Source organism: Ranitomeya imitator, chromosome 5 (genome assembly GCF_032444005.1).
Source record: "Ranitomeya imitator isolate aRanImi1 chromosome 5, aRanImi1.pri, whole genome shotgun sequence".
NCBI classification, from domain to species: domain Eukaryota; kingdom Metazoa; phylum Chordata; class Amphibia; order Anura; family Dendrobatidae; genus Ranitomeya; species Ranitomeya imitator.
This window is the reverse complement of record NC_091286.1, coordinates 680,413,451-680,471,018: the sequence shown is the minus strand read 5'-3', so window position 1 is coordinate 680,471,018 and position 57,568 is coordinate 680,413,451. Positions and strand designations below refer to the sequence as shown.

General features: G+C 44.3%; 1 protein-coding gene across 3 annotated transcripts; it reads right to left on the bottom strand.

The window, feature by feature from the left end:
* Positions 1-3,971: 3,971 nt before the first annotated feature.
* EFHC1 (EF-hand domain containing 1) lies at positions 3,972-55,987 on the bottom strand. 3 transcript variants are annotated; one of them, XM_069728358.1, is made up of 10 exons: positions 55,873-55,987; positions 13,542-13,763; positions 13,193-13,480; positions 12,925-13,074; positions 11,693-11,885; positions 11,318-11,538; positions 11,099-11,239; positions 10,805-11,018; positions 10,505-10,646; positions 3,972-4,149 (listed from the first exon to the last, which is right to left on the bottom strand). In XM_069728358.1, the coding sequence occupies exons 1-10, from the start codon at positions 55,966-55,968 to the stop codon at positions 4,089-4,091; spliced, it is 1,728 nt and encodes a 575-aa protein (XP_069584459.1). In that variant the 5' UTR covers positions 55,969-55,987; the 3' UTR covers positions 3,972-4,088. The 3 variants fall into 3 exon arrangements, with proteins under 3 accessions (XP_069584459.1, XP_069584461.1, XP_069584460.1); XM_069728360.1 differs by having other exon boundaries at positions 55,631-55,948; XM_069728359.1 differs by lacking the exon at positions 55,873-55,987 and adding an exon at positions 40,753-40,885.
* Positions 55,988-57,568: the final 1,581 nt, after the last annotated feature.

Genomic DNA, 57,568 nt, shown 5'->3' with positions numbered 1-57,568 from the left:
ATTGTGTCCCGCCAGGATGTTGGGTCTTGCCTTGTCCATGATTTTTGGCTCTTCCTATCCATGGGTTAAGGATTGTCAATCGGTGAAATATTTTTGTCCTTTTTTTGAAATTTTGGGATTTTTTTTTTTTTTTTTTTTTTTTTACACCCAGGAGATCAAAAACTTTCAGAGAATATTCTCCTGCATAAAACAAGTTGGAATTTAAAAAGTGGCCTAAAGATCCAAGTCAAGTCACTCCTCAACCTTCTGTGGGACGTTTTCTTCCGGGAACTGGAGACTTGAAAGTACCTCATCGCATATTCATGAATTTGGTCAACTTAATTTTTTTGCAACCGGATATAACTTTCAACATGGTAAACCTCATCAACCTTATGTGCTGAAGATCACAAAGCCTTTGGTGCGCGAGCCTTCGATCTTTTGATCTTTATTTGTGAACAAGAAACACACTCAATAGCTCATCCAGTGAAAAATTGTGGAATGAAATCCAATTTGCATCGTCTAATGTTGGATTTATCGTGCTAATTAGTCCCTTTTTGATATGGATAATAATTGCGCCAAACCATAAAGGAAACTTTTTTTATTTTTGACATTTTCTTAATTGCCGCACAAGAAGGGGTTTGGATCTTGTGATTGGGCAGAAATGTGTGCTCTTTACTGCCGCTAGTGGTCGTAAGTTTTAATTGCAGTATATTTTGTTCATATGACGCTCTTAGGACTTCATCCTTCAAGTTTTAGCCAAGACATTTTTTTGCAAATTTTGGCTGTGCTTGGGGAAATACACACCCATAAGTTGCCACTGTCCCAGGGTGAGGATTAACTTGCCTGAATTTTTTTATTGAAAATATTGACACATTTGTTATACAGTTGTGCTCAAAAGTTTATATACCCCAGCAGAATGTTTGCTTTCTTGGGCTTTCTTCAGAGAATATGAATGATAACACCAAAACTTTTTCTCCACTCATGGTTAGTGGTTGGGTGAAGCCATTTACTATCAAACTACTGTGTTTTCTTTTTTTTAAATCATAATGCCAACCAAAAACATCCAAATGACCCTGATCAAAAGTTCACACACCCCATTTCTTAATACCGTTTATTGATCCCTCTAACATCAATAACAGCTTGAAGTCTTTTGTGGTAGTTGTGGATGAGGTTCTTTATTTTCTCAGATGGTAAAGCTGCCCACTCTTCTTGGCAAAAATCCTCCAATTTCTGTAAATTCCTGGGCTGTCCAGCATGAGCTGGGTGCTTGAGATCTCAACAGAGTGGCTCAATGATATTGAGGTCAGGAGACTGAAATGGCCACTCCAGAACCTTTCATTTGTTCTGCTGTAGCCAATGACAGGTTGACTTGGCCTTGTGTTTGGATCGTTGTAATGTTGGAACGTCCAACTACATCTCATGCGCAGCTTCCGAGCTGATGATTGCAAATTTGCCTCTAGTATTGGCTGACGTGCTGCATTCATCTTTCCTTCAACTTTGACCAAGTTTTCTGTGCCATTGTAGCTCACACATCCCCAAAACATCAGCGATCCACCTCCATGCTTTACTGTAGGAATGGTGTTCCTTTCATCATAGGCCTTGTTGACCTATCTCCAAATGTAACGTTTATGGTTGTGGCCAAAAAGTTCAATTTCGGTCTCACCACTCCAAATTACCTTGTTCCAGACGTTTTGAGGCTTGTCTCTGTCCTGTTTTGCGTATTGTAGGCGAGATACTTTGTGCCATTTGCGCAGTAATGGCTTTCTTCTGACGACTCGACCATGCAGCCCATTTTTCTTCAAGTGCCTCCTTATTGTGCATCTTGCAACAGCCACACCGCTAGTTTTCAGAGAGTTCAGCATTTCAGCTGATGTTGTTTGTGGGGTTTTTTTTTTTTTGTTTTTGCATCCCGAACAATTTTCCTGGGAGTTGTGGATGACATTTTTGTTGGTCTACCTGACCGTGGTTCTGTTTTTACAGAGCCCCTGATTTTCCATTTGGTAATCAGTGTGAACGCTGCTGACTGGCATTATAAATTCCTTGGATATCTTTTTGTATCCCTTTCCTGTTTTATACAGTTCAACTACCTTTTCCCGTAGAGCCGTTGACAATTCTTTTGCTTTCCCCATGACTCACAATCCAGAAACGTCAGTGGCTGGATGAAAGATGCAAGAGTCTGTCAGGATCCCAGAAACTCACTCAGCTTTTATGCACACACTGATTACAAGCAAACAGGTCACAGGTGAGGATGTTACCTTTAGTAGCCATTCACCCCCATTTGTGTCAACTTCTGTGCATGTTATCAGGCCAAAACCACCAGGGTATGTGAACTTTTGATCAGGGTCATTTGGACGTTTTGGTGTTGTCATTATGATTTAAAAAGAGAAAACGCAGTAGTTTGACAATAAAAGGCTTCACCCAACACCACTAACCATGAGTGGAGAAAAAGTTTTGGTGTTATCATTCATATTCTCTGAAAAAAAGCAAAAATTCTGCCGGGGTATGTAAATTTTTGAGCAACACTGTATATGTGGCATCGCATATTGCGAGTGGGCCTGAGTTGTAACGCCACACATCATGTGGATCAGTATACTGATATCTCTCAGAACGGCGGTCTCCAGAGAGGGGTTCACTGAAGTATGCTTAGATGAGACCTGACATGCTTAGACACCAATTATCACTCTTGACACTATGATACTGTCCTTCAAATGGAACCAGTCACTTGCCATAAATATGTATTTTTTTAATTTGTTGTAAATGCCGCTGTTCTCCTGAATCCGGCGATGTTTTTCTTTTCTCCCTGCGCCTCTCCGTTCCCGAGATATGGCCCTCTCTTCCATGTAGTCTTATTAGCCAACTAGGCATAACCCTCAAGAAAACGCCCTCAAATAAGAGTGCAGTCACACGCCCAGTTGGCTATCGAACTAGATTTATATAAAGGGAACATGGGGCCATATCTCAGGAACGGAGAGGCGCAGGAACAAAAGAAAAACATCGCCGGATTCAGGAGAACAGCGGCATTTAGACCAAGTAATAAAATATAACATATTTATAGAAACAAATTTTATTTATTGGCAGTGGCTTTATTTGCAGTCCAGGGCAGTATACGAATTATCTTGAGCCCAATAACAGATGAGACCCCTCTATGAACCTTTTTTTTTGGTTGCATTTCCCCTTTAAAATAATACAATCTTTTTTTCCAGACACAGTTTGGGACTGTTGGTTGTAGGAAGGTATACCCCTTTAAAAGCATATGTCATAATGGCATGAATTTAAAGTGACAGGCACCATTTTTTTAAAAAGGGTTTTGAAAAAAAAAAAAAAACTAGTTTGACAATTGCTCCAAGTCATGGATCTTCAGCGTTTTGCAAATCCACGACTCCGGGGAATGCTGGGAGTTGTAGTGCTACTTTTGCAATGACCTGGAGGGCCATGACTTGGAGGCCATCCTCGGCAGCGATGTTTGATCCAGCAGGAAGCACTTTAGTTGTACGCGGTCCGGCACAGCGCCGGCGGTTCTGGTGGCGTTGCTGGTGTATCCGGCGTCCTTCCTTGGCGTCCTCCTCCTCATTTCCATGTCTCCAATCGATGCACAAACGAGCTGACTGTAATTGTACAATGGACCAAACAACCTCAAGGGAATCTGCGTCTGTCTTCTTCTTCCACCGTTTGGCCTCCATCTTGTCCTCTAAGTGCCTTTATCGCCTTTTTTTTTTATATTTGTTACTTTTCGATGTGGGACGGGAGGGAAACATTTTATACAAATGATTTTTGGTCAATTTTGTAAACCGACTATTTTCAATAAAATAAAGGTGTAGAAGCAAAAGAAAAAAACAAAAACAAATTATTTCTGTGAAATGTTTCTTTTTATTGAATTTCTCCTATGTCAGCCCCCCCGGACCCTGGATCTTTAGGGGCGCAGAGGTCACCTCTTTGTATTCTCAGATTTTTGTCTTTTGTGGGAGACGATGAAGCCACTCGGGAGTTTTTCCTTTTTCTTTTTTTTTCACCATTTTTATTTGTACCGTAGTTAGTGACGGAATGAAACAAGTAACGGTTTATTGTCCTGCAGTCGGGGGGGGAAGCAGAGTTCTAGGACCCCCTCAGGTTTAATCGATCGGCTCGGATTCTCCCGCGTGTCCGTCCGTTGTCTCCCGGGCGTCGATTCTCCTGCGAAGTCATAAAAAATGGTGTCGATCAGAGAGAATGGCTGATAAACGTTACGTGGTTCTATCTGCCCTCCGCTCCTGAAATACTCTGTGCTGCTGAGGGTCTCGCCCCCCCGCCCCCACATAGCTCCGTCCCCTCGCTCACACTGACCCAAACTCCTTATCCTGAAATACTCTGTGCTGCTGAGGGTCTCGCCCCCCCCGCCACCACATAGCTCCGTCCCCTCGCTCACACTGACCCAAACTCCTTATCCTGAAATACTCTGTGCTGCTTTGTTAGTGACTTGGCGGTGAGCGGTGTCCTGGGATGGTTGTGGGGGGCCGGGGGTTTGGATTCTGTGTTTCCAGCCTGGGTGATTCAGTGTCCAGGAATGATCACGTTCCGCAGCCACGGGGTCCGGGAATACTGGAAGGAGGGGAGCGATCCCACCCCGGCCCTGTGATCCCTACATCCTGCATGGACACCTACCGCTTTATAAAGCCTGATCATATCCCAGTGAGGTTATCATTTACAATCCCAGCACCTCTGCTGGCTGTCGGTGAATGCAAACTTTATCCGGACCCCCAACGCCTTCATTTTGCACCGCTGAGGGTCTGCAGCAATCATTTCCCACAGTGGGACAAACAGTGTGGACTCGGCTGATACACTGTAGCAAAATGAAGCATCCAGAAGTATTGTCCAGACTGGATGTAACTGTAACAAACCTTCAGCAGTAACACAGGTATTCGTTCTGTGCAGCTTTTCTACCTCCTGGAGATATTGGGAAACAAAAATCGCTTTCATTTCCTAGACCTCCCACGATCTGTGTGGAGGCTCCTTCAGTCTTCACTGGGTGCCAACTTATGAAGATAATCCTCACTTACAGCATATGGCCTCCTCTGGGAATTTTACTTAAATGCATGCAGTCCAAATTCATGACTTCCAAAATTTAGCATCGTTTTGCTTCATTACACATTTCTGGCTGCAGAATGAGTTAACTGAGAATCCATCAGTGAGCGCCTTTATGTTGAGCTGAGCTTTGTCGCTCTTGTCTGTGTCTTTGAGCTCATCTGTGCCGATTTTACAACCACATCTAATGTCTTCGCTTTCAGCTAGACGAGGCTCCGAAAAAGTCAGATAAGTCAGATTACAACCTCCCTGTTCAAAGGAGCAGTTAATAAAGGAGCAGTTGATAAAGGAGCTCACTGATGGAGCCTCAGTTATCTCATTCTGCAGCCAGCAATGCACAGGGAAATAAGGAGTGTGTTTAAAGTGAAAGGTGAAAAATGTTTAATGAAATCCAATTGCAAAAAAATTATTTTTAGTCTAAAATGCATACAATGAAGTAAAATAAATATACATAAAAAATAAAAATGTATATACATATATAGTGAAAATAACAAAATGTGTATATACACACCATTTTATATATATATATATATATATATATATACACAAAATATATAGTTCTATGGAAAAAATATATATATTAATAAAAAAGTGTGTATATGTATATATATATTATATACCGACCCCCGTAACTGGGAAAACTTAATGACTCGAGTATAAGCCTAGGGTGGGAAATGCAGCAGCTACCGGTAAATGTCAAAAATAAAAAGTTACCAATAAAAGTAAAATTAATTGAGACATCAGTAGGTTAAGTGCTTTTGATTATCCATATTGAATCAGGAGCCCCATATAATGCTCCATACAGTTCATGATGGGCCCCATAAGATGCTCCATATTAAAATACGCCCCATATAATGTTCCATAAAAGGCTAATGATGGCCCCATAAGATGCTCCATAGAATAATATGCCCCGTATCCTGCTGCGATTAAAAAAAAAAATGACATACTCCCTTCTTGTCGTTCAGGCCCCTGGCACTTGCGATATTCACCTGTTCCTGTTCCGCCGCCGTGTCTTCCGGGTCCGCAGTGACTGTTCAGGCAGGGGGCGGCGCGCACTAACCACGTCATCACGCCCTCTGACCTGAACGTCACAGCCAGAGGACGTGGAAGACACAGCGTGGCGGTGGAACGAGGACAGGTGAATATCGCATGGCTCATCCTCCCGTCATACTCCCCTTCCTGGCGCGGTTCCTGCTTTTCCGATGGGCTCTAGTGCCTGCAGCTTGTTCCTGTGTTCAGCGGTCACATGGTACCGCTCATTACAGTAATGAATATGCGGCTCCAACCCTATGAGAGCGTAGTGACGTCCATATTCATTACTGTAATGAGCGGTACCATGTGACCGCTCACTACAGGAAGAAGCTGCCGGCGCCCGGAGAACCATCGGAAATGCAGAGACCGCACCGGGAGCAGGTGAGTATTATTAGATAGCTGCCGCTCCCCCGCTGACCCCCTGGGACAATGACTCGAGTATAAGCCGAGAGGGGCACTTTTAGCCTTAAAAAATGGGCTGACAATCTCGGCTTATACTCGAGTATATATCTCAATGTATTGTATAGAGGAACATCTGCACAGCATATGGGCTAAGTCCAGGTGCAAGACCCCAGAGACAGTGGTGGAGAACCAGACATTGTCATAGTAGACAAGGGTCAGAAGACAGCAATGATAATAGATGTGGCAGTGCCAAGTGACCACAACATCAGAAGCTGGAGAAATACCAGCGCCTCAAAGGAGAACTGGAGAAGATGTGGAAGGTGAAGGCAACAGTGGTTCCAGTGGTGATCGGAGCACTTGGAGCAGTGACCCCTAAGTTTGGAAAATGGCTACAACAGATCCAAGGAGCAACATCTGAGCTCTCTGTCCAGAAAAGAGCAATGCTGGGAACAGCCAAGATTCTGCGCAGAACCCTCAGACTCCGAGGCCTCTGGTACAGGACCCAAGAACGAGAATATATACACAGGTGCTTCTCGCAAAATAGAATATCATCAAAAAGTGAATTTATTCTCCAATACAAAAAGTGAAACTAATATTATATGGAGTCATTACAGAGTGATCTATTTCACATGTTTATTTCTGTTAATGTTGATGATTATGGCTTACAGCCAATGAAAACCCAAAAGTCATTATCTCAGTAAATTAGAATACTTTATAACACCAGCTTGAAAAAATTATTTTAAAATCTGAAATGTCGTCCTACTGAAATGTAAGTTCAGTAAATGCACTCAATACTTGGTCGGGGCTCCTTTTTTTTTTTTTTTTCCTGGTAGACGGCTGCGCTGACCTTGGTCTTGATAAAACACAGTGGACCTACACCAGCAGATGACATGGCTCCCCAAACCATCACTGATTGTGGACACTTCACACCAGACCTCCAGCAGCTTGGATTGTGTGCTCGAAAAAAATCATTTTTCAAGCCGGTGTTATAAAGTATTCTAATTTACTGAGATAATGACTTTGGGGTTCTCATTGGCTGTAAGCCATAATCATCAACATTAACAGAAATAAACACGTGAAATAGATCACTCTGTAATGACTCTATATAATATATGTTTCACTATTTGTATTGAAGAACTGAAAGAAATTCTCGTTTTGTGATAAGCACCTGTATATATGTGTATATATATGTGTGTGTGTGTGTATATATATATATATATATATATATATATATATATATATATATATATATATATATATATATATCTATATATATATATATCTCTAAGGAAATAATAAGAAATGTTTATTTTTCTATAGATGAACACAAAAAGTTGGCATGAGAAAGGCTGACACTTGGAGCCAAAACGTTGCTGAAGCCCCTATGGCCTATTAAAACCACAACTTATATTCTTTTTTCAAAAGAGGAGTGCGGACTTCATTTTTTCCCCACTATATATATATATATATATATATATATATATATATATATATATATATATATATATATATATATATATATAATCTTTCTCTAAATAATAAGAAAAATAATAATAAGTATATATGTTTACATAATTCATTACAGCAATGTTTCTATGAGTCCAGTAGAACATATATATTTTTTTCTGATGGATTCAGAAGGTGCATTAGTGCCTCCTGGCTTTCCATGGAGGCCATATTCTGGTTTTTGTACATTATTCATAGTATCCACTGTTCTGGGCGTAGCGTTGTACACAGATGTAGTTCTACATCCATCCACTAGGGGGAGGTGATGAGCAGCCAGGAACCAACACATAATTTGTTATAGGAAAACAGCCAATCAGCCGCCAGATACCCTGAAAAAATCTGATAATCAGTGACTTGATAATCCAAAAAAATCTGATAATCTGTCATCCAGTATCCTAGAAAATCTGATAATCTGGTCCCCAAAACAGAGGAAATCTTCTAATAAGCAACAGAGACTCCAAAAAACTGAACATCCAGAAACTGATAACTCAGAAAATCTGATAATCTGGCATCTAATAGCCTAAAAATCTGATAATCCGGCCCCTGGTAATCCAGAGAGCCTTATAAATTGGCACCCAGTACCCAGAAAGTTTCCTAATTTAACATTAATACCCAGAAAATGTGATAATCCAGCACCCGAGACCCTTAATGTCCAATAATCCAGCATCTGACACCCAGAAAATCTGATAATCCAGCACCAGAGACCATTAATGTCCAATAATCCAGCAAATGACACCCAGAAAATCTGATAATCCAGCACCCGAGACCATTAATGTCCAATAATCCAGCAAATGACACCCAGAAAATCTGATAATCCGGCTCCTGGTAATCCAGAGAGCCTTATAAATTGGCACCAGTACCCAGAAAGTTTCCTAATTTAACATTAATACCCAGAAAATCTGATAATCCTGCACCCGAGACCATTAATGTCCAATAATTCAGCAAATGACACTCAGAAAATCTGATAATCCAGCACCCGAGACCATTAATGTCCAATAATCCAGCAAATGACACCCAGAAAATCTGATAATCCGGCCCCTGGTAATCCAGAGAGCCTTGTAAATTGGCACCCAGTACCCAGAAAGTTTCCTAATTTAACATTAATACCCAAAAAATCTGATAATCCAGCACCCGAGACCATTAATGTCCAATAATCTAGCATCTGACACCCAGAAAATCTGATAATCCAGCACCCGAGACCATTAATGTCCAATAATCCAGCAAATGACACCCAGAAAATCTGATAATCCAGCACCCGAGACCATTGATGCCCAATAATCCAGCAAATGACACCCAGAAAATCTTTTAATCCAGCACCCGAGACCATTAATGTCCATCAAATGACACCCAGAAAATCTGATAATCCTGCACCCGAGACCATTGATGTCCAATAATCCATCAAATGACACCCAGAAAATCTGATAATCCTGCACCCGAGACCATTGATGTCCAATAATCCATCAAATGACACCCAGAAAATCTGATAATCCTGCACCCCAGACCATTGATGTCCAATAATCCAGCAAATGACACCCAGAAAATCTGATAATCCTGCACCCGAGACCATTGATGTCCAATAATCCAGCAAATGACACCCAGAAAATCTGATAATCCTGCACCCGAGACCATTAATGTCCAATAATCCAGCAAATGACACCCAGAAAATCTGATAATCCGGCCCCTGGTAATCCAGAGAGCCTTGTAAATTGTCCAAATGACACCCAGAAAATCTGATAATCCTGCACCCGAGACCATTGATGTCCAATAATCCATCAAATGACACCCAGAAAATCTGATAATCCTGCACCCGAGACCATTGATGTCCAATAATCCATCAAATGACACCCAGAAAATCTGATAATCCTGCACCCCAGACCATTGATGTCCAATAATCCAGCAAATGACACCCAGAAAATCTGATAATCCTGCACCCGAGACCATTGATGTCCAATAATCCAGCAAATGACACCCAGAAAATCTGATAATCCTGCACCCGAGACCATTAATGTCCAATAATCCAGCAAATGACACCCAGAAAATCTGATAATCCTGCACCCGAGACCATTAATGTCCAAAAATCCAGCAAATGACACCCAGAAAATCTGATAATCAAGCACCCGAGACCATTGATGTCCAATAATCCAGCAAATGACACCCAGAAAATCTGATAATCCAGCACCCGAGACCATTGATGTCCAATAATCCAGCAAACGACACCCAGAAAATCTTTTAATCCAGCACCTGAGACCAAGAATGTCTGATAATCCAGCACCTGACACTTGGAAAGTTTGATAATCCAACACCCAATAGCCCATAAAGCTTGATAATGCTCAACCTGATAATTCAGAAAATGTGATAACCCATTTACACGGAAAATTCTGATAATCTGGCATCTGTCCTAGAGCTGCATGAGTTTTACCTACTTGTCTCCTGACTCTGACTGTCCGATAATCCAGAATATTGGATATTCTGTCATGTGATGTGTGCCGTGTGCTCAGAGCTGCTCTCTGATTCGCTGTCCTCTTACCCCGGCTCTCTCTCGCCCTCTTGTGGCTGCAGGTGCTTCTCCAATGACTTCAGCACCTCGCAGGGAAACTGATGCTGGTGAGCCTTCATGTAGTTGAGGACGTACAGGTCTGCGTCCGTGATGATGAACCGGTGGCTGAAAACTAGAGGAATGGCGTCGTGTTAACAATGTCTATTTTTCCTGTTGCCACCACTAGGGCGGCGCTGTGTACACACATCTCCTATTTAAACCAGTTGCACATACGTCACCACCTAGTGGCAGCCCCTGATAAGTGAAGGTCTCGGGGTCAGACCACCTCACCTTCAATGACGGCGCCAATAGTGAAGTCGGCGGGGCCGTAGTAGACTGGGTCGTTCATGGAGGAGCCCGGTTTGGGAATTCTACTCTTTTCTAAGAATTTCCCTCCTATGATTCCCGAGTTGCGGATCTGGGGCTCGAAAATACTGACGGTGTCGTCTGAGAGGAAGTAGGACAGGATGAAGCGTCGCCCGCTGTGTTCAGGGTTCATCGAGTCCTAGGGAGGCATAGAGGGGCATTAGTTGAGTGGTCCAGGTCGCCCGCCCCCCGTGGAAAGTATAGGATGCGGGAGCGTACCAGAGTGGCGGCGTATCTCAGGATGTTGTGGTCGTTCTCCAGCATCTTGATCACGTCCTTCTTGGGCGGTTTGGGCACCAGGGTGAGACAGTTCTGGAGAGAGTCTTCCAGCAGACCGTAGCCATTGTAAGGGGGGATCTCCTGGGGGGAGACAGAGACAAGTCACTACTTGTATCCCCCCCCTAGCGGCGCCCTCCTGGGGTCTCGCTGTACGTCTACCTGTCTCGCTTCTTCCTCGGGCGGCTTCTTGACGTCGACAGGTGTCACGTCCTGGATTCCCAGGTTCTGCTGGTAGAAGTCTCGGGTGTAGGCGTCACAGTCGTACAAGAAGAACTTCCGCCCCATGATGGTGACGTGACGGCCCACCATGAAATCCCGGGGGGAATACCACTCCGTCACCTCCTTGTCTGAGAGTTCCAGGACACATTTTGGAAAAGTATCTGTGGGGGAAAAAAAAAAGGGATGAAACATGAAAGGCAAAAATTTGTGTGGCGCCCCGAAGATTTGCCAACTCTTCCCAGAATCCAGAACGTCTCCACACTTCCCAGAAGCTTCCGGTATGAGCAAGAATGTAGCACCCAGACGCTCTCTCACCTCTGAGATCCTTCACAGATTTCGGAAGGTGCTGCCGCTTCATTAAAACGGGGAAGGGATCCCTCCCGTCGTTTCTTTCGTGGACCTCCCGGACCTCCACGGTGTCATCCATGAGATAATAGTGTATGATGACCGGCCGCGTCTCTCCGAACATGCTGCCAGAGTCGTCCCAGAGAGAGAAAAAGCGTAGGACCTGGGAAGGAAGCGGTGTACGGAGATAAACTTATCACAGCTGATGGGTTGTTACAATTGCATCCAGTCAGCTTCAATTAAAGGGGTTGTTGAAAGCTTAAAAAATTAGCAAAAATAGTCCTATGGTGGTGCACAAATGCAAAAAAAAAAACTCCACAAAAACATAAAAACGTACTCCTCCGTACTGCTGCTAGTGTCCCCCATCGGACTCCTGGCTTTCTTTTCCAGTGGATGGCTCTATGTGAGCACCACAGTACGAAGGAGCGGTGGAGGTCCAGTAAGTGACAACGTTTTATCAGAGGTGGACAATCCACTTAAAGGGGGAGACTGATTATGGCTGAAATGGGAATGATCTGTCCAGGCCCCGATCATGAGAAGACGGGGCTGTGGAAACATCAGAGGGCGACTGAGACATTTCTGTAACACGCAGGGAAATTAATGGGAGTTAGAATTATTTCTCTTTTCCAAAATAAAAAAAATAAAATAAAAAAAATATATATATTTTTTAATTAAAAATAAATAAATTAAAAATATAAATAATAAAAAATATATAAATATATATTTATAATTTTATAAACATTTGGTGTCGTTGGGTTCCCAGAAGTCTGATCTATGAAAATATATCACTATTTAATGATGGAATAATAAAAAAAATGTATGAGTCTTAGAAAATGTTGATACAAACTAAAACTTTTACAGATCCTAATAAATGAAGGTATTTTTACCCCATTTTTCAATGCATTATATGGTAAAATGGATGGTGTCATTCAAATCCTCAACTCGTCCCGAAAAAAACAAGCCCTCACTCAGCTATGTAGATGTAAAAAAAAAAAAAGTTACGAATCTTGGAAGGAGGGGAGAGAAAAATAGGGAAAAGAAAAATCTGGCCGTGGTGGGAAGGGTCTGCAATAAGCTCCTGAGCTCCCCCTAGTGGTGGCTACAGGCACTGACGGATTATCGGTTCAGGACCATGTTGGTCACTTTTAGGTCCGATTTACGCTGAATTTTAGGACTGTTCCTGTCTTTATAATGACTGATACCTTGCGGTCCATAGTCAGGAATTGCTTCAGTTTGTCAAAGTCGGGCGGCGTGGTGAAGGTGCGGTCCGGATCCCTGCGGAGCTCGGTGTAGGGATCAGTAGGGATTAGATCTGGTGGGTTCAGTTCGATGCCCTCGCTCTCTAGGAAATCCTGTGTAAGAAGACGACACTTTACAGCACTGGATACATATGGAAAAAGTTACAGAAAAAGTTTCAGAAAAAGTTTGTGCAACTTGTTTCCCCAAGTTCGGCCTGTTCTGGCTCCTCACCTGCGTGAACCTGTCGCAGCTGACGAGGCGGAGGGTCCGGCCGTACAGAGTGAGGTTGATGCCCACGTTGAGATCCTTCCAGTGGTAGTGATCCCCGTGATCGTTTTTAGGGTGTCTCTGCCGCTTCATAAGTGTGCCTTGGGGTATTCCGGAGTTCTCCACCGGGGGCTCCACCACGGAGATGGTGTCGTCCTCCAGGTAGTAGTAGACGCTCACTCTCCGCACCCGCCACACTTCGTCCTGGGAGATGGGCACGGCTTCTTTGAAGTAACCCTCAAACCGTAAAACCTAAAGGGAAGCAGATGTCAGTGACATGGACGCCGGTCGGATTTATTCCCTCCTGATTTACCTTCTTGTCGAACACCACATACACCGGGGTGAAGCTGGACGGTGGCGCCTGCGTCACTCGCCCGTAGGTCAGGGTGGGTCTCTTGTTGGCGAGTTCGTCTACTTCCGCCTGTGACAGCTGGTTCACTGTGACCGGCTCCCTGCCGACCCCGACCGTGGGAAGCACCGGGCGACTGTAGCCATTACGGTACGTCAGCGTCTGAGAGCGGTGGAATAGGGATTTCTGGGAAAGGAAAAACGAGCATAATGTTCTATATGGCACGCTGGGCTGTGTACATACTGTGTATATACTGTGTATAGCACTATATATCATGCAGTATTACATATAGTACACTGGGTGCGGTATTATATATGGCACGCTGGGCTGTGTACATACTGTGTATATACTGTGTATAGCACTATATATCATGCAGTATTACATATAGTACACTGGGTGCGGTATTATATATGAAACGCTGGGCTGTACTGTATAAATACTGTGTATAGCGCTATATATGGTGCAGTATTATATATGGCATATTGGACAATTTTCTATACTCCTCCTTCTAGACCTGTCCTCTGCTTTCGACACAGTTGACCACTGCCTCCTACTACAGATCCTCTCCTCCTTTGGCATCAAAGACTTCGCCCCATCCTGGATCTCCTCGTACCTTTCCAGCCGCACATTCAGCGTCTCCCACTCCCATACTACCTCCTCATCCCACCCTCTCTCTGTTGGAGTCCCCCAAGGCTCTGTTCTCAATCTACACACTTGGCCTGGGACAACTCATAAAGTCTCATGGATTCCAGTACCACCTCTATGCTGATGACACTCAGATCTTCCTCTCTGCTGTCCAGAATCCCAGAGTGTCTATCAGCCATATCCTCCTTCTTCTCCTCTCGCTTCCTCAAACTCAATGTGGACAAATCTGAACTCATCATCTTTCCTCCATCCCATAGATATTCCTTACCTGACCTATCTATCGCAATTAACGACATCATGCTTTCCCCCGTACCGGATGTCCGCTGCCTCGGAGTAACCTTTGACTCTGCCCTGTCCTTCAAACCGCACATCCAAGCTCTTTCCACCTCCTGTCGCCTCCAGCTCAAAAATATCTCCAGAATCCGTCCTTTCCTCAACCCTCAATCTACTAAAATGCTTGTGCATGCCCTCATCATCTCCCGCCTCGACTACTGCAACATCCTTTTCTGCGGCCTCCCTGCTAACACCCTTGCACCTCTCCAGTCCATCCTTAACTCTGCTGCCCGACTAATCCATCTCTCCTCGCTACTCCTCTGCTTCCCCCCTCTGCAAATCTCTTCACTGGCTCCCATTCCCTCAGCGTATTCAGTTCAAACTACTAATACTGACCTCCAAAGCCGTCCATAACCTGTCTCATCCATATATCTCTGAACTAATCTCCCGATATCTTCCCTCACGTGATCTCCGGTCCTCCCAAGACCTCCTTCTCTCCTCCACACTTATTTGCTCATTATCCAACCGCCTCCAAGACTTCTCCCGAATATCCCCCATCCTCTGGAACTCTCTGCCCCAACACGTCCGACTATCAACCACAGTCGGATCCTTCAGACGAAACCTGAAAACTCATCTCTTCAGGAAAGTCTACAGCCTGCACTGACACCGCTGCCTCCTCACCACTACCGGAGCTACCGCCTCACCAACACCGGAGCTACCGCCTCACCAACACCGGAGCTACCGCCTCACCAACACCGGAGCTACCGCCTCACCAACACCGGAGCTACCGCCTCACCAACACCGGAGCTACCGCCTCACCAACACTGGAGCTGCAGCAACCCTCAACCTATTGTCTCCTTCCCCACCATCCTGTAGAATGTAAGCCCGCATGGGCAGGGTCCTCGCCCCTCTGTATCAGTCCGTCATTGTTAGTTTACTGTAAGTGATATCTGTATTTTGTATGTAACCCCTCCTCATGTACAGCACCATGGAATCAATGGTGCTATAGAAATAAATAATAATAATAATACTGTGCATAGCACTATATATCGTGCGGTATTACATATAGTACACTGGGTGCAGTATTATATATGGCACGCTGGGCAATACTGTGTATACAGTACAGACCAAAAGTTTGGATACACCTTCTCATTTAAAGATTTTTCTGTATTTTCATTACTATGAAAATTGTACAATCACACTGAAGGCATCAAAACTATGAATTAACACATGTGGAATTATATATACGAGTCACCCGCCAGGGCCATGGGGTACTCGGTACCGGGTCCGGTGTTCGCAGGAGGGATGTCACAGTGGCTGTGACCCGGACCGTGGCCCCGGGCGCCCATGTAAAAGGGAAAGGTCTTTAAAGGGATAAAGTTTGTGTTTGTGACGCCACCTGTGGTGTTCGGTCAGGGTGACCGACGCTGCTTTAAGGGGTCTTCTGGGGTGATGTTATGGCAGCTAGATGGTATAACTTCCCACAGGTGAAGTGTGTCCCCAGGGTTTCCAGTGTGTAGATGGTGGTATGGTGAGAGGTGCAGAGAATAACGAGGACACAGGTTTGCAGTCTCTTTACCTTGTTTACTGTTGGTTTCAGCAGCCACAGTCCAGGGCATCAGACCACAGGGCAGGCAGAGAAGTCCGGGCAGTACAGAGACAAGCAAGTTCCCCTGGGTAAGTCAGGTGGGAGCCTACCACTCTGCGCTTTCTGTCTCTAAATCCCTGCTGCCACTAAGTGTTGTAATAGAGTGCAGGGTTGCGTATGTCACCACGGAACAGACAGACCAACTGTTGAGGGGAATTTATTAACAGGAGTAAGATTCTCCTCGCAGGGAGTAAACAGGGGGTTAATAGAGGTAAATCAAACAGTAAACTGTTAAGCAAGAACAAAAGGGTTAACGAGTGTTCTTGTGACTTATCAGTCCAGGGAGGTCCTGACTGGAGAGTCCTAATTCCAGCGTGGGTACAGTCACCAGCAGGGTCCGCTTTCATGTACTCACAAGATGCAGTCTTTAGCTTTTACAGCACAGCCAGGAATCAGGGGCTCCGCACTGTTAAGTCTCTCACCAAGAATCACAGTCTCTGTATTGACACTGCGGAGACCAGGGAATAGAAGTCTCTTCTCCGTTTCCTGGAAACTCTGGGGTTAAGACTTTTCTGTTCAACGTGAAACTGAAATCAGGAAGTAGCACAGTCTCGTCTGTCACTGCTGCAGGAGTCTCTGTAAGCCTAGCAGCTTCTCTGTAGTAACGACGTCACACACACACACTGGGCAGTTACTTATCACACTCAGGGATCTTTGCTTGTCACTGCGGTCACCAGGGCTGCGGTCACCAGCGCTGCACTGTCAGGGGAAGAGTCTTCTCAGATTATGGAGGCTTCCAAGTCCCCACTCTCACTCCAGCCTTAGTGCCCTCACAGGGAGCACTCTGTCATGAGGAGCGTGACGCTGCAGCCTGCCCTCTCTCTGTGCAGCTGTCCCCTCTCTCTGGCGCGCTCTGCTCTCCCGCACTTTTCTGACCACACCTCCGTCTCTTCCTCCCTGCCCCAGCCGTCACATGGTCCCTAGTGTCCAGAGCAGAAAGTCTTCCCCCCGACAACCCAGCTGTCTGACTAAGTGGTTCCAGGTAAGGAGCAGGGACAGCAACCTCCTTACAGTGACTCTGCAAGGTAGTTGTTCGTTCTCCTGTTCTGGGACAGGTACCTGTATGGCAGGCAGCTCGAACGATGATTGTTGGTGTCCTCTAGCTGCGACTCCAGGCTGCTGAGTGCTGCTGTGCCACAGGTAATTATGGGCAACGTCACTGTAGTACAATGCCCTCCGGTTTTGCTCCGTGTGTTGTAATCCACGTACGCCTCGGGCTCCTGATACCCGGATACTTGCGCTATCGCTCTTCAGAGGCCTGCTTGTGGCCTCCTGGAGCTCTCTCTTTCCTCTGTGCTCCACTCCTATCTGTCCTCGCACACAGACTCCTACTCCAGACTGAGCTCGGCTGTCTCCGCCTCCAAACCAGGATCTTTATTCAGGGAATTTGCCCTAAAAGAGGGCTTGGAGCTCCCCCTCCTGGCCTGGAATTGGAAGGTGTTGTGTGTGTGTAAACCTACCAAAGGGAATCTCACTTGTCTCTGGACATAGCACTATCCTCCCCGTGACGAAGACAGCACTACTGTGGTACCCGGACTCCTGGGGTGCCACATATACTTAACAAAAAAGTGTGAAACAACTGAAATTATGTCTTATGTTCTAGGTTCTTCAAAGTAGCCACCTTCTGCTTTGATGACTGCTTTGCACACTCTTGGCATTCTCTTGATGAGCTTCAAGAGGTAGTCACCGGAAATGGTTTTCACTTCACAGGTGTGCCCTGTCAGGTTTAATAAGTGGAATTTCTTGCCTTATAAATGGGGTTGGGACCATCAGTTGTGTTGAGCAGAAGTCTAGTGGATACACAGCTGATAGTCCTACTCAATAGACAGTTAGAATTTGTATTATGGCTAGAAAAAAGCAGCTAAGTAAAGAAAAATGAGTGGCCATCATTACTTTAAGAAATAAAGGTCAGTCAGTCCGAAAAATTGGGAAAACTTTCAAAGTGTCCCCAAGTGCAGTTGCAAAAACCATCTACCGCTACAAAGAAACTGGCTCACATGAGGACCGCCCCAGGAAAGGAAGACCAAGAGTCACCTCTGCTTCTGAGGATAAGTTTATCCGAGTCACCAGCCTCAGAAATCGCAGGTTAACAGCAGCTCAGATTAGAGACCAGGTCAATGCCACACAGAGTTCCAGCAGCAGACACATCTCTACAACAACTGTTAAGAGTAGACTTTGTGCAGCCGGCCTTCAAGGTAAAATAGCTGCTAGGAAACCACTGCTAAGGACAGGCAACAAGCAGAAGAGACTTGTTTGGGCTAAAGAACACAAGGAATGGACATTAGACCAGTGGAAATCTGTGCTTTGGTCTGATGAGTCCAAATTTGAGATCTTTGGTTCCCACCACCGTGTCTTTGTGCCACGCAGAAAAGGTGAACGGATGGACTCTACATGCCTGGTTCCTACCGTGAAGCATGAAGGAGGAGGTGTGATGGTGTGGGGGTGCTTTGATGGTGACACTGTTGGGGATTTATTCAAAATCGAAGGCATACTGAACCAGCATGGCTACCACAGCATCTTGCAGCGGTATGCTATTCCATCCGTTTTGCGTTTAGCTGGACCATCATTTATTTTTCAACAGGACAATTATCTTTCAACAGGACAATGACCCCAAACACACCTCCAGGCTGTGTAAGGGCTATTTGACCAAGAAGGAGAGTGATGGGTGCTACGCCAGATGACCCGGCCTCCACAGTCACCAGACCTGAACCCAATCGAGATGGTTTGGGGTGAGTTGGACCTCAGAGTGAAGGCAAAAGGGCCAACAAGGGCTAAGCATCTCTGGGAACTCCTTCAAGATTGTTGGAAGACCATTCCCGGTGACTACCTCTTGAAACTCAAGAAGAGAATGCCAAGAGTGTGCAAAGCCGTCATCACAGCAAAAGGTGGCTACTTTGAAGAACCTAAAATATAAAACATAATTTCAGTTGTTTCACACTTTTTTGTTAAGTATATAATTCCACATGTGTTAATTCATAGTTTTGATGCCTTCAGTGTGAATGTACAATTTTCATAGTCATGAAAATACAGAAAAATCTTTAAATGAGAAGGTGTGTCCAAACTTTTGGTCTGTATTGTATATCGTGCATAGCAATATATATGGTGCGGTATTACATACGAGCACACTGGGTGCGGTATTATATATGGCATACTGTGTATATACTGTGTACAGCACTATATATCGTGCGATAGCACTATATATAGTACACTGGGTGCGGTATATATGGCACGCTGGGCAATACTGTGTATATACTGTGTACAGCACTATATATCATGCGGTATTACATATAGTACACTGGGCTCGGTATTATATATGGTATACTGTGTATTGCACTATATATAGTACACTGGGTGCAGTATTATATATAACACGATGGGCTATACAGTGTACATAATAATAATAATAATCTTTATTTTTATATAGCGCTAACATATTACGCAGCGCTTTACAGTTTTGCACACATTATCATCGCTGTCCCCGATGGGGTTCACAATCTAAATTCCCTATCAGTATGTCTTTGGATGTGGGAGGAAACTGGAGTGCCCGGAGGAAACCCACACAAACACGGAGAGAACATACAAACTCTTTGCAGATGTTGTCCTGGGTGGGATTAGAACCCAGGACCCCAGCGCTGCAAGGCTGCAGTGCTAACCACTAAGCCACCGTGCTGCCCAGTGTACATACTGTGTGTAGCACTATACATGGTGCGGTATTACACATAGTACACTGGGAGCGGTATCTACTATATAATTGTCTAAGGGTCACTTCCGTCTGTCCTTCTGTCTGTCGTGGATACTCATTGGTCGCAGCCTCTGTCTGTCATGGAAATCCAAGTCGCTGATTGGTCGTGGCAAAACAGCGACGGGCACATTCCGGCAGCAAAATGGCCGCTCCTTCCTCCCCGCAGTCAGTGCCAGCTCCATACTCCCCTCCAGTCAGCGCTCACACATGGTCAATGGCAGCGCTACCGGGCTGCGGTGTTACGCACTCCATTAACGCTGCTATTAACCTTGTGTGACCAACTTTTTACTATTGATGCTGCGTATGCAGCATCATTAGTAAAAAGATCTAATGTTAAAAATAATAAAAAAATAAAAAATCGTTATATACTCACCGTCCGTCGTCCCCTCGGATCCAGAACAGGCCTTTCCCGCTCCTCGCGATGCTCTGGTGACTGCTCCATGCATTGCATCTCGTGAGACCGCAATGCACTCTTCAGACCGGAGCGCGCGAGGAGCGTCGGTAACCGCTTCACTTGGATCCGGGGGCTCTGGAAGGTGAGTATATAACTATTTTTTATTTTAATTCTTTTTTTTTAACAGGGATATGATGCCCACATTGCTATATACTACGTGGGCTGTGCAATATACTACGTGGGCTGGGCAATATACTACGTGGCTGTGCAATATACTACGTTGCTGTGTAATATACTACATGGACTGTGCAATATACTACGTGGCTGGGCAATATACTGCGTGGGCTGTGCAATATACTACGTGGCTGGGCAATATACTGCGTGGGCTGTGCAATATACTACATGGACTGTGCAATATACTACGTGGCTGGGCAATATACTACGTGGGCTGTGCAATATACTACGTGGCTGGGCAATATACTGCGTGGGCTGTGCAATATACTACGTGGCTGGGCAATATACTGCGTGGGCTGTGCAATATACTACATGGACTGTGCAATATACTACGTGGGCTGGGCAATATACTACGTGGGCTGGGCAATATACTACGTGGGCTGTGCAATATACTACATGGACTGTGCAATATACTACGTGGGCTGTGCAATATACTACATGGACTGTGCAATATACTACGTGGGCTGGGCAATATACTACGTGGGCTGTGCAATATACTACGTGGCTGTGCAATATACTACATGGGCTGGGCAATATACTATGTGGCTGTGCAATATACTACGTGGCTGTGCAATATACTACATGGACTGTGCAATATACTACGTGGGATGGGCAATATACTACGTGGGTTGTGCAATATACTATGTGGCTGTGCAATATACTACGTGGGCTGGGCAATATACTACATGGGCTGTGCAATATACTACATGGGCTGGGCAATATACTACATGGGCTGGGCAATATACTACGTGGGCTGTGCAATATTCTACGTGGGCTGTGCAATATACTACATGGGCTGGGCAATATACTAGGTGCGCTGGGCAATATACTACGTGGGCTGGGCAATATACTACGTGGGCTGTGCAATATACTATGTGGCTGTGCAATATACTACATGGGCTGTGCAATATACTACATGGGATGGGCAATATACTACATGGGCTGTGCAATATACTACGTGGGCTGGGCAATATACTACATGGGCTGGGCAATATACTACGTGGGCTGTGCAATATTCTACGTGGGCTGTGCAATATACTACATGGGCTGGGCAATATACTAGGTGGGCTAGGCAATATACGTGGGATGGGCAATAAACTACGTGGGCTGTGCAATATACTACGTGGGCTGTGCAATATACCACATCAGATCTTTTTACTATAGATGCTGCATAGGCAGCATCAATAGTAAAAAGTTGGTCACACAGGGTTAATAGCAGCATTAATGGAGTGCGTTACACTGCGGTATAACGCGGTCCATTAGCGCTGCCATTGACCCTGTGTGAGCGCTGACTGGAGGGGAGTACAAAGCGGGCACTGACTGCGGGGAGTAAGGAGCTGCCATTTTGCCGCCGGACTGTGCCCGTCGCTGATTGGTCGTGGCTGTGTTGCCACGACCAATCAGCGACTTGGGTTTCCATGACAGACAGAGGCCGCAACCAATGAATATGAGTATAGTACTATATATGGTACACTGGGTGCGGTATTATATATGTTATATTGTGTATAGTACTATATATGGTGCGGTATTACACAAAGTACACTGGGTATAGCATTATATATGGCATACTGTATAGAACTATATGTTACACAGGATGCGGTATTATATACGGCACAGTGGAAGCGGTATTATATATATCACACAGGATGCGGTATTATATCTGGCACAGTGGATCTGGTATTATATATATCACACAGGATGCGGTATTATATGCGGCACAGTGTATCCGATATTATATATATCACACAGGATGCGGTATTATATCCGGCACAGTGGATCCGGTATTATATATATCACACAGGATGTGGTATTATATCCAGCACAGGGGATCCGGTATTATATATATCACACAGGATGCGGTATTATATCCGACACAGTGGATCCGGCATTATATCTGGCACAGTGAATGCGGTATTATATATATCACACAGGATGCAGTATTATATCTGGCACAGTGGATCCGGTATTATATATATCACACAGGATGCGGTATTATATCCGGCACAGTGGATCCGGTATTAGATATATCGCACAGGATGCGGTATTATATGCGGCACAGTGGATTTGGTATGTATCACACAAGATGCGGTATTATACACAAGACGGTGGATGCGGTATTATATATATTGCACAGGATGTGGTATTATATACGGCACAGTAGATGCTGTATTATATATATATATATATATCACACAGGATGCGGTATTATATACGGCACGGTGGATGCAGTATTATATATATCACACAGGATGCGGTATTATATATATCACACAGGATGCGGTATTATATCCGGCACACTGGATGCGGTATTATATATATCACACACGATGCGGTTTCATATACAGCACAGTGGATGCGGTATTATATATATCACACAGGATGCGGTATTAAATCCAGCACAGTGGATGCAGTATTATATATATCACACAGGGTGCGGTATTATATATATCACACAGGGTGCGGTATTATATCCGGCACAGTGGATGCGGTATTATATATATCACACAGGATGCGGTATATCCGGCACAGTGGATGCGGTATTATATATATCACACAGGATGCGGTATTATATCCGGCACAGTGGATGCGGTATTATATATATCACACAGGATGTGGTTTTATATACAGCACAGTGGATGCAGTGTTATATATATCACACAGGATGCGGTATTAAATCCAGCACAGTGGATGCAGTATTATATATATCACACAGGGTGCGGTATTATATATATCACACAGGGTGCTGTATTATATGCGGCACAGTGGATGCGGTATTATATATATCACACACGATGCGGTATTAAATCCGGCACAGTGGATGCGGTATTATATATATCACACATGATGCGGTTTTATATAGGGCACGGTGGATGCAGTATTATATATATCACACACGATGCGGTATTAAATCCGGCACAGTGGATGCGGTATTATATATATCACACATGATGCGGTTTTATATAGGGCACGGTGGATGCAGTATTATATATATCACACAGGATGCGGTATTAAATCCAGCACAGTGGTGCAGTATTATATATATCACACAGGGTGCGGTATTATATATATCACACAGGGTGCGGTATTATATATATCACACAGGGTGCGGTATTATATCCGGCACAGTGGGTGCGGTATTATATATATCACACAGGGTGCGGTATTATACCCGGCACAGTGGATGCAGTATTATATATATCACACAGGATGCGGTATTATATATATCACACAGGGTGCGGTATTATATCCGGCACAGTGGATGCGGTATTATATCCGGCACAGTGGGTGCGGTATTATATATATCACACAGGGTGCGGTATTATATCCGGCACAGTGGATGCGGTATTATATATCTCACACAGGGAGCGGTATTATATATATATCACATAGGGTGCGATATTATATCCAGCACAGTGGATTCGGTATTATATATCACACAGGATGCGGTATTATATCCGGCACAGTGGGTGCGGTATTATATATCTCACACAGGGTGCAGTATTATATATCTCACACAGGGTGCAGTATTATATCCGGCACAGTGGATGTGGTATTATATATATCACACAGGATGCGGTATTATATCTGGCACAGTGGATTCGTTATTATATCTGGCACAGTGGGTGCGGTATTATATATCTCACACAGGGTGCGGTATTATATATATCACACAGGGTGCGGTATTATACATCACACAGGGTGCGGTATTATACATCACACAGGGTGTGGTATTATATATATCACACAGGGTGCAGTATTATATATCACACAGGGTGCGGTATTATATATATCACACAGGGTGCGGTATTATATATATCACACAGGGTGCAGTATTATATATATCACACAGGGTGCGGTATTATATATATCACACAGGGTGCGGTATTATATATATATATATCACACAGGGTGCGGTATTATATATCACACAGGGTGCGGTATTATATATATCACACAGGGTGCGGTATTATATATATCACACAGGGTGCGGTATTATATATATATATATCACACAGGGTGCGGTATTATATATATCACACAGGGTGCGGTATTATATATATCACACAGGGTGCGGTATTATACCCGGCACAGTGGATGCAGTATTACATATATCACACAGAAAGGATCGTAAAAATCGGAGAGGAGGAGGGGTTTGTCTCTATGTAAAGTCTTGTCTAAAGTCCACTTTAAGGGAGGATATTAGCGAAGGAAATGAGGATGTCGAGTCCATATGGGTCGAAATTCATAAAGGGAAAAATGGTAACAAAATTCTCATTGGGGTCTGTTACAAACCCCCAAATATAACAGAAACCATGGAAAGTCTACTTCTAAAGCAGATAGATGAAGCTGCAACCCATAATGAGGTCCTGGTTATGGGGGACTTTAACTACCCGGATATTAACTGGGAAACAGAAACCTGTGAAACCCATAAAGGCAACAGGTTTCTGCTAATAACCAAGAAAAATTATCTTTCACAATTGGTGCAGAATCCAACCAGAGGAGCAGCACTTTTAGACCTAATACTATCTAATAGACCTGACAGAATAACAAATCTGCAGGTGGTCGGGCATTTAGGAAATAGCGACCACAATATTGTGCAGTTTCACCTGTCTTTCACTAGGGGGACTTGTCAGGGAGTCACAAAAACACTGAACTTTAGGAAGGCAAAGTTTGACCAGCTTAGAGATGTCCTTAATCTGGTAGACTGGGACAATATCCTCAGAAATGAGAATACAGATAATAAATGGGAAATGTTTAAGAACATCCTAAATAGGCAGTGTAAGCGGTTTATACCTTGTGGGAATAAAAGGACTAGAAATAGGAAAAACCCAATGTGGCTAAACAAAGAAGTAAGACAGGCAATTAACAGTAAAAAGAAAGCATTTGCACTACTAAAGCAGGATGGCACCATTGAAGCTCTAAAAAACTATAGGGAGAAAAATACTTTATCTAAAAAACTAATTAAAGCTGCCAAAAAGGAAACAGAGAAGCACATTGCTAAGGAGAGTAAAACTAATCCCAAACTGTTCTTCAACTATATCAATAGTCAAAGAATAAAAACTGAAAATGTAGGCCCCTTAAAAAATAGTGAGGAAAGAATGGTTGTAGATGACGAGGAAAAAGCTAACATATTAAACACATTCTTCTCCACGGTATTCACGGTGGAAAATGAAATGCTAGGTGAAATCCCAAGAAACAATGAAAACCCTATATTAAGGGTCACCAATCTAACCCAAGAAGAGGTGCGAAACCGGCTAAATAAGATTAAAATAGATAAATCTCCGGGTCCGGATGGCATACACCCACGAGTACTAAGAGAACTAAGTAATGTAATAGATAAACCATTATTTCTTATTTTTAGGGACTCTATAGCGACAGGGTCTGTTCCGCAGGACTGGCGCATAGCAAATGTGGTGCCAATATTCAAAAAGGGCTCTAAAAGTGAACCTGGAAATTATAGGCCAGTAAGTCTAACCTCTATTGTTGGTAAAATATTTGAAGGGTTTCTGAGGGATGTTATTCTGGATTATCTCAATGAGAATAACTGTTTAACTCCATATCAGCATGGGTTTATGAGAAATCGCTCCTGTCAAACCAATCTAATCAGTTTTTATGAAGAGGTAAGCTATAGGCTGGACCACGGTGAGTCATTGGACGTGGTATATCTCGATTTTTCCAAAGCGTTTGATACCGTGCCGCACAAGAGGTTGGTACACAAAATGAGAATGCTTGGTCTGGGGGAAAATGTGTGTAAATGGGTTAGTAACTGGCTTAGTGATAGAAAGCAGAGGGTGGTTATAAATGGTATAGTCTCTAACTGGGTCGCTGTGACCAGTGGGGTACCGCAGGGGTCAGTATTGGGACCTGTTCTCTTCAACATATTCATTAATGATCTGGTAGAAGGTTTACACAGTAAAATATCGATATTTGCAGATGATACAAAACTATGTAAAGCAGTTAATACAAGAGAAGATAGTATTCTGCTACAGATGGATCTGGATAAGTTGGAAACTTGGGCTGAAAGGTGGCAGATGAGGTTTAACAATGATAAATGTAAGGTTATACACATGGGAAGAAGGAATCAATATCACCATTACACACTGAACGGGAAACCACTAAGTAAATCTGACAGGGAGAAGGACTTGGGGATCCTAGTTAATGATAAACTTACCTGGAGCAGCCAGTGCCAGGCAGCAGCTGCCAAGGCAAACAGGATCATGGGGTGCATTAAAAGAGGTCTGGATACACATGATGAGAGCATTATACTGCCTCTGTACAAATCCCTAGTTAGACCGCACATGGAGTACTGTGTCCAGTTTTGGGCACCGGTGCTCAGGAAGGATATAATGGAACTAGAGAGAGTACAAAGGAGGGCAACAAAATTAATAAAGGGGATGAGAGAACTACAATACCCAGATAGATTAGCGAAATTAGGATTATTTAGTCTAGAAAAAAGACGACAGAGGATTCTTTACTGTTAGGGCAGTGAGAATCTGGAATTGCTTGCCTGAGGAGGTGGTGATGGCGAACTCAGTCGAGGGGTTCAAGAGAGGCCTGGATGTCTTCCTGGAGCAAAACAATATTGTATCATACAATTATTAGGTTCTGTAGAAGGACGTAGATCTGGGGATTTATTATGATAGAATATAGGCTGAACTGGATGGACAAATGTCTTTTTTCGGCCTTACTAACTATGTTACTATGTTACACAGGATGCGGTATTATATATATCACACAGGGTGCGTATAAATCACACAGGGTGCGGTATTATATATATCACACAGGGTGCGGTATTATATATATATCACACAGGGTGCGGTATTATATATATATCACACAGGGTGCGGTATTATATATCACACAGGGTGCGGTATTATATATATATATATCACACAGGGTGCGGTATTATATATATCACACAGGGTGCGGTATTATATATATATCACACAGGGTGCGGTATTATATATATATATCACACAGGGTGTGGTATTATATATCACACAGGGTGCGGTATTATATATATATATATATCACACAGGGTGCGATATTATATATCACACAGGGTGCGGTATTATATATATATATCACACAGGGTGCGGTATTATATATATATATATCACACAGGGTGCGGTATTATATATCACACAGGGTGCGGTATTAAAGCGCTGCGGAATATGTTGGCGCTATATAAATAAAAATTATTATTATTATTATATATATATATCACACAGGGTGCGGTATTATATATCACACAGGGTGCGGTATTATATATATATATATATATCACACAGGGTGCGGTATTATATATATCACACAGGGTGTGGTAGTATATATATATCACACAGGGTGCGGTATTATATATCACACAGGGTGTGGTATTATATATATATATCACACAGGGTCCGGTATTATATATCACACAGGGTGCGGTATTATTTATATATATCACACAGGGTACGGTATTATATATCACACAGGGTGCGGTATTATATATATCACACAGGGTGTGGTATTATATATATATATCACACAGGGTGTGGTATTATATATCACACAGGGTGTGGTATTATATATATATATATCACACAGGTTGCGGTATTATATATATATATATCACACAGGGTGCGGTATTATATATCACACAGGGTGCGGTATTAAAGCGCTGCGGAATATGTTGGCGCTATATAAATAAAAATTATTATTATTATTATTATATATATATATCACACAGGGTGCGGTATTATATATATATATATATATATATATATATATATATATCACACAGGGTGCGGTATTATATATATCACACAGGGTGTGGTATTATATATATATATCACACAGGGTGTGGTATTATATATCACACAGGGTGTGGTATTATATATATATCACACAGGTTGCGGTATTATATATATATATATCACACAGGGTGCGGTATTATATATCACACAGGGTGCGGTATTAAAGCGCTGCGGAATATGTTGGCGCTATATAAATAAAAATTATTATTATTATTATATATATATATCACACAGGGTGCGGTATTATATATATATATATATATATATATCACACAGGGTGCGGTATTATATATATCACACAGGGTGTGGTATTATATATATATATCACACAGGGTGTGGTATTATATATCACACAGGGTGAGGTATTATATATATATATCACACAGGTTGCGGTATTATATATCACACAGGGTGCGGTATTATATATATATATATATCACACAGGGTGCGGTATTATATATCACACAGGGTGCGGTATTATATATATATATCACACGGTATTATATATATATATCACACAGGGTGCGGTATTATATATCACACAGGGTGCGGTATTATATATCACACAGGGTGCGGTATTATAAATCACACAGGGTGCGGTATTATATATCACACAGGGTGCGGTATTATATATATATCATACAGGGTGCGGTATTATATATATATATCACACAGGGTGCTGTATTATATATCACAGTGTGCGGTATTATATATATATATATATCACACAGGGTGCGATATTATATATCACACAGGGTGCGGTATTATATATATATATCACACAGGGTGCGGTATTATATATCACACAGGGTGCGGTATTATATATATATATATCACACAGGGTGCGGTATTATATATATATATCACACAGGGTGCGGTATTATATATCACACAGGGTGCGGTATTATATATATATATATATCACACAGGGTGCGGTATTATATATATCACACAGGGTGTGGTAGTATATATATATCACACAGGGTGCGGTATTATATATCACACAGGGTGTGGTATTATATATATATATCACACAGGGTCCGGTATTATATATCACACAGGGTGCGGTATTATTTATATATATCACACAGGGTACGGTATTATATATCACACAGGGTGCGGTATTATATATAGATATATATATATATATATATCACACAGAGTGCGGTATTAAATATATCACACAGGGTGCCGTATTATATATATATATCGCACAGGGTGCAATGTTATATATCACACAGGGTGCGGTATTATATATATATATCACACAGTGTGCGGTATTATATATCACACAGGGTGCGGTATTATATATATATATCACACAGGGTGCGGTATTATATCACACAGGGTGCGGTATTATATATATATATATATATATATCACACAGGGTGCGGTATTATATATATCACACAGGGTGTGGTATTATATATATATATATCACACAGGGTGCGGTATTATATATCACACAGGGTGTGGTATTATATATATATATCACACAGGGTGCTGTATTATATATCACACAGGGTGTGGTATTATATATATATATATATATCACACAGGGTGCGGTATTATATATCACACAGGGTGCGGTATTATATATATATATCACACAGGGTGCGGTATTATATATCACACAGGGTGCGGTATTATATATATATATCACACAGGGTGCGGTATTATATATCACACAGGGTGCGGTATTATATATATATCACACAGGGTGCGATATTATATATCACACAGGGTGCGGTATTATATATATATATCACACAGGGTGCGGTATTATATATCACACAGGGTGCGGTATTATATATATATATCACACAGGGTGCGATATTATATATCACACAGGGTGCGGTATTATATATATATATCACACAGGGTGCGGTATTATATATCACACAGGGTGCGGTATTAAAGCGCTGCGGAATATGTTGGCGCTATATAAATAAAAATTATTATTATTATTATTATATATATATATATATATCACACAGGGTGCGGTATTATATATATATATATATATATATATATATACATATATATATATATATATATATATATATATATATCACACAGGGTGTGGTATTATATATATATCACACAGGGTGTGGTATTATATATCACACAGGGTGTGGTATTATATATATATATCACACAGGTTGCGGTATTATATATCACACAGGGTGCGGCATTATATATATATATATCACACAGGGTGCGGTATTATATATCACACAGGGTGCGGTATTATATATATATATCACACGGTATTATATATATATATCACACAGGGTGCGGTATTATATATCACACAGGGTGCGGTATTATATATCACACAGGGTGCGGTATTATATATCACACAGGGTGCGGTATTATATATATATCACACAGGGTGCGGTATTATATATCACACAGGGTGCGGTATTATATATATATATCACACGGTATTATATATATATACCACACAGGGTGCGGTATTATATATCACACAGGGTGCGGTATTATATATATATATATATCACACAGGGTGCGGTATTATAAATATCACACAGGGTGCGGTATTATATATATATATCACACAGGGTGCGGTATTATACATCACACAGGGTGCGGTATTATATATCACACAGGGTGCGGTATTATATATATATATATATCACACAGGGTGCGGTATTATATATCACACAAGGTGCGGTATTATATATCACACAGGGTGCGGTATTATATATCACACAGGGTGCGGTATTATATATATATCACACAGGGTGCGGTATTATATATCACACAGGGTGCGGTATTATATATATATATATCACACAGGGTGCGATATATATCACACAGGGTGCGGTATTATATATATATATCACACAGGGTGCGGTATTATATATCACACAGGGTGCGGTATTATATATATATATATCACACAGGGTGCGGTATTATATATCACACAGGGTGCGGTATTATATATATATCACACAGGGTGCGGTATTATATATCACACAGGGTGCGGTATTATATATATATATCACACAGGGTGCGGTATTATATATATCACACAGGGTGCGGTATTATATATATATATATATATATCACACAGGGTGCGGTATTATACATCACACAGGGTGCGGTGGTTATAAATGGTATAGTCTCTAACTGGGTCGCTGTGACCAGTGGGGTACCGCAGGGGTCAGTATTGGGACCTGTTCTCTTCAACATATTCATTAATGATCTGGTAGAAGGTTTACACAGTAAAATATCGATATTTGCAGATGATACAAAACTATGTAAAGCAGTTAATACAAGAGAAGATAGTATTCTGCTACAGATGGATCTGGATAAGTTGGAAACTTGGGCTGAAAGGTGGCAGATGAGGTTTAACAATGATAAATGTAAGGTTATACACATGGGAAGAAGGAATCAATGTCACCATTACACACTGAATGGGAAACCACTGGGTAAATCTGACAGGGAGAAGGACTTGGGGATCCTAGTTAATGATAAACTTACCTGGAGCAGCCAGTGCCAGGCAGCAGCTGCCAAGGCAAACAGGATCATGGGGTGCATTAAAAGAGGTCTGGATACACATGATGAGAGCATTATACTGCCTCTGTACAAATCCCTAGTTAGACCGCACATGGAGTACTGTGTCCAGTTTTGGGCACCGGTGCTCAGGAAGGATATAATGGAACTAGAGAGAGTACAAAGGAGGGCAACAAAATTAATAAAGGGGATGGGAGAACTACAATACCCAGATAGATTAGCGAAATTAGGATTATTTAGTCTAGAAAAAAGACGACAGAGGATTCTTTACTGTTAGGGCAGTGAGAATCTGGAATTGCTTGCCTGAGGAGGTGGTAATGGCGAACTCAGTCGAGGGGTTCAAGAGAGGCCTGGATGTCTTCCTGGAGCAGAACAATATTGTATCATACAATTATTAGGTTCTGTAGAAGGAGGTAGATCTGGGGATTTATTATGATAGAATATAGGCTGAACTGGATGGACAAATGTCTTTTTTCGGCCTTACTAACTATGTTACTATGTTACACAGGATGCGGTATTATATATATCACACAGGGTGCGTATAAATCACACAGGGTGCGGTATTATATATATCACACAGGGTGCGGTATTATATATATATCACACAGGGTGCGGTATTATATATCACACAGGGTGCGGTATTATATATATATATATATATCATACAGGGTGCGGTATTATATATATCACACAGGGTGCGGTATTATATATATATCACACAGGGTGCGGTATTATATATCACACAGGGTGCGGTATTATATATATATATCACACAGGGTGTGGTATTATATATCACACAGGGTGCGGTATTATATATATATATATATATATATCACACAGGGTGCGATATTATATATATATATATCACACAGGGTGCGGTATTATATATATATATATCACACAGGGTGCGGTATTATATATATATATCACACAGGGTGCGGTATTATATATATATATATCACACAGGGTGCGGTATTATATATCACACAGGGTGCGGTATTAAAGCGCTGCGGAATATGTTGGCGCTATATAAATAAAAATTATTATTATTATTATATATATATATCACACAGGGTGCGGTATTATATATATATATATATATATCACACAGGGTGCGGTATTATATATATCACACAGGGTGTGGTATTATATAGATATATATCACACAGGGTGTGGTATTATATATCACACAGGGTGTGGTATTATATATATATATCACACAGGTTGCGGTATTATATATATATATCACACAGGGTGCGGTATTATATATCACACAGGGTGCGGTATTAAAGCGCTGCGGAATATGTTGGCGCTATATAAATAAAAATTATTATTATTATTATTATATATATATATATCACACAGGGTGCGGTATTATATATATATATATATATATATATATATATATATATCACACAGGGTGCGGTATTATATATATCACACAGGGTGTGGTATTATATATATATATCACACAGGGTGTGGTATTATATATCACACAGGGTGTGGTATTATATATATATATCACACAGGTTGCGGTATTATATATATATATATCACACAGGGTGCGGTATTATATATCACACAGGGTGCGGTATTAAAGCGCTGCGGAATATGTTGGCGCTATATAAATAAAAATTATTATTATTATTATATATATATATATCACACAGGGTGCGGTATTATATATATATATATATATATATATATATATATATATCACACAGGGTGCGGTATTATATATATCACACAGGGTGTGGTATTATATATATATATATCACACAGGGTGCGGTATTATATATCACACAGGGTGCGGTGTTATATATATATATCACACAGGGTGCGGTATTATATATCACACAGGGTGCGGTATTATATATATATATATATATATATATATATCACACAGGGTGCGGTATTATATATATCACACAGGGTGTGGTATTATATATATATCACACAAGGTGCGGTATTATATATCACACAGGGTGTGGTATTATATATATATATATATCACACAGGGTGCGGTATTATATATCACACAGGGTGCGGTATTATATATATATATATATATATATCACACAGGGTGCTGTATTATATATATCACACAGGGTGCGGTATTATATATATATCACACACGGTGCAGTATTATATATCACACAGGGTGCGGTAGGTATTATATATATATATCACACAGGGTGCGGTATTATATATCACACAGGGTGCGGTATTATATATATATCACACAGGGTGCGGTATTATATATCACACAGGGTGCGGTATTATATATATCACACAGTGTGTGGTATTATATATATATATATATATATCACACAGGGTGCGGTATTATATATCACACAGGGTGTGGTATTATATATATATCACACAGGGTGCGGTATTATATATCACACAGGGTGCGGTATTATATATATATCACACAGGGTGCGGTATTATATATCACACAGGGTGCGGTATTATATATATATATCACACAGGGTGCGGTATTATATATATCACACAGGGTGCGGTATTATATATATATATATCACACAGGGTGTGGTATTATACATCACACAGGGTGCGGTATTATATATATATATATATATATCACACAGGGTGCGGTATTATATATATCACACAGGGTGTGGTATTATATATATATATATCACACAGGGTGCGGTATTATATATCACACAGGGTGCGGTATTATATATATATATATCACACAGGGTGCTGTATTATATATCACACAGGGTGCGGTATTATATATATATATCACACAGGGTGCGGTATTATATATTACACAGGGTGCGGTATTATATATATATATCACACAGGGTGCGGTATTATATATCACACAGGGTGCGGTATTATATATATATATCACACAGGGTGCGGTATTATATATCACACAGGGTGCGGTATTATATATATATATCACACAGGGTGCGGTATTATATATCACACAGGGTGCGGTATTATATATATATATATATATATCACACAGGGTGCGGTATTATATATCACACAGGGTGCGGTATTATATATATATATCACACAGGGTGCGGTATTATATATCACACAGGGTGCGGTATTATATATATATATCACACAGGGTGCGGTATTATATATCACATAGGGTGCGGTATTATATCCGGTACAGTGGGTGCGGTATTATATATATCACACAGGGTGCGGTATTATATCCGGCACAGTGGGTGCGGTATTATATCCGGCACAGTGGGTGCGGTATTATATCCGGCACAGTGGGTGCGGTATTATATCCGGCACAGTGGGTGCGGTATTATATCCGGCACAGTGGGTGCGGTATTATATATATCACACAGGGTGCGGTATTATATCCGGCACAGTGGGTGCGGTATTATATCCGGCACAGTGGGTGCGGTATTATATCCGGCACAGTGGGTGCGGTATTATATATATCACACAGGGTGCGGTATTATATCCGACACAGTGGGTGCGGTATTATATCCGGCACAGTGGGTGCGGTATTATATATATCACACAGGGTGCGGTATTATATCCGGCACAGTGGGTGCGGTATTATATCCGGCACAGTGGGTGCGGTATTATATCCGGCACAGTGGGTGCGGTATTATATATATCACACAGGGTGCGGTATTATATCCGGCACAGTGGGTGCGGTATTATATCCGGCACAGTGGGTGCGGTATTATATCCGGCACAGTGGGTGCGGTATTATATATATCACACAGGGTGCGGTATTATATCCGGCACAGTGGGTGCGGTATTATATCCGGCACAGTGGGTGCGGTATTATATCCGGCACAGTGGGTGCGGTATTATATATATCACACAGGGTGCGGTATTATATCCGGCACAGTGGGTGCGGTATTATATATATCACACAGGGTGCGGTATTATATCCGGCACAGTGGGTGCGGTATTATATCCGGCACAGTGGGTGCGGTATTATATCCGGCACAGTGGGTGCGGTATTATATATATCACACAGGGTGCGGTATTATATCCGACACAGTGGGTGCGGTATTATATCCGGCACAGTGGGTGCGGTATTATATATATCACACAGGGTGCGGTATTATATCCGGCACAGTGGGTGCGGTATTATATCCGGCACAGTGGGTGCGGTATTATATCCGGCACAGTGGGTGCGGTATTATATATATCACACAGGGTGCGGTATTATATCCGGCACAGTGGGTGCGGTATTATATCCGGCACAGTGGGTGCGGTATTATATCCGGCACAGTGGGTGCGGTATTATATATATCACACAGGGTGCGGTATTATATCCGGCACAGTGGGTGCGGTATTATATCCGGCACAGTGGGTGCGGTATTATATCCGGCACAGTGGGTGCGGTATTATATCCGGCACAGTGGGTGCGGTATTATATCCGGCACAGTGGGTGCAGTATTATATATATCACACAGGGTGCGGTATTATATCCGACACAGTGGGTGCGGTATTATATCCGGCACAGTGGGTGCGGTATTATATCCGGCACAGTGGGTGCGGTATTATATCCGGCACAGTGGGTGCGGTATTATATCCGGCACAGTGGGTGCGGTATTATATATATCACACAGGGTGCGGTATTATATCCGGCACAGTGGGTGCGGTATTATATCCGGCACAGTGGGTGCGGTATTATATCCGGCACAGTGGGTGCGGTATTATATCCGGCACAGTGGGTGCGGTATTATATATATCACACAGGGTGCGGTATTATATCCGGCACAGTGGGTGCGGTATTATATCCGGCACAGTGGGTGCGGTATTATATCCGGCACAGTGGGTGCGGTATTATATATATCACACAGGGTGCGGTATTATATCCGGCACAGTGGGTGCGGTATTATATCCGGCACAGTGGGTGCGGTATTATATCCGGCACAGTGGGTGCGGTATTATATCCGGCACAGTGGGTGCGGTATTATATATATCACACAGGGTGCGGTATTATATCCGACACAGTGGGTGCGGTATTATATCCGGCACAGTGGGTGCGGTATTATATCCGGCACAGTGGGTGCGGTATTATATATATCACACAGGGTGCGGTATTATATCCGGCACAGTGGGTGCGGTATTATATCCGGCACAGTGGGTGCGGTATTATATCCGGCACAGTGGGTGCGGTATTATATATATCACACAGGGTGCGGTATTATATCCGGCACAGTGGGTGCGGTATTATATATATCACACAGGGTGCGGTATTATATCCGACACAGTGGGTGCGGTATTATATCCGGCACAGTGGGTGCGGTATTATATCCGGCACAGTGGGTGCGGTATTATATATATCACACAGGGTGCGGTATTATATCCGGCACAGTGGGTGCGGTATTATATCCGGCACAGTGGGTGCGGTATTATATCCGGCACAGTGGGTGCGGTATTATATATATCACACAGGGTGCGGTATTATATCCGACACAGTGGGTGCGGTATTATATCCGGCACAGTGGGTGCGGTATTATATCCGGCACAGTGGGTGCGGTATTATATATATCACACAGGGTGCGGTATTATATCCGGCACAGTGGGTGCGGTATTATATCCGGCACAGTGGGTGCGGTATTATATCCGGCACAGTGGGTGCGGTATTATATCCGGCACAGTGGGTGCGGTATTATATATATCACACAGGGTGCGGTATTATATCCGGCACAGTGGGTGCGGTATTATATATATCACACAGGGTGCGGTATTATATCCGGCACAGTGGGTGCGGTATTATATCCGGCACAGTGGGTGCGGTATTATATATATCACACAGGGTGCGGTATTATATCCGGCACAGTGGGTGCGGTATTATATCCGGCACAGTGGGTGCGGTATTATATCCGGCACAGTGGGTGCGGTATTATATCCGGCACAGTGGGTGCGGTATTATATATATCACACAGGGTGCGGTATTATATCCGGCACAGTGGGTGCGGTATTATATATATCACACAGGGTGCGGTATTATATCCGGCACAGTGGGTGCGGTATTATATCCGGCACAGTGGGTGCGGTATTATATATATCACACAGGGTGCGGTATTATATCCGGCACAGTGGGTGCGGTATTATATCCGGCACAGTGGGTGCGGTATTATATCCGGCACAGTGGGTGCGGTATTATATATATCACACAGGGTGCGGTATTATATCCGGCACAGTGGGTGCGGTATTATATCTGGCACAGTGGGTGCGGTATTATATATATCACACAGGGTGCGGTATTATATCCGGCACAGTGGGTGCGGTATTATATCCGGCACAGTGGGTGCGGTATTATATATATCACACAGGGTGCGGTATTATATATATCACACAGGGTGCGGTATTATATCCGGCACAGTGGGTGCGGTATTATATCCAGCACAGTGGGTGCGGTATTATATATATCACACAGGGTGCGGTATTATATCCGGCACAGTGGGTGCGGTATTATATCCGGCACAGTGGGTGCGGTATTATATCCAGCACAGTGGGTGCGGTATTATATATATCACACAGGGTGCGGTATTATATCCGGCACAGTGGGTGCGGTATTATATCCGGCACAGTGGGTGCGGTATTATATATATCACACAGGGTGCGGTATTATATCCGGCACAGTGGGTGCGGTATAATATATATCACACAGGGTGCGGTATTATATCCGGCACAGTGGGTGCGGTATTATATCCGGCACAGTGGGTGCGGTATTATATATATCACACAGGGTGCGGTATTATATCCGGCACAGTGGGTGCGGTATTATATATATCACACAGGGTGCGGTATTATATCCAGCACAGTGGGTGCGGTATTATATATATCACACAGGGTGCGGTATTATATCCGGCACAGTGGGTGCGGTATTATATCCGGCACAGTGGGTGCGGTATTATATATATCACACAGGGTGCGGTATTATATCCGGCACAGTGGGTGCGGTATTATATCCGGCACAGTGGGTGCGGTATTATATATATCACACAGGGTGCGGTATTATATCCGGCACAGTGGGTGCGGTATTATATCCGGCACAGTGGGTGCGGTATTATATATATCACACAGGGTGCGGTATTATATCCGGCACAGTGGGTGCGGTATTATATCCGGCACAGTGGGTGCGGTATTATATCCGGCACAGTGGGTGCGGTATTATATATATCACACAGGGTGCGGTATTATATCCGGCACAGTGGGTGCGGTATTATATCTGGCACAGTGGGTGCGGTATTATATATATCACACAGGGTGCGGTATTATATCCGGCACAGTGGGTGCGGTATTATATCCGGCACAGTGGGTGCGGTATTATATATATCACACAGGGTGCGGTATTATATATATCACACAGGGTGCGGTATTATATCCGGCACAGTGGGTGCGGTATTATATCCAGCACAGTGGGTGCGGTATTATATATATCACACAGGGTGCGGTATTATATCCGGCACAGTGGGTGCGGTATTATATCCGGCACAGTGGGTGCGGTATTATATCCAGCACAGTGGGTGCGGTATTATATATATCACACAGGGTGCGGTATTATATCCGGCACAGTGGGTGCGGTATTATATCCGGCACAGTGGGTGCGGTATTATATATATCACACAGGGTGCGGTATTATATCCGGCACAGTGGGTGCGGTATTATATATATCACACAGGGTGCGGTATTATATCCGGCACAGTGGGTGCGGTATTATATCCGGCACAGTGGGTGCGGTATTATATATATCACACAGGGTGCGGTATTATATCCGGCACAGTGGGTGCGGTATTATATATATCACACAGGGTGCGGTATTATATCCAGCACAGTGGGTGCGGTATTATATATATCACACAGGGTGCGGTATTATATCCGGCACAGTGGGTGCGGTATTATATCCGGCACAGTGGGTGCGGTATTATATATATCACACAGGGTGCGGTATTATATCCGGCACAGTGGGTGCGGTATTATATCCGGCACAGTGGGTGCGGTATTATATATATCACACAGGGTGCGGTATTATATCCGGCACAGTGGGTGCGGTATTATATCCGGCACAGTGGGTGCGGTATTATATCCGGCACAGTGGGTGCGGTATTATATCCGGCACAGTGGGTGCGGTATTATATATATCACACAGGGTGCGGTATTATATCCGGCACAGTGGGTGCGGTATTATATCCGGCACAGTGGGTGCGGTATTATATCCGGCACAGTGGGTGCGGTATTATATCCGGCACAGTGGGTGCGGTATTATATCCGGCACAGTGGGTGCGGTATTATATATATCACACAGGGTGCGGTATTATATCCGGCACAGTGGGTGCGGTATTATATCCGGCACAGTGGGTGCGGTATTATATATATCACACAGGGTGCGGTATTATATCCGGCACAGTGGGTGCGGTATTATATCCGGCACAGTGGGTGCGGTATTATATCCGGCACAGTGGGTGCGGTATTATATATATCACACAGGGTGCGGTATTATATCCGGCACAGTGGGTGCGGTATTATATCCGGCACAGTGGGTGCGGTATTATATATATCACACAGGGTGCGGTATTATATCCGGCACAGTGGGTGCGGTATTATATCCGGCACAGTGGGTGCGGTATTATATCCGGCACAGTGGGTGCGGTATTATATATATCACACAGGGTGCGGTATTATATCCGGCACACAGTCCAGTACAAGGCGCACATGCATCTCCGGACACTATAGCGCTGGCGCTGCCCCGCATTGATCGCTCTCCCCACATACAGTGCGGATCGGTTCGGGCAGTCGCAGTATGGCGGCACACACCATTAACCCTTTATTAGCCATAAATAAGCACGGGGCACATGTAATAAACCGCCCCGGTACCGGCAGCACAAGAGGCACCACAAGCCTGAATTCTCTCCACTTACGGTCGGGTCCCGGTAGCTGTTCCCGGGCAGGAATGGCAGCCCGTGCACCGGCTGAGAGGACATGATGCCGCTGCTCCTGGACGGCTCCTTCCTTGCAGTCTATAGGCCCGGCTGTCTCTCTGCAGCTTGTGCTGTCTCCAGGCAACGGTCCGCCATGACTCTGGTCTCCATGGTAACAGTAAACAGGAGGCGGCCATGCTCCCTGGTCACGTGACTCCTGTATACACGGAGTGTGCCCGCACACATAGTATATATATATATATATATATATATATATATATATATATAGCGCACACACTGTACAGCGGGGCAGGGTCTCACCCGGGCCCTGGGGGTCACATAAGAAGACCAGTACTATTAATAGTCCATGATCTTCCAGTTACACCCAGCTTTCCCAAGCCCTCAAATGATAAAATGTCTGTTTATGCACTGAAATACCCTTCACTACACAACTAAACACACAGCTTTCCCAGAGCACTGAAAGGCAAAATGTCGCTTTTTGCCCCCATTCTCTATAGGTAGAATTGCCATTCAGAGTATCCACCTTTCATGCAGCGCTGAATGGCAAATCCATCTAGTTATGCACTTATACTTTCATAAAACCCAGCTTTCCGCGAGTCCTGAATGGTAAATCTATATATTAATGCAGTATTGCCGTTTTTATTCAGGAGACTCAGCTTTCCCAGAGTCCTGAATTACAAAATGTTTGTTTACACACTGATATATCCATCACTGCATAACTAGACAGAATCAACATTAGAAGACACACAGCTTTCCCAGAGGACTGAAAGGAAAACGGTTACTAAACATATGACATAATGTATAACTATGTAGAATTTCTATTCAGAATATTCAACTTTTCTATAGTCCTGAACGGCAGTTCTGTCTAGTTAGGCCATGACACATCCATGACACCCAGCTTTCCTCCAGTCCTGAATGGTAACTCTATATATTTATGCAGTAATGCTATGATGTGTTGTTTTTTATTCAGGAGACCCAGCTTTCCCAGAGCCCCGGATGACAGAATGTCTATTTATGCACTGAGATATCCATCATTACATAACATTGTAGGCACACAGCTTTCCTAGAGGACTGAATGGAAAAATATGCACACCAGAAATCTGTGTAATTATGCAGGAAATCCCAGCTAGCCATGCGTTATAGTGTGTATATTATTATTATACATTATCCATGACACCCAGCTTTCCTAGAGACCTGAACAGTAAACTGTCTATTCATGTAACTATACACCTCACAGTGTATAAGTGGTCAGCATGGGCTTACCAGACTTTTCTAGGGTCCTGAATGTCAAATCTGTTTAAATATGCACATATATGTTAGGACTAGCTGAAGAGCCCGGCGTTGCCTGGGCATAGTAAATATCTGTGGTTAGTTATAGCACCTCACTCCTCTCATTTCCCCCTAACACTTGTCATTTCGACCTCACATCTGTCATTTTCCGATCACTCCACTATTTTCCCTCACTCCTCTCATTTTGCACTCACACCTTTTCATTTTCACCTCAGTATAAACATGTTTGTCATCTCCCTTATACAGTGGGGCAAAAAAGTATTTAGTCAGTCAGCAATAGTGCAATTTCCACCACTTAAAAAGATGAGAGGCGTCTGTAATTTACATCATAGGTAGACCTCAACTATGGGAGACAAACTGAGAAAAAAAAATCCAGAAAATCACATTGTCTGTTTTTTTATGATTTTTTTTGCATATTATGGTGGAAAATAAGTATTTGGTCAGAAACAAACAATCAAGATTTCTGGCTCTCACAGACCTGTAACTTCTTCTTTAAGAGTCTCCTCTTTCCTCCACTCATTACCTGTAGTAATGGCACCTGTTTAAACTTGTTATCAGTATAAAAAGACACCTGTGCACACCCTCAAACAGTCTGACTCCAAACTCCACTATGGTGAAGACCAAAGAGCTGTCAAAGGACACCAGAAACAAAATTGTAGCCCTGCACCAGGCTGGGAAGACTGAATCTGCAATAGCCAACCAGCTTGGAGTGAAGAAATCAACAGTGGGAGTAATAATTAGAAAATGGAAGACATACAAGACCACTGATAATCTCCCTCGATCTGGGGCTCCACGCAAAATCCCACCCCGTGGGGTCAGAATGATCACAAGAACGGTGAGCAAAAATCCCAGAACCACGCGGGGGGACCTAGTGAATGAACTGCAGAGAGCTGGGACCAATGTAACAAGGCCTACCATAAGTAACACACTACGCCACCATGGACTCAGATCCTGCAGTGCCAGACGTGTCCCACTGCTTAAGCCAGTACATGTCCGGGCCCGTCTGAAGTTTGCTAGAGAGCATTTGGATGATCCAGAGGAGTTTTGGGAGAATGTCCTATGGTCTAATGAAACCAAACTGGAACTGTTTGGTAGAAACACAACTTGTCGTGTTTGGAGGAAAAAGAATACTGAGTTGCATCCATCAAACACCATACCTACTGTAAAGCATGGTGGTGGAAACATCATGCTTTGGGGCTGTTTCTCTGCAAAGGGGCCAGGACGACTGATCCGGGTACATGAAAGAATGAATGGGGCCATGTATCATGAGATTTTGAGTGCAAACCTCCTTCCATCAGCAAGGGCATTGAAGATGAAACGTGGCTGGGTCTTTCAACATGACAATGATCCAAAGCACACCGCCAGGGCAACAATGGAGTGGCTTCGTAAGAAGCATTTCAAGGTCCTGGAGTGGCCTAGCCAGTCTCCAGATCTCAACCCTATAGAAAACCTTTGGAGGGGGTTGAAAGTCCGTGTTGCCAAGCGAAAAGCCAAAAACATCACTGCTCTAGAGGAGATCTGCATGGAGGAATGGGCCAACATACCAACAACAGTGTGTGGCAACCTTGTGAAGACTTACAGAAAACGTTTGACCTCTGTCATTGCCAACAAAGGATATATTACAAAGTATTGAGATGAAATTTTGTTTCTGACCAAATACTTATTTTCCACCATAATATGCAAATAAAATGTTAAAAAAACAGACAATGTGATTTTCTGGATTTTTTTTTTTCTCAGTTTGTCTCCCATAGTTGAGGTCTACCTATGATGTAAATTACAGACGCCTCTCATCTTTTTAAGTGGTGGAACTTGCACTATTGCTGACTGATTAAATACTTTTTTGCCCCACTGTATATAGTATACACCTGTATGTCATCTCCTGTATATAGTATATACCTGTATGTCATCTCCCCTGTATATAGTATATACCTGCTGTGTGTCATCTCCCCTGTATATAGTATATACCTGTATGTCATCTCCTCCTATATATAGTATATACCTGTATGTCATCTCCTCCTGTATATAGTATATACCTGTGTGTCATCTCCTCCTGTATATGGTATATACCTGTATGTCATCTCCTCCTGTGTATAGTATGTACCTGTATGTCATCTCCTCTGTTATGAACAGGTAATTCAGAACCACAATGGACCTTGAAGTTCAGAGCACACAAAGTGACCTGACAATTACCAAAAACATATGACGAGCTCTGAGACGTGGGAACTCTGCTGACCGCAATCCCTAATCCTATCACACCACACTAGAGGTAGCCGTGGATTGCGCCTAACGCTCCCTATGCAACTCGGCACAGCCTGAGAAACAAACTAGCCCTGAAGATAGAAAAATAAGCCTACCTTGCCTCAGAGAAATTCCCCAAAGGAAAAGGCAGCCCCCCACATATAATGACTGTGAGTAAAGATGAAATACAAACACAGAGATGAAATAGATTTAGCAAAGTGAGGCCCGACTAGCTGAATAGACCGAGGATAGGAAAGATAGCTTTGCGGTCAACACAAAAACCTACAAACAACCACGCAGAGGGGCAAAAAGACCCTCCGCACCGAATAACGGTACGGAGGTGCTCCCTCTGCGTCTCAGAGCTTCCAGCAAGCAAGAAAAAACCAATATAGCAAGCTGGACAGAAAATATAGCAAACAAAAATAACATAAGCAGAACTTAGCTTATGCAGGATAGACAGGCCACAGGAACGATCCAGGAGGAAGCAAGACCAATACTAGAACATTGACTGGAGGCCAGGATCAAAGCACCAGGTGGAGTTAAATAGAGCAGCACCTAACAACTTAACCTCATCACCTGAGGAAGGAAACTCAGAAGCCGCAGTACCACTCTCATCCACCAAAGGAAGCTTATAGACAGAACCAGCCGCAGTACCACTCACGACCACAGGAGGGAGCTTGGCCACAGAATTCACAACAGTACCCCCCCCTTGAGGAGGGGTCACCGAACCCTCACCAGAGCCCCCAGGCCGACCAGGATGAGCCACATGAAAGGCACGAACCAGATCGGCAGCATGGACATCAGAGGCAAAGACCCAGGAATTATCTTCCTGACCATAACCCTTCCACTTAACCAAACACTGGAGTTTCCGTCTCGAAACACGAGAATCCAAAATCTTCTCCACAATATACTCCAATTCCCCCTCAACCAAAACCAGAGCAGGAGGATCAATAGATGGAACCACAGGTGCCACGTATCTCCGCAACAATGACCTATGGAACACGTTATGGATGGAAAAAGAAGCTGGAAGAGTCAAACGAAAAGACACAGGATTAAGAACCTCAGAAATCCTATATGGACCAATGAAACGAGGCTTAAATTTAGGAGAGGAAACCTTCATAGGAATATGACGAGAAGATAACCAAACCAGATCCCCAACACGAAGTCGGGGACCCACACGATGTCTGCGATTAGCGAAAAGTTGAGCCTTCTCCTGGGACAAGGTCAAATTGTCCACTACCTGAGTCCAAATCTGCTGCAACCTGTCCACCACCGTATCCACACCAGGACAGTCTGAAGACTCAATCTGCCCTGAAGAGAAACGAGGGTGGAACCCAGAATTGCAGAAAAACGGCGAAACCAAAGTAGCCGAGCTGGCCCGATTATTAAGGGCGAACTCAGCCAAAGGCAAAAAGGACACCCAATCATCCTGATCAGCAGAAACAAAACATCTCAGATATGTTTTCAAGGTCTGATTGGTTCGTTCAGTCTGGCCATTTGTCTGAGGATGGAAAGCCGAGGAAAAAGACAAATCAATGCCCATCCTAGCACAAAAAGCTCGCCAAAACCTCGAAACAAACTGGGAACCTTTGTCAGAAACGATGTTCTCTGGAATGCCATGTAAACGAACCACATGCTGGAAAAACAACGGCACCAAATCAGAGGAGGAAGGCAATTTAGACAAGGGCACCAAATGGACCATCTTAGAGAAGCGATCACAAACCACCCAAATGACCGACATTCTTTGAGAGACGGGGAGATCCGAAATAAAATCCATAGAGATATGTGTCCAAGGCCTCTTCGGGACCGGCAAGGGCAAAAGCAACCCACTGGCACGAGAAAAGCAGGGCTTAGCCCGAGCACAAATCCCACAGGACTGCACAAAAGAACGCACATCCCGCGACAGAGACGGCCACCAAAAGGATCTAGCCACCAAATCTCTGGTACCAAAGATTCCAGGATGACCAGCCAACACCGAACAATGAACCTCAGAGATAACTTTATTCGTCCACCTATCAGGGACAAACAGTTTCTCCGCTGGGCAACGGTCAGGTCTATTAGCCTGAAATTTTTGCAGCACCCGCCGCAAATCAGGGGAGATGGCAGACAAAATTACCCCCTCTTTGAGAATACCCGCCGGCTCAGACAAACCCGGAGAATCGGGCACAAAACTCCTAGACAGGGCATCCGCCTTCACATTTTTAGAGCCCGGAAGGTACGAAACCATAAAGTCAAAACGGGAGAAAAACAGCGACCAACGAGCCTGTCTAGGATTCAACCGTTTGGCAGACTCGAGATAAGTCAAGTTTTTGTGATCAGTCAAGACCACCACGCGATGCTTAGCTCCTTCAAGCCAATGACGCCACTCCTCGAATGCCCACTTCATGGCTAGCAACTCTCGATTGCCAACATCATAATTTCGCTCAGCAGGCGAAAATTTCCTGGAAAAGAAGGCGCATGGTTTCATCACCGAGCAATCAGAACTTCTCTGCGACAAAACAGCCCCTGCTCCAATTTCGGAAGCATCAACCTCGACCTGGAACGGAAGCGAAACATCTGGTTGGCACAACACAGGGGCAGAAGAAAAACGACGCTTCAACTCCTGAAAAGCTTCCACAGCAGCAGAAGACCAATTGACCACATCAGCACCCTTCTTGGTTAAATCAGTCAACGGTTTAGCAATGCTAGAAAAATTAGCGATGAAGCGACGATAAAAATTAGCAAAGCCCAGGAACTTCTGCAGACTCTTCAGAGATGTTGGCTGAGTCCAATCATAAATGGCCTGAACTTTAACAGGGTCCATCTCGATAGTAGAAGGAGAAAAAATGAACCCCAAAAATGAAATCTTCTGAACACCAAAGAGACACTTTGACCCCTTCACAAACAAAGAATTAGCACGCAGGACCTGGAACACCATTCTGACCTGCTTCACATGAGACTCCCAATCATCCGAGAAGACCAAAATATCATCCAAGTATACAATCAGGAATTTATCCAGGTACTCTCGGAAGATGTCATGCATAAAGGACTGAAACACTGATGGAGCATTAGAATGTCCAAATGGCATAACCAGGTACTCAAAATGGCCTTCGGGCGTATTAAATGCTGTTTTCCATTCATCGCCCCGTTTAATACGCACAAGATTATACGCACCACGAAGATCTATCTTGGTGAACCAACTAGCCCCCTTAATCCGAGCAAACAAATCAGACAGCAGCGGCAAGGGGTACTGAAATTTGACCGTAATTTTATTTAGAAGGCGGTAATCAATACAAGGTCTCAACGAACCATCCTTCTTGGCCACAAAAAAGAACCCCGCTCCCAATGGCGACGATGACGGGCGAATATGACCCTTCTCCAAAGACTACTTCACGTAACTCCGCATAGCGGCGTGCTCAGGTACAGATAAATTAAACAGTCGACCCTTAGGAAACTTACTACCAGGAATCAAATCGATAGCACAATCACAATCCCTATGCGGAGGTAGGGCACTGGATTTGGGCTCATCAAATACATCCCGGTAATCAGACAAGAACTCTGGGACCTCAGAAGGGGTGGATGACGAAATTGACAGAAATGGAACATCACCATGTACCCCCTGACAACCCCAGCTGGACACAGACATTGATTTCCAATCTAATACTGGGTTATGGACTTGTAGCCATGGCAACCCCAACACGACCACATGATGCAGATTATGCAACACCAGAAAGCGAATATCCTCCTGGTGTGCAGGAGTCATGCACATGGTCAGCTGGGTCCAATACTGAGGCTTATTCTTGGCCAAAGGCGTAGCATCAATTCCTCTCAATGGAATAGGACACTGCAAGGGCTCCAAGACAAACCCACAGCGCCTAGCAAACTCCAAGTCCATCAAATTCAGGACAGCGCCTGAATCCACAAATGCCATGACAGAATAGGAAGACAAAGAGCAGATCAAAGTAACGGACAAAAGAAATTTCGACTGTACCGTACCAATGGTGGCAGACCTAGCGAACCGCTTAGTGCGCTTAGGACAATCGGAGATAGCATGAGTGGAATCACCACAGTAGAAACACAGCCCATTCTGACGTCTGTGTTCTTGCCTTTCAGCTCTGGTTAAAGTCCTATCGCACTGCATAGGCTCAGGTTTATGCTCAGAAAATACCGCCAAATGGTGCACAGATTTACGCTCGCGCAAGCGTCGACCGATCTGAATGGCCAAAGACATAGACTCATTCAGACCAGCAGGCATAGGAAATCCCACCATGACATCCTTAAGGGCTTCAGAGAGACCCTTTCTGAAAATAGCTGCCAGCGCACATTCATTCCATTGAGTGAGCACGGACCACTTTCTAAACATCTGACAAAAAATCTCTATCTCATCCTGACCCTGACACAGAGCCAGCAAATTTTTCTTTGCCTGATCCACTGAATTAGGTTCGTCGTACAGCAATCCGAGCGCCAGAAAAAACGCATCAATATTACATAATGCAGGATCTCCTGGCGCAAGGGAAAATGCCCAGTCTTGAGGGTCGCCACGTAATAAAGAAATAATGATTTTAACTTGTTGAACTGGGTCACCAGAGGAGCGGGGTTTCAAAGCCAGAAATAGTTTACAATTATTTTTAAAATTCAAAAACTTTGCTCTATCTCCAGAAAATAACTCAGGAATAGGAATCTTAGGTTCTAACATAGGATTCTGAACCACTAAATCTTGAATGTTCTGTACTCTTATAGTGAGATTATCCATCAAAGAGAACAGACCTTGAATGTCCATGTCCACACCTGTGTTCTGAACCACCCTGATGTAAAGGGGAAAAGAAAGACAAAACACAGTGCAAAGAAAAAAAAATGGTCTCAGAACTTCTCTTTTCCCTCTATTGAGAAGCATTAGTACTTTGGGCCTCCAGTACTGTTATGAACAGGTAATTCAGAACCACAATGGACCTTGAAGTTCAGAGCACACAAAGTGACCTGACAATTACCAAAAACATATGACGAGCTCTGAGACGTGGAAACTCTGCTGACCGCAATCCCTAATCCTATCACACCACACTAGAGGTAGCCGTGGATTGCGCCTAACGCTCCCTATGCAACTCGGCACAGCCTGAGAAACTAACTAGCCCTGAAGATAGAAAAATAAGCCTACCTTGCCTCAGAGAAATTCCCCAAAGGAAAAGGCAGCCCCCCACATATAATGACTGTGAGTTAAGATGAAAATACAAACACAGAGATGAAATAGATTTAGCAAAGTGAGGCCCGACTTACTGAATAGACCGAGGATAGGAAAGATAGCTTTGCGGTCAACACAAAAACCTACAAACAACCACGCAGAGGGGCAAAAAGACCCTCCGCACCGACTAACGGTACGGAGGTGCTCCCTCTGCGTCTCAGAGCTTCCAGCAAGCAAGAAAAAACCAATATAGCAAGCTGGACAGAAAATATAGCAAACAAAAATAACATAAGCAGAACTTAGCTTATGCAGGATAGACAGGCCACAGGAACGATCCAGGAAGAAGCAAGACCAATACTAGAACATTGACTGGAGGCCAGGATCAAAGCACCAGGTGGAGTTAAATAGAGCAGCACCTAACGACTTAACCTCATCCACCAAAGGAAGCTTATAGACAGAACCAGCCGCAGTACCACTCACGACCACAGGAAGGAGCTTGGCCACAGAATTCACAACACTCCTCCTCCATATAGTATATACCTGTGTGTCATCTCTCCTGTATATAGTATATACCTATGTGTCATCTCCCTTGTATATAGTATATACCTGTGTGTCATCTCCTCCTGTATTAGACCTCGTTCACACGTTATTTGCTCAGTATTTTTACCTCAGTATTTGTAAGCTAAATTGGCAGCCTGATAAATCCCCAGCCAACAGGAAGCCCTCCCCCTGGCAGTATACATATTAGCTCACACATACACATAATAGACAGGTCATGTGACTGACAGCTGCCGTATTTCCTATATGGTACAGTTGTTGCTCTTGTAGTTTGTCTGCTTATTAATCAGATTTTTATTTTTGAAGGATAATACCAGACTTGTGTGTGTTTTAGGGCGAGTTTCGTTTGTCAAGTTGTGTGTGTTGAGTTGCATGTGGCGACATGCGTGTAGCAACTTTTTGTGTGTCGAGTTGCATGTGACAGGTTAGTGTAGCAAGTTGTGTGCAGCAAGTTTTGCGCATGGCGAGTTTTGCGCATGGCGAGTTTTATGTGTGGTGCCTTTTGAGTATGTGCAAGTTTTGTGTGAGGCAACTTTTGCATGTGTTGCAACTTTTGTGCATGTGGCAATTTTTCCGCTTGTGCAAGTTTTGCGTGTGGTGAGTTTTCCATGAGGTGAGTTTTGCACTTGTGGTGAGTTTTGCGTGAGCCTAGTTTTTGCATGTGGCGAGTTCTGTGCGTGGCGAGTTTTGAGCGGCAACTTTTGTGTTTCGATTTTTATGTGGCAAGGTTGGTGTATGTGTGGTGAAATGTGTCCTGAGGGTGGTATATGTGTTCAAGCACGTGGTAGTGTGTGGCGCATTTTGTGTGTGTGTTCGTATCCCCGTGTGTGGTGAGTATCCCATGATGGGTCCCCACCTTAGCATCTGTATGGTATATACTCTTTGGCGCCATCGCTCTCATTCTTTAAGTCCCCCTTGTTCACATCTGGCAGCTGTCAATTTGCCTCCAACACTTTTCCTTTCACTTTTCCCCATTATGTAGATAGGGGCAAAATTGTTTGGTGAATTGGAAAGCGCGGGGTTAAAATTTCACCTCACAACATAGCCTATGACACTCTCAGGGTCCAGATGTGTGACTGTGCAAAATTTTGTGGCTGTAGCTGCGACGGTGCAGATGCCAATCCCGGACATACATACATACACACACACATTCAGCTTTATATATTAGATTTCAGACACCCAGCTTTCCCAGAGTCCTGAATGGAAAACCTGTCTAGTTTGGCAGTGATGCATTCCCTGCTATATAAATAGGCACAGCTGCTATTCTCAGAGACCTGAAAGGAAAAATGTCTATAGTGATAAATCACACACTGCAGAATTACTTTCAGAAATCCCAGCTTTCCCAGAGTCCTGAATGTCAATTATGGAGATTGAAAACTATATCTTGGAGATCCAGCTTTCTCAGCATCCTGACATCTCTCTAGCAGTGTGATGAGGCATCCCTTGCTGTACACCTAGATAGAATTTCCCATTTAGGAGATCTCAGATTTACCAAAGTCTTGAATACTAAATACTTATATCTATGCAATAATGCTTTTTTAATACAGGAAACCCAGCTTTCCCGGAGTCCTGAATGACCATCTATTTCTTCAGACATACATCTTTTGCTGTTTGACACCAAGCTTTTCCAGGGTCTTGAGTAGAAAAATCCGTCAGCTATCCCTTGATACTACACTGCTGAATTATTACAGATAGTTGCTTTTCAGGAGACCCAGCTTTCCCAGAGGCCAGGATGAGAAATCTGTCACATTATGCAGTGATGTGTCACCTGCTATATCACTAGATAGAATTACTATTAATAAATATGTCTCATTATGCACAGATGCATCCCCTAGGATGATGTAATATTCGGAACACCCAGCTTTCCGAGAAGCCTGAATGACATATTTGTGTAAATATTCATCTCTTGCTGTTCAGATAGGGAGAATTGCTATTCAGTAGACCCAGCTTATCAATGCTAGGCAAATTACACATCCCTGACTTCATAAGTAGACAGAATTATCATTTCATATACCCAGCTTTCCCAGCGTCCTGGGTTACAAAATATAATCAAACAATGGCACATCCCAAACACTCAACAAAATACATTTTTCAAAGGTCCTTAAAGAAAAATCTGCCATCTATCCAGTGATAACAGCCTGCTGTATTATTGCTTTGCAGGACACCCAGCTTTCCCAGGGGCTTGAAGAAAAAATCTTCCTAGTTTGGTAGCAATGCATCTCATGCTATATAACTAGAATTAACTAGTTTTGCAGTGATAATAATTTTACCTTGGTAGTTAGCTTTCATTTTCAAAAGACCCAGCTTTCCTAGAGACCTGACTATCAAAATGTGTCTTTATGCATTGACACATCCCATATTTTTAGAAAACAATCCTAAATGGGAAATCTGCCAGCTATACCATTCAGCAGTTAAACGAGACATAATTACTTTCCAGGAGATCCAACTTTCCTAGAGATCTGACCGACAAATTTGCATCAATTGCTGTATAACTAGATAGAATTACCATTCAGGAGACCCAACGTTCTAAAATTCCTGCTAGGCCAAATGATTCTTTATGCAATTACACATCCCCCATAACTAGACAAAATTATCATTTGAGACACCCAGCTTTCTGAAAGTTCTGAGTGGCAAAATGTAGATCTATGTTCTCATACAACATCACGGCTCATTAAGTGGAAATTTTATTCAACACTCAACTTTTCTAGAGGCTGAATGTCAAATGTCTCTATTTTTTGCAGTGATACATCTCTCAGCTTTCCCAGTGGCCTAAATGACAAATCTGTCTTGCTATGCAGTAATACATCGCTTTCCCAGAAACCTGAATGGCAAACCCATCTATTTATATAGCGAGATTTGATTGGCTGTTAAAATTCAGAATACCCAGCTTTTCTAGAGGCCTGAATGGCAAGTATGCCTTGCTGTGTACCTATTTATATCTAATATAAAAATAACATTTAGGACCAGTTCCTCTAATGTATCTACGTAAGAACTGATAAAACGCCTGTTGTATAAATAGGCAGAATTGTTATGCAGAAGATTAGGAGAGTGACAACCCCAGACAGTCACCTAGCATGCAACCACCACTAGAGCCACTACTACATGCAGAGTTATACGGCCACCACTAGAGGGAGCTCACTGCATACAGATTTATACAGCCACCACTAGGGGGAGCTCACTGCATACAGATGTATACAGCCACCACTAGAGGGAGCTCACTACACACAGATTTATACAGCCACCACTAGGGGGAGCTCACTGCATACAGATGTATACAGCCACCACTAGAGGGAGCTCACTACATGCAGAGTTATACAGCCACCACTAGGGGGAGCTCACTGCATACAGATGTATACAGCCACCACTAGAGGGAGCTCACTACATGCAGAGTTATACAGCCACCACTAGGGGGAGCTCACTGCATACAGATGTATACAGCCACCACTAGAGGGAGCTCACTACATGCAGAGTTATACAGCCACCACTAGGGGGAGCTCACTGCATACAGATGTATACAGCCACCACTAGAGGGAGCTCACTACATGCAGAGTTATACAGCCACCACTAGGGGGAGCTCACTGCATACAGATGTATACAGCCACCACTAGAGGGAGCTCACTGCATACAGATTTATACAGCCACCACTAGGGGGAGCTCACTGCATACAGATGTATACAGCCACCACTAGAGGGAGCTCACTACACACAGATTTATACAGCCACCACTAGGGGGAGCTCACTGCATACAGATGTATACAGCCACCACTAGAGGGAGCTCACTACATGCAGAGTTATACAGCCACCACTAGGGGGAGCTCACTGCATACAGATGTATACAGCCACCACTAGAGGGAGCTCACTACATGCAGAGTTATACAGCCACCACTAGGGGGAGCTCACTGCATACAGATGTATACAGCCACCACTAGAGGGAGCTCACTACATGCAGAGTTATACAGCCACCACTAGGGGGAGCTCACTGCATACAGATGTATACAGCCACCACTAGAGGGAGCTCACTACATGCAGAGTTATACAGCCACCACTAGGGGGAGCTCACTGCATACAGATGTATACAGCCACCACTAGAGGGAGCTCACTACATGCAGAGTTATACAGCCACCACTAGAGCCACTACTACATGCAGAGTTATACAGCCACCACTAGGGGGAGCTCACTGCATACAGATTTGTACAGCCACCACTAGGGGGAGCTCACTGCATACTGATTTATACAGCCACCACTAGGGGGAGCTCACTGCATACAGATTTACACAGCCACCACTAGGAGCTTGTAGTCTGTGGAGGAAGGTGCTGGTTTGTTGCTCCAGGAGAGTAACCAGTTTTTCACCCAGGAATCCCCCCCCCTCTCTGACCCAGGAAAGAGAGGGGTGTAGTGGATGGACTGTGGGGCTGAGTCCCCGTCTCCCACCCCTCGGTCTAAGCCGGTGAGGGGTGGGAGCTCATCGCTACCGGCAAAGAGGGTCACCAGATCCGGCAAGGCCCAGAACATGGTGGAGCTCAGGAAGACCCAGGAGGGCTGCAAAGCCCCTAAAGCTGAGGCGAGGGCCACTGCGGTGTCTCCTCCCGGAGGTGAGCGGAGTACTCGCAGAGGTGCAGCGGCGGCGGTGCCGAAGGATTGGGGCACTAGGGCCGCACGGGAGTCAGTTACCAGCTATGGCTCCCGTGTCCATACGTACCTCAGCGAGCATGAGGAGACTGGGAAGACCCTCAGGAGACTCCGGGAGGAGATGAAGGAGGTGAGGCAAGCGGCAAGCAGAGCCTCCCGCACAGAGAAGTCTGCCCTAACAGCCAGGATATCCAGCCTGGGGATCTGCATTGAGGGCATGGAAGCCCGGAGAGCGGCGATATTAAACAACAGCGGGCCCTTCCGGGAAAAGCTGGAAAATGAGGACCGATTCCACAACATGGCTGCTGCAAAGGAGCCAGAGGGGTCTCGGCGTCCGACCCAGGTGGAGGAGGTGGACCATGAGGAGATGGAGGAGGCACCGTACCCACCTGGGGGCTTGGTAAGTGATCTCCAGGCCACACACAGCGGGATAGATCCAGTGCAGGTCCCACTCCCATCAGACCATAGTATTTCAGAGGATGATGGGGGTGATGCGGATGATAGCAGCAGCGATAACAGCAGTAGTGGGGGTTGCCTCGTCTTGCAGCAGATCCGTCAGCTAGCGTCCCCAGTAAATTATGCCCACCTGAAGTTTGGGGATGAGGTCTGCGGGGACGAGGCAACCGGGAGGGGGAAAAAGAAAACATCGGAGGAGAGGTTGGTGTTTGTCCCCCTTCCTGGGACCCCCCGATCCCGCTGTGTGGAGCCCGCTACCCACCCCGGCCCGGGACCTGCAGTGGGTCCGGTGCGAGGGAGCGGGGAGAGTACAAGTCATATGGCGCAGGTCGCCGTCTCTGCTGGCGGTAGCAGAGGGGGCGAGAGTGGGCATGCGGCTGCAGAGCCGGACAGTGTGCATAGTAGAATGTGGCCCTGTGGCGGGCAGTAATAAAACCTGTGGAGGTGTCCAGGCCCGATCCTCTGTGGAAACGGGGGACGGCCTGGTGCCTGCTGCACCCGCTGACGCTCGGGGGGTAGGGGCTGTGGGTACCTTGCCGGTGGTCACCGCTCCCCGCAGTGTTGGCGGTGCGCTGTCAGCCGGGGCCGCATCATCGGCGGCGTGTGCTGTGGTGTCGGGGTCCCCCACATGCAGATCCGATGCTGGGTCAAAATCTGGGACCCCGGCACCGGTTATCATCTCGGGTGCAGCTGTAATGGCTGCAGTAATGCCGGTCCGGACAGCATCCTCGCCAAAGAAAGTCGCACCGCCGGGGTCCTCTGCATGTGTGTTACCTGTATCTGTGGGGGACCCGGCGGTGAAGTGCAGACAGGAGCGTGGAGATGGTCTGCAGGAGAGGCTGGAGCAACAGTCTGCAGCTGCCAGCACATGCTCTGCTGAAAAGCAGGGTGTGGTAATTAAACCCTGCAGTATCGATCTTAAAGGGGCAGCTGCACTGCAAACAGCAACAACCCCAGCAGAAAGCAGGAAAAAAAATGTAAATAATAATGGAAGTGGTGCAAGTGGTGTGAATAGTGTGTGTGATGGTGATAATGGTGAAGGGTCAGGGGCAGTTTCTGCTGGAGGTATGGTTGGTGTGAATGGTGCCAGTGCGGTGATTTCTACTAGTGGAAATGGTGAGGCTGAGGTAAGTGAGGTGGAGATGGTTGACTGTGAGGTTCAGGGTTCAGGGAATATAGGGGCTGGTCCATCGTCCCCCTCACCTGCAGCCACCATTAGTTATGCGGCTGCTGCCGCTGGGGTTCCACAGGGGTCTTCCTCATCTCCGGACCCAGGGAATGAAGCTTTTCGCCGCCGTTTCCTGGAGGCCCTCAAAAAAGGGGAGCAGACGATCAATGTAGAGGGAAGAGAGGTGGCGTTGTCCTACTGGCTAGATAAGTTTGGTCTAGCTGCCTTCCAAGAGAAAAGGGGGGGGGGGGGGAGACCGTGTGGTCCCTCCCGACAGCCGGGCAGGGGGTCTCCAGGAGAAATGTGGTTCGTCTTCGGTGGAGGGGCGATGAAGCGTGTCCATCCAGGACAAATGTGGTGAAGCTCCTCATGAAGATGGACTTCAGGGCTATTGACATCTTTGCTCTGATACATCCTTTTGGGACCTCCACCTTTGATATCAGCTTTGTTCGGCCGGAGGGCTTGGAGCTCTTTTGGTCGAATTATGAGCTGGTAAAAGAGGAGCCCGGCTGGCGAGGTTTCGCTGTGGAAGCAATTTCTCGCCAAAGTGGGCCGAAGAAAGTGACCGTTTTAACATGTAATGAGTCTCTTTCTGGCGTTGACATAATGACCTGGTTGAGTCGGTACGGCGAGGTTGTGGAGGTCCCGAAGAAGAACCGGGACGATTTTGGTATCTGGTCAGGGGGCTGGACCTTCATGGTAAAGTTGAAGCGTTCAGGGGGCACTGTCACCCACATCCCTTCCTCGGCTTTTCTGGGAAGGGATCGGATTCTGGTCTTCTACCAGGGGCAGCCGAAGGTATGCCACAGGTGCGGTGATCCTCGCCACTTCAGCGCGGGCTGCAAGGTGCAGAAATGTGCCTTGTGTGGCGAGGTAGGTCACCTCGCCGCATCCTGTGGTGTCATTCGATGTCACCTGTGTGGTGATCTAGGTCACCCGTTCAGCCGCTGCCCTCGTTCCTTCTCTAATGCCATGGCCAGCCGGGCGGAGGGGAGCCGTGAGGAAGTTCCTGGCGGTGCAACTTCTGCAGAGGTGGTAGCGGGGGAGGAGCTGAGGGGCCGATGAGGAATGGCAGGGCTAGGGGCCCCTCTTACCAGCGGAGGCAGGCAAGGTGTCAGGAGGGCAGGGGGCAGGAGGAGCCTCGGGAAACTGGGGTAATGGCTGCCCCCTCCTCCGAGGCGACGGCCCATGTCACTGAGGCCCCGGGGGAGGAAGCGGTGAATGAGGAGATCAGACGGATGGACAATGAGGAAGTGGCTGATCTCTCAGATGCCTCTCAATATGAAAGTTTTGATGAGGATG

Excerpts from the sequence above, each read along its gene's own strand:
- EFHC1 (XM_069728360.1), bottom strand. The coding sequence starts at position 55,777 with ATGATAACCGGTGCCGGGGTCCCAGATTTTGACCCAGCATCGGATCTG. Across the intron at positions 13,481-13,541 it reads ATGTGGTGTTCGACAAGAAG|GTTTTACGGTTTGAGGGTTA; the intron begins GTAAATCAGGAG and ends GCTTCCCTTTAG. Across the intron at positions 10,647-10,804 it reads TATTGGCGCCGTCATTGAAG|TTTTCAGCCACCGGTTCATC; the intron begins GTGAGGTGGTCT and ends CCATTCCTCTAG.